The sequence below is a fragment of the Mustela erminea genome, chromosome 10 (genome assembly GCF_009829155.1).
Source record: "Mustela erminea isolate mMusErm1 chromosome 10, mMusErm1.Pri, whole genome shotgun sequence".
NCBI classification, from domain to species: domain Eukaryota; kingdom Metazoa; phylum Chordata; class Mammalia; order Carnivora; family Mustelidae; genus Mustela; species Mustela erminea.
The window spans coordinates 16,083,004-16,151,651 of record NC_045623.1 but is presented as its reverse complement, the minus strand read 5'-3'; the positions used below and the strand labels follow the sequence as shown (position 1 = coordinate 16,151,651).

The following is a 68,648-nucleotide window of genomic DNA, read 5'->3' as shown; positions in this document are numbered from 1 at the left end:
AGACTGGCTTCATTCTCAGGCAAACTCTCCCTTCCTGATGCAGGATGGCTGCCAACAGTTTCTGAGATTATGTGCTTTTGAATTTATGTCCAGAAAAAAGGGTGGTGGGAGAGGAAAAGAGAAATTCTTATGCATTCAAATAGTATAGTTGTCCAAAAATTGAGATAATTGGTTTGAATTGAGGCATTTCCATTCTTGAATGAATTGTCATAAAGAGGAGCATTGCTATAAATCAAACAGACCCTACCTCTAAAGCCAGAGGTAGGATTTATCATACCCAAACCATCTGGCTATGAATGACTTTCTTAAGCAAAATGTGGGTGCTATCATTAGATATGGGATATGAGTACTGTGAAGGCAATAGGTAGTGAAAGTGTTCTGTTGGTAGTTATTGAAGTGACTCTTCCTTTTGAAAATTAGCTGCATTCTGGAAAGCAACCCCAGATTCTTTTTTTTTTTTTTTTTAATTTATTGAGACGCCTGGGTGGCTCAGTAGGTTAAGCCTCTGCCTTCGGCTCAGGTCATGGTCTCAGGGTCCCAGGGTTCGATCCCTGCATCAGGCTTTCTGCTCAGGAGGGAGCCTGCTTCCCTTCCTCTCTCTCTCTGCCTGCCTCTCTGCCTACTTGTGATCTCTGTCTGTCAAATAAATAAATTTTTTTTAAAAAATCTGATTATTAAAACAAAAAAAGATTTTATTTATTTATTTGACAGAGACCACAAGTAGGCAGAGAGGCAGGCAGAGAGAGAGGAGGAAGCAGGCGCCTGGCTGAGCAGAGAGCCCAACGCGGGGCTCAATCCCAGGACCCTGGGATCATGACCTGAGCTGAAGGCAGAGGCCTTAACCCACTGAGACACCCAGGTGCCCCAATCCCAGATTCTTTTAGTTCTTAAATTCTACACTTAGGAATTGTTCTATCTGTACTCCAGGTGGCTTAAGTATCCTGCAAGGTTCTCTTAGAAACCTAATGATTTGCTGGTGCAATTCTGAAAGAGAGAAATAAAGCTTGTCAGATTATGGTAAAACTCATTTTCTCCAGAGATCATTTATGTGACAATTATTCAGAGAATAAAACCCTAAAAAATGCTTGCACTTAAAGAGTTGATAGAGGAAGATGACTCTGCAAGAACAGCTCTATGCCCTCAGGTCTGTAAAACAACTTGGAACTACGAAAATATATGTCACAAAGTTTATATACCGGAACTGATGGACTTTATTTTTGGGACACATTCCTAGATCCTCACTTAGAGCAAATTTGCCATGGTTCTAGATACAGTTCTAAAGGTTTAGTTATCTGATGTATTGAATGTCTATTGGTTTTGCTTGTTAACTGTCTATTCTTTCTTCTTTAGGCAAAAACACCCTGATTTGCTTGGAGGGTAATTAGGTCTCTCTAACTTTGAGTTTTGTGGTTTTGGTAGGATTGATATTACCCACAAGGTCCAAGAATGAGCATGTGGCCAAGATCTGGCCAGTCCTTGGCCATAGTGACTGATTCTGAAATGGGAATGTGGCCCAAATTAGGACATTGAGAGCCCTACCCAGAACTTTGCTTATGGCACTTACGGGATTGCTATATTGTTAAGATGTAATACGGCCGGATCAGCCTCCTTCTCTGCTTCCTACCCACCACCACAGGAACAGCAGGAGTAAAAGTTTGTTTCTGGTCCTTTCTTTAGGATTAAGTCCTAAAAGTGGTGTTGCTAAGCTCAGAAAAGTGTGTATTCTAAAGACTTTGGGTACACACTGTCAAGTCGTCCTCTGTATGGACACAACATTTAGCTTCCCAGCACTCCTGCCTTTGGAGAATCCTTTCCCATTCTATAGTAATCCTACCCCAAACATGTGGCTCAGATGGAGCTGATCCAGCTCCCAGGCTCCAGAGCGGTCATGGTGACCTGGCCTGGCCATCAAGAGAACTCCATTCCCTTGACCCAGACAGTAAGCAAGAAGTACAATGTGAACTTGGGTCTGCAACACCTATCTCTTCACCATGTAGAGAGAGCCTGCCTGAGAATATAGCCACGCAGAGGCAAGCAATGAAGCAATGAAGCAATGAAGAGACAGAGGTAGAGACAGAATGAATCATTTGAACTACTGGATCCATCTGCATAAAGCCACTTCCATTCCTTGAACTTCTCAATGCATAAGCCAAAAAATTCCCTTTTTCTGCTTAAACTAGTTTAAGCTTAGTTTCTGTTACAACAAATTCCTGCTACTGCTTTCCTGAAAGAAACACATTGTCTAAATGTGTTCCTTACGAGCTGTGAATGAGTGTCTGGCCCCCCCCCAAATCCTTAAACACTGAGAATTACCTTTAATAATAGCTTTGTTCATACATAGGCCAAAAAGATTACATTTTTAGCAAGGTTGAATATTATATTAACCCTTATCTTTTATTTCATTAAATTATCAATTTTTACATGAACTGTATCTTATAGGATAATGTTACGTAAAAAAAAAAAAAGAAAAGTCAGACTGATGTAGGATAGCATAGTGAGACCAGCTGGGAATAAAACCAACATAAAGGAAATCAGAGCAAGGAGTTGGAGAGGCAGAGACAGAGGAAGAACCCAGCTCTGTTGGTATAATTTGGGCCTTTGGGACCAGTCATGACTAAAACTCAGACTTTTCAGTTACAGGAGGCAATAAATTATTTTTTCCTTAAGCCTGGTTGAGCTGGGTTTCTGCACTGAAAGAGTCCTAACAAACTCATCTGGTTTTCTGGTCAAACAAATTAGAAGCAACAATAGAAGAGGGGTTTTGGCTTGGAGGAATGTGAGTTAGCACTAGTTTCTCCAATTTTTTTGCACATTATAAATTCTGAACTATTGGGGGCACCTGGGTGGCTCAGTGGGTTAAGCCTCTGCCTTCGGTTCAGACACGATTTCAGGGTCCTGGGATCGAACCCCACATTGGGCTCTCTGCTTGACGGGGAGCCTGCATCCCCCTCTCTGTCTGCCTGCCTCTCTGCCTACTTGTGATCTCTCTGTCAAATAAATAAATAAAATCTTTAAAAAATTAATTCTGAACACTTAACGAAATAAATACCAAGTACCAGTTTTGGTACTTGGTACTGATAGCAAAGGAAGGCAAAGGAAAACTACAGAATCTCCCTCCCTCTCTCTCTCTCTGAGAAAGGAAGAAGCGGGAGGGGCGGGGGTGGGGGTAGAAAGGAAAGGAAGGGAAGGGGAGGGGAGGAAAGGAAACTCTTTGGGACCCTAGTTATGATATCATCTCTTACAGTACAATATCTTACAGTACGGAACAATGTTCGATAGTACTGATAGCATTCCTTATCTTTTTTTTTTTAAAGATTTTATTTATTTATTTGACAGAGATAACAAGTAGGCAGAGAAGCAGGCAGACAGAGAGGAGGAAGCAGGCTCCCTGCTGAGCAGAGAGCCCAATGCGGGGCTCAATCCCAGGACGCTGGGATCATGACCCGAGAGAAGGCAGAGGCTTTAATCCACTGAGCCACCCAGGCGCCCCTAGCATTCCTTATCTTTATAAGTGTCCTCAGTGGTCTCTCATACTTCTTTGGTTCCACTCTCAGTGAGTAATTATGATACTAGGGCAAAATTGCATTAATAATGTTTCTCTTTTAATTTCCTGCAAAACCAAAATACTGGATTTTACTTTTTACATGTTCACAATTCATAAAGTTTTAAAAAAACCTAATAAAACTAAGCATTATTTAACACACTTTATTTTATTTTATTAAGATTTTATTTATATATTTGATAGAGACAGAGGTCACAAGTAGGCAGAGAGGCAGACAGAGAGAGAGGAGGAAGCAGGCTCCCTGCTGGGCAGAGAGCCTGATGTGGGGCTCAATCCCAGGACCCTGGGATCATGACCTGAGCCGAAGGCAGAGGCTTTAACCCACTGAGCCACCCAGGCGCCTCTATTTAACACATCTTAAAACAAAAATTGTACACATTGAAAAATGTCCTTTTGGTCACTCCTGGCAATGTGTCTTTCTTGCAACTTTACTGCTCCCCTACTCCCTGCCACACACATCCATCATCTCTGATGTAGCTGGTCTGAAAGAGCTTCAAGGCTTTCTTGCCCAGTTTAGCTCCTCAAGGAATTTTCAGGACTACAGTCTCTGATTGAAAATGATTTCTCCTCCACGGGACGCCTGGGTGGAGGGACGCCTGGGTGGCTCAGTTGGTTAAGCAGCTGCCTTCGGCTCAGGTCATGATCCCAGCGTCCTGGGATCGAGTCTCACATCGGGCTCCTTGCTCGGCAGGGAGTCTGCTTCTCCCTCTGCCTCTGCCTGCCATTCTGTCTGCCTGTGTTCACGCTCTCTCTCTCTCTGACAAAAAAAAAAAAAAAAATCTTTAAAAAAAAAAAAAATGATTTCTCCTCCAGTAGCCCAAGAGAGATGACCCAAACTGGGTCTGACTTTCCCATCCCCTGTGGGGAGACTTCCTACTTCACGGCCTCCTCCTCCCTAATCCTTGCTCAGCACTTTTGCTGTGAGAATGTGGTGGAGGATGAGGGAGTTTGGAAGAGGTGAGGAATTGCTGGAACTGGGTGGTAAAGAGAGAATGGGGGGCTTGTGGTGACAGTGATGGGGGGACAGGAGAAGGAAGGAGGGCTTGAAGAGAGCCAAAAAGAGTAAATGAAGCTGCTGAACAGTGTTCAAAATAATGGTATTGCACCAACAAGGACATCTGCCTTTTGGTGCTCAAAAATAGTACAGAACACTGGAACATAGAAATGCAGAAAACAGTAATGCAATCAAGAAGAAGACTCCTTCTTCTCTGATCTTTGGTCAGAGCACCCTCTAACTCTTGTAATTCAACTTTAGAGACAGGAAATTCCACCTCAAGATTCCAGCTTCTGAAATGTTCTTGGCACAGACCTGGGAAGACCCTGGTTCTATTTTAAAAAGGAAAAACATATGCTTATACCATCTATGCACACAGCTGCCAGATCAGTATTCCTGAAGCATAGTTCTAACCAAGTAGTCACTAATATTTATTGAATAGTTGCTATGTGCTGGGCATCAGGCTCATCATACATCATCTTATTTAATCTTCACAATAACCCTTTGTAGTAGGTACTATCACTAACCCTATTCTGGAGATAAGAAAACAAAAGCTTAAAGAAACTACATCTCTTGAAACTGAATCTCTTGAAAAAGCATAACTACTAAATGGCAGAACTAGGTGGAGAACTTGGTTCTTCACCACTTCTATATTACCTCTTCTACTCAAAACCTGAAAGTAAGTGGTCAGTGACATCTAAGGGTTTATCATGCAAGGCCCTTATCTCCAACTGCCTTTCCAATTTTATTTTCAACTACTCCCCTTCATACATCTTATTTTCAGGTAAAGATCTGCTGATTGCCAACATCCCTCAATATTCACACTTCTATGCTTTTATTTGTGTAAAATTGCTTTCTCAGGGTCACTAGCTCCAAAGAAAAAATATTTCTTTAGGTCGTTGTTTTACACAGTAATTGTTGTGACTTTTACTTTTTAATACAATAGCAGCTATTGACTTTTATTCTCAAATATGTATTTTCCCTTAAACTATTTTCTTCTGAAGCATGAAGATTAAGTGATTTTTGATATTAGGCCTTTACAAGTTGTTTATAAATCTCAATCCAACAGAATTAGGATTCCAGACAGTAGAAGTCATTTTACCAAAGTCCCAAGAATTTTTTCATTATTAAAGATTTTATTTATTCATTGAAGGAAGACTTCCAAACTCATTTTATGAGGCCAGCATAACTTGATCCCCAAACCAGACAAAGATCCCATCAAAAAAGAGAATTACAGACCAACATCCTTGATGAACACAGATGGGAAAATTCTCACCAAAATACTACCAAAGAGATCCAACAGTACATTAAAAGGATTATTCACCACAACAAAGTGGGATTTATTCTCGGGCTGCAAGTTTGGTTCAACATCCGCAAATCAATCAATGTGATACAATACATTAATAAAAGAAAGAATAAGAATCATATGATACTCTAAATAGATGCTGAAAAAGCATTTGACAAAGCACAGCATCCTTTTTTGATCAAAACTCTTCAAAGTGTAGGGATAGGGGGTGCATACCTCAATATCATCAAAGCCATCTAGGAAAAACCCACAGCAAATATCATTCTCAATGGAAAAAGACTGAGAACTTTTCCGCTAAGGTCAGGAACATGGTAGGGATGTCCATTATCACCACTGCTATTCAACATAGTACTAGAAGTCCCAGCCTCAGCAATCAGACAACAACAACAACAACAACAACAAAAAAAAAAAATCAAAGGCATCCAAATGGGCAAAGAAGAAGTTAAATTATCACTCTTTGCAGATGATATGATACTTTATGTGGAAAACCCAAAAGATTCCACTCCAAATCTGCTAGAACTCATACAGGAATTCAGTAAAATGTCAGGTTATAAAATCAATGCACAGAAATCAGTTTCGTTTCTATACACCAAGAAGACAGAAGAAAGAGAAATTAAGGAGTCAATCCCATTTACAATTGTGTCCAAAACCATAAGACACCAAGGAATAAACCTAACTAAAGAGGCAAAGAATCTGTCTTCAGAAAACTATAGAATATTCATGAAAGAAATTGAGGAAGACACACACACAAAAAAGAAAAATGTTCCATCCTCATGGATTGGAAGAACAAATACTGTGAAAATGTCTATGTTACCTAAAGCAATGTACACATTTAAAACAATCCTTATCAAAATACCACCAATTTATTATCAAGGAAATGGAACAAATAATCCTAAAATTTATGTGGAAACATAAAAGACCTTGAATAGCCAGAGGAATGTTGGAAAAGAAAGCCAAAGTTGGTGGCATCACAATTCCAGACTTCAAGCTCTATTACAAAGCTGTCATCATCAAGACAATATGGTTCTGGCACAAAAACAGACACATAGATCAATGGAATAGAACAGAGAACTCAGGAATGGATCTTAACCCTATGGTCAACTAATCTTTGACAAAGCAGGAAAGAATAGTCATCCAATGGAAAAAAGACAGTCTCTTCAACAAATGCTGTTGGGAAAATTGGACAGCCACATGCAGAAGAATGAAACGAGCATTTCCTTACACCACACACAAAAATAGACTGGAAATGGATGAAGGACCTCCATATGAGAAAGGAATCCATCAGAATCCTTGAGGAGGACATAGGCAGCAACCTCTTTAACCTCAGCTGCAGCAACTACTTCCCAGAAGCATCGTCAAAGGCAAGGGAAACAAGGGCAAAAATGAACTATTGGGACTTCATCAGGACCAAAAGCTTCTGCACAGCAAAGGAAACAGTTGAGAAGACCAAAAGACAACCGACAAAATGGGAGAAGATATTTGCAAATGACATATTAGATAAAGGGCTTAGTATCCAAAATCTATAAAGAACTTATCAAATTCAATACACAAAGAATCAAGAATCAAGAAATGGGCAGAGGACATGAACAGGCATTTCTGCAAAGAAGACATCCAGATGGCCAAAAGACACACAAAGAAGTGCTCCACATCACTCGGCATCAGGGAAATACAAATCAAAACCACAATGAGATACCACCTCACACCAGTCAGAATGGCTAAAATTAACAAGTCAGGAAACAATAGATGCTGGCGAGTATGGGGAGAAAGGGGAGCCCTCTTACACTGTTGGTGGGAATGCAAGCTGGTGCAACCACTCTGGGAAACAGCATGGAGGTTCCTTAAAAATTTGAAAATAGAGCTACCCTACAACCCAGCAATGGCACTACGATGTTTACCCTAAAGATACAAAGTGATCCGAAGGGGCAGGTGCACCCAATTGTTTATAGCACCATGTCCACAATATCCAAACTATGGAAAGAACCTAGATGTCCATCAACAGTGAATGGATAAAGAAGATGTGGTGTGTATATATATACACAAAAGAATACATGCAGCCATCAAAAGAAATGAAAGCTTGCCATTTGCAATGATGTGGACAGAACTAGAGGGTATTATGCTGAGCGAAATAAGTCAATCAGAGAAAGACAATTATCATATGATCTCCCTGATATGAAGAATTTGAGAGGCAACATGGGTGGTTTGGGGGATAGGGAAGGAAAAAATGAAACAAGATGGCATCAGGAGGGAGACAAACCGTAAGAGACACTTAATCTCACAAAACAGACTGAGGTTGCCGGGGGAAGAGAGGTAGGGAGAGGGTGGTTGGGTTATGGACATTGGGGAGGGTATATGCTATGGTGAGTGTTGTGAAGTGTGTAAACCTGGCGATTCACAGACCTGTACCCCTGGGGCTAATAATACATTATATGTTAATTAAAAATTTAAAAATTAAATTTAAAAATTACAAAAATAAATTTTGTTTATTCATTTGAGAGAGGGAGAGGGACAAGAAGACTCCCCACTGAGCAGAGAGCCTGACACAGGGCTTAATCCCAGTACCCCGAGAGCATGAGCTGAGGCGAAGTCAGATGCTTAATCAACTGAGCCACCAGAGCAACTCCCAAAATCCAAGAATTTTTTAGTGTCTCTTAAGGTTATCTAAAAGAAATGAACACACAAACAAAAAACTATTAGGTCAGAAATTTACCAAGCTGTCAATCTCCTTTTGTAGGGTGGCTCTACTCCTAACAGGCAGAATTTTCAAATAATGAATTATCTGTCACAGTGTAATTTCATGGATTAAAAAATGCCGAAGAGGGCAACGCTGCTCACTCTTGAGAGCTTTTTCTGTATCTTCACTTAATAAACATCTATCGCTTTACTCACTTTCCGTTGTCCACAAGATTTATTCTTCACCTCTGCGAGACAAGAACCCAGCTCTCTGGCTTCATTTTGGTGTGGAAAGCCAGGATCACTTCCACCAAAGGGTGAGTAAAAGCAGACTGTTTTCTTTTCTTTTCTTTCATAGGTGACCTCTTCTGACAAACGACAAAACTGGACACCTGTCAGCCAGTTAAAGGTGAAAAGCGCTGCCACAGGACTTAAGTCTCAGGTGAAAAGCTATTGCACAAAGATCTGGTCAATCCCCCTTCCTCAAAAGAAGGGTGTGCTGTCCTAACCCTACCCAGTTCTGCTTTCTGTTCACTGGCTTTTCTGAAAAGGCTTTCTCCCACCTCAGGGACTTTGCCTATAGTAGGGCCCTTCTAGTCTCTGATGGTCAACATGCCTTTTTTTTTTAATAAAGATTTTTATTTATTTATTTGACAAACAGAGATCACAAGTAGGCAGAGAGGCAGGCAGAGAGAGAGAAAGGGAAACAGGCTCCCCACTGAGCAGACAGCCCAATTCGGGGCTTGATCCAGGACCCTGGGATCATGACCTGAGCCAAAGTGGCTTTAACCCACTGAGCCACCCAGGCGCCCCACCACTATGCCCTTTTAATCAGGGATTCATTTCAGGAAAAGCATTTGCCTATGGAGATACAATGTTTTTACATTTAAATATGCCTTTCATGAGAACTTAGATCAGGAAGAGAAGCTTTTCCTCATTTTTGCTGCCTGGTAAGAAATAGGTTTTACTGTTAGGTACAGTTTAGTTTTAATCATGGCCAGGAATCAAAATCCAAGTTTTTGGCAAGCAGGATTAGAGTTATCCCTTTACATGATAAATTGGAGGGAACCCAGTGTTTCCTGGGCATTTACTTCCCTTGGAATACTTTGGGCATTAAGGAGGGAATTACAGACCCTCGTCCAGTTCCTCAAATGGTTGCACTAGTGACTGGGACTTTAATGGGTTATATAATTGAGGCTTTCTTGTTCCAACAACTGAAATATGAAATGATGATGATTTTAAATCTCGGGGTCTGTACCTCTCAATAAGGCAATGCTTGCAAATGGGACCTCGGGTATATGGACAGAAAAAAGCACGAAGGGGTAAGGGGAGGGAACACAATGGAATCAAAGATTAAACTGTTAACCTTGCTAAGTCTTTATGATTGGGCCAGATTTGGGAGGAGGAAACCCAGAGGAGAAAAGGAGCATCAGTTGATGGATGAGTAAGGGTGGCTACTCCCGTTGTCCTGATCCCTCCTTAGCCCAAGATGTTAGGCCACTCTTTCACCTTGAGTAGGAAACCATGGGAAGCCTTGGTTCCCAGGGGAGAGCTGATATGCAGGGATGCCTTCATATGACCTCTCTTTAACAGGTACAGGGTAACTCCTACTGGATCACAAGGTAGAAAACAAACAATTCTCTGTGGGGACTCCTCTAGACTGAGTACTGCAAAATTGGGTAATTGTCCCTTGTAAAACTTTTATAGTGTTTTCCATGGGTTAAACACATAAGGTTTTTTTTTTTCAATTAACGTATAATGTATTATTTGTTTCATGGATATGGGTCTATGATTCAGCAGTCTTACACAATACACAGCACTCACCACAACACATAGCCTCCCCAGTGTCCATCACCCAGCCACCCCCTCTGCTCCAGCAGCCCTCAGTTTGTTCCTTGAGATTCAGAGTCTCTTATGGTTTGTCTCCCTCTCTGGTTTCATCTTGTTTCATTTTTTTCCTCTCTTCCCCTATGATCCTCTGCCTTGTTTCTCAAATTCCACATATCAGTGAGATCATATGATAATTGTCTTTCTCTGATTGACTTATTTCACTTAGTATAATACCCTCTAGTTCCATCCATGTCATTGCAAATGGCAAGATTTCATTTTTTGATGGCTGTGTCATATTCCTGTGTGTGTGTGTGTGTGTGTGTGTGTGTGTACACACAGAACATTGTCTTTATGATGTCTGGGTGATTTCCATAGTTTGGCTTTTGTGGATATTGCTGCTATAGACATTGGGGTGCATGTGCCCCTCCAGATCACTACATTGTATCTTTGGGGTAAATACCCAGTAGTGCCATTGCTGGGTCGTAGGGTAGCTCTGTTTTCAACTTTTAGAGGAACCTCCACGCTGTTTTCCAGAGTGGCTGCACCAGCTTGCATTCCCACCAACAGTTAACAGAGTTCCGCTTTCTCCACATCCTCACCAACATTTGTTGTTTCCTGACTTGTTCATTTTAGCCATTCTGACTGATATGAGATGGTAACTCTTTGTGGTTTTGACTTGTATTTCCCTGATGCCGAGTGATGTGGAGCACTTCTTTGTGTGTCTTTTGGCCATCTGGACGTCTTCTTTGCAGAAATGCCTGTTCATGTCCTCTGCCCATTTCTTAATTGGACTATCTGTTCTTTGCATATTGAATTTAATAAGTTCTTTATAGATTTTGGATACTAAGTCCTTTATCTGATAAGTCATTTGCAAATATCTTCTCCCATTCTGTTAGTTATCTTTTGGTTTTGTCAACTGTTTCATTGGCTGTGCAAAAGCTTTTGAGATTGATGAGGTCCCAATAGTTCATTTTTGCCTTTGTTTTCCTTCCCTTTGGTGATGTGTCTAGGAAGAAGCTGCTGCGGCTGAGGTTGAAGAGGTTGCTGCCTGTGTTTTTTTCATGGATTTTGATGGATTCCTGTCTCACATTTAAATTTTTCATCTATTTTGAGTCTCTTTTTGTGTATGGTATAAGGAAGTGGTCCAGTTTCATTCTTCTGCATGTGGCTGTCCAATTTTCCCGACAGCATTTGTTCAAGAGACGGTCTTTTTTCCATTGGATGAATATTCTTTCCTGCTTTGTCAAAGATTAGTTGACCATAGGGTTGAGGATCCATTTCTGAGTTCTCTGTTCTATTCCATTGATCTATGTGTCTGTTTTTGTGCCAGTACCATGCTGTCTTGATCATTATAGCTTTGTAATAGAGCTTGAGGTCCAAATTGTGATGTCATCAGCTTTGCTTTTCTTTTTCAACATTCCTCTGGCTATTCAGGGTCTTTGCTGGTTCCATACAAGTTTCAGGACTACTTGTTCCATTTCTGTGAAAAAAGTTGGTGGTACTTTGATAGGGATTTCTTTTGATGTGTAGACTGCACTGGATATCATAGACATAATATTTGTTCTTCCAATCCATAAGCATGGAACAGTTTTCCTTTTTTTGTGTGTGTCTTCCTCTTTCTTTCATGAATATCTATAGTTTTTTGAATACAGATTCTTTGCCTCTTTGGTTAGATTTATTCCTAGGTATCTTACGGTTTTGGGTGCAATTGTAAATGGACATGGCTGGTTCTTCAAGGTAAAATAAGGCATGACCTTTACAGCAAAGCATAGTCTCTTCTTCAGTTCCCAAGAACTCTCCTTTGGGATAACTTTTAACCCACTGGAAACAATTTGGATTGTAAATTTAGGAGAGGACTGAGCTCCTGTGACACACACCGCATGGCCACAGTTGGGTCTATCAGGTCTCTTCTGCAAGAAACAGGGCAAATAGACAGAAGTACTCTAGATCCATCCTGGCTTTCAGGGCTCTAAATCAGGACCCAGACCTAAGGCTCTCTTGCAGAATGTGTTTGGTGGTAACCAGAATGGCAAACTCTCTCCTAACATATTGGATAATTGGCTAAAAGACCTCCTCCAAATAAACCTAGGTTGCTGAATGAAACACTAGTCATCCCTAGCAAAGGGGACGCTTACTCTCAGTCTCTCTCACCATTCCTCCTAAGAGTTGTGGGGACTTCTCCCTCACTCATTTCCCAGGTTAATGGCTATAAGTGGAGCCAACTGGGGTTAGCCCACCTCAGGATGGGAACTTTAAGGAATATTCTCATGCAGCTGCAAAAGTCCCTTTGTTTCCAGGAAATTCCCTGTCTTCTCTGGCCTGACATGGACCGCCTAATCCCACTTGTTGTTAGGAAAACATGGCATTTGCTCAGCTGTCCAAATGGATGAGCTTTGGAACCGGGAGTCCTTTTTCTCTGTCTTCTGGCAGCACTTTGCCCTTCTGTCTGCCCCACACTCTCCTGCTTCTGCACCTTGGGTACGGTGGGGGCCTGCCTACATTGCTGACTTCAGATTTCCTTATTAGTGTCTCAGGTAAAAATTGATGCTGGGGAACAAACTTACTATTAAAAGGGGACCCAGGTGGAACATCACTTGGTCTTCAAGCTAAGTTAACTTTGTTGGTTTAATTAAGATAGACTGGGTCTTTAAAGTTACCAGCACCAGGGGTGCCTGGGTGGCTCAGAGCGTTAAGCCTCTGCTTTCAGCGCAGGTTATGATCTCAGGGTCCTGGGATCAAGCCCCGCATCGGGCTCTCTGCTCAGTGAGAGTCTGCTTCCTCCTCTCTCTCTCTCTCTGCCTGCCTCTCTGCCTACTTGTGATCTCTGTCTATCAAATAAATAAATAAAATCTTTAAAAAAAAAGTTATCAGCACTAAATGTAAAACTTTTATTCTGCCAAGGTTTGCTAAAGGTCAAATTGTAAGGACCTATTTTAGCCAGAGCACTTCCATCCAGGTTAAACAATAACCTTGTTGTTTAACCCTTAAACTGTCCCTGCTCCCCTTCCCCCAAGGGACTTACTTAAAAACAAGTCTGGGAAACCAGCCCCTGGTAACAAAGCCCAAATACAAGGGTGGGTCAGGCCAGGTGGAGACATCCAATCAGTGGGAGGTGGGGGGGCGCATACTGTCTCCCTAGTTACCAAGGAGTATGGGCCCCACCCTTTGGGAGCCTTTTGGGCTCCAATTCTGACCAAGGTGATAGGCTAATTCAAATATATACTAGGGTAAATTGTAATTCAATTGGTCACTTATGTGTGACCTAACATAACTGTGCAGCTTTCACTGTGTGTTACAATTTCATCGGCCACCTGTGCGTGGCCAGGCCCAACCGCATGGCCTTTGCCCTTAAAAGCTTGTCTGTGAAACAGAGAGGGGTTTCCCTCTCTGTAAGAGGCATGGCCCTGAACGTTCGGTTTGATTCTTGATGCTTGGCATGAAATAAAGCTTTGCTTGACCTTCGCTTTGTAGCGTCTCGCTCCTTTAATCACGTACCCATTATTGGGGGACCTAACAAAATAAGCTTGTGTTATTTCTGTTGCAATTTGTAAAAAGACGACTAACATGGTGGTTAATTGTCCCATCAAAGTTTTCATAGGAAATTGTTAAAATAGCTTCAGAGTCTTTGGGATTAAATTCATAGGACATCTAAGTCTTTCCAAATAGGATAAGGTGCTAAATCATTGATTACTAGACGTAGGTTTGTGCTTTTGACTACTTATTGCAAAGAAACTAAGGATATTTAAGTCGGCTGGTAAACATGCTTTGTGCCTAACCAGTTCATAAATTTGCCATCTAAAGAACTCTGGTATGACAATTCACAGTTGGTTACTACTTAGTCTTCACTAGAGACCAAGATTTCTAAGAGTGCAAAATTCAGCAACTCTATATGTAGTGTAAGGGCCTATTCAGCCAGAGCAGCCCCATCCCGGTTGAACTGCCATTTTGCTCTAACGCTTAAATTGACCTTGCCCCCACCAGGGGAACTTATTTAAAAGCAAGTCCCGGAAACCAGTCCCAGGTAACAAAGTCCAAATACACGGGTGGTTCAGGCCAGGTGGAGGTATTCAATCAGTGGGGGGCGCATACTGTCTCCTAGCTACCAAGGAGTATGGGCCCCGCCCTTTGGGAGCCTTTTGGCGCCAATCCTAACCAAGGTGTGATAGGCTAAAACGAATGTCTACTAGGGTAAATTGTAATTCAATTGGTTGCCTAGCATCACTGTGGAGTTTTCTGTGTGTGTGTTATAATCTCGTTGGCCACCTGTGTGTGGCCAAGCCCAACCACATGGCCTTTGCTCTATAAAAGTTAGTCTGAAAAGCAGGAAGGGGTCGTCCTCTCTGTAGGAGCGGCCCAACTGGTTTGTTTGACCGTCGGTCTGATTCCTGATGCTTGGCACAAAATAAAGCTTTGCTTGGCCTTCACTTTGTATCAGTCTCACTCCTTTAATCACGGACCCATTTTGGGGGGACCCTACAGTAGAAAAGTAGGAGTATGTAGGAAAGATGTAAGGAATGGGAACACATTTTTGTTGAGTGTAAAAGAAGGTAATTTTGTCCTAAATAAGATGTTTGTTTGGAGAAAAATGGCTTGGGACTAAATCTGAATGCAAAAGAAAGTTGTACAAGGTTTGTGAAGGAAAGTCTTTGGAAAGGAATTTTAGGTGTGGTCAGGATGAACTAAAATTAAAATAAAGGGATTTTAGAAGTACAGTGGTAGGGGTGCCTGGGTGGCTCACTCATTACGTGTCTTCCTTTGGCTCAGGTCATGATCCCAGGGTCCTGGGATGGAGCCTCATATGGGGCTCCCTGCTCAGTAGGAAGCCTGCTTCTCCTTCTCCCACTCCCCCTGCTTGTGTTCCCTCTCTTACTATCTCTCTGTCAAATAAATAAATAAAATCTTTAAAAATAAAAAATAAAAAAATGAAAGTACAGTGGTATATAAGATTGGAATTCTCTCTCTATTTAAAAGAGAGTTTTCTAGGGTGCTTGGGTGGTTCAGTGGGTTAAGCCTTCTGCCTTCGGCTTAGGTCATGATGCCAGGGTCCTGGGATCCAGCCCTGCATCAGGCTCTCTGCTCAGCAGGGAGCCTGCTTCCCCCTTTTCTCTCTCTGCCTGACCCTCTGCCTACTTGGGATCTCCCTCTGTCAAATAAATAAAACCTTAAAAAAAAAAGAGGGAGTTTTCTTTTTTTTTTTTTTAATTTTTATTTATTTGACAGAGAGAGAGATGACAAGCAGGCAGAGAGGCAGGCAGAGAGAGAGGAGGAAGCAGGCTCCTTGCTGAGCAGAGAGCCCGATGGGGGCTCAATCCCAGGACCCTGAGATCATGACCCGAGCCGAAGGCAGCGGCTTATGCCACTGAGCCACCCAGGCGCCCCAAAAAGAGGGAGTTTTCTTGAACTATTGGTTTGCTTGGTGAGGGAGCAGAAGGCTGGCTGAGGACAAAGCAAAAGGCTGACACCTCGCAATCTCCCCCTCACCCCCACCACTCCTGGGTGGGACAAATGTGACATTCTTTAGGAATCTCCGAACTACCATGATGTTAATGGATTGTCAAAAGGGAAAAGACAACATTGATCAAGCCGCAAGACCTCCAGTATCCCCACACCTTGTAAGCCCTCTTTAGCATATGAAAACTCCTTTGAAACCCCCCTTTCCGTCACCTTCCCCCAACCGCAAGGTACGGAACCTGCCATCCCTCACAACCCTGGGTAACTCCTCTTCCTGCCCACGGGTCCTGTCCCCATGCTTTAATAAACCACCATTTTGCACCAAAGATGTTGCAATAATTTTTTCTTGGTCATCAGCTCCGGACCTCACCCCACCAAACCTCATGTATATTCTAGAACTTCATCATGCTTTTGATAAGAAAATGTAAAAAGCTATTTTTTTCTTTTCCTGCCCAGAAAACCAGTTTCTATGTTTTCCTTTATTAAGTCTCTGATGATCCCTAATCCTATTTATGCACGGGCTTTAAAACTTTCTAAAGTTTTAACAAACTTGCCCAAGATTTAAATCATGAACAAAGTCTCTTTTACTCATTAGGCCTTTTATTTGTATGTTAAATTACTCTGACAGCACTGTTAAACAAATGAGAAACCTTCAGTTACATTTGGGTAAATATTCTAACTATTCTAGAGATGATCTACAATTTATAAAGCTTTAATATTTAAAGATAAACTCATTACTTAACATTTTGATTATTGAAAGTGTTATGCGACACAAAAGTAACTGAGTCTCTTTGTCAATTGCATCATAATGAAATCTCCGATCATTAACCATGCCCATTTCTGAGTTTTTGTCTTTATAATTGTTCTTATTCTCTTGCAAAGTGAGTTTCATCTTCAAGGAGATTCATTAAAAGGACTTTAGGGCAAATACAGGTATTCAATATCTTTAAAGATTAAAACTGAAATAGGTAAAAATTTCTGGAACTAAAACTGCATTCAAACTAAACAAGAATTGGTAACGTGGGACTACGTGAACTGAAAAGATGATAATAGTTTTGTGATTTTTGTTTGAAACACTGCTGGTTCTTTAATGTTTGCTTTAATGTCCTTTAATGTTTGTTTCCAGATTGAGGAAACTTCTCTTAAGATATGACTTACAGGGGCGCCTGGGTGGCTCAGTGGGTTAAAGCCTCTGCCTTCAGCTTAGGTCATGATCCCAGGGTTCTGGGATCGAGCCCCACATCGGGCTCTCTGCTCAGCGGGGAGCCTGCTTCCTCCTCTCTCTCTCTGCCTGCCTCTCTGCCTACTTGTGATCTCTCTCTGTCAAATAAATAAATAAAATCTTTAAAAAAGAAAGATGACTTACAGAAACGTGATAAAGTATTCACTTGTAAACATATTGAAGCATTTAGCCTTTCTCTTTGCCTGAACCCTTTGAAATTCAAAAGGTCTTAGTAAGTATTCTTTTTTCCCTGGATGTCATGGCCATTTGCATAAGTTCAATAAGAATCTGTTGTCCTTGCAACAGGACACGGTTGGAAATATTGGTTATTTTCTCAGGGCTTTGACTTGAATGTCATGATTGAGAGAGAAATGCATAGACTCGGATATGACCATACAGCTTTGAGGAATTGAGGTTGACTTTATGAAACCTGGACTCATAAAGCCCCTTAAAGCCTCTTAAAGGCCTGGTACCTTGCTTACAGAACTCCCAGCAGCCTCACCAGGTGAGTAAAGAATGTCACCTCCTGGCAGGAGCAGGAACCTCAGGATATATTGGGGACCTCATGAAGAGGGATCCACCCAAATCTACAGGCATTGCAGGCATGTCTGATGGCAAATGTTGGCCGGGCTTCTGGCCTGAAGAAGCTATTAAAAGTTAACCTAGAGATTCCTTATGAAAGTTCCAGCAAAGCAGATTCTAAAAGATCTATATGATAAATCATTCTTGCTGAACTTATATAAATAATTATACCATTTGTTAAAACTAGACTTGTTTTTACTTGTCTATTTCTGGAAATATGGGCTATTATTGAGAGAAAAATTATTATTTTTTTTTTTTTTTTTAAAGATTTTATTTATTTATTTGTAAGAGAGAGAGAGAGTGAGAGCTAGCACAGGCAGACAGAGTGGAAGGCAGAGTCAGAGGGAGAAGCAGGCTCCCTGCAGAGCAAGGAGCCCGATGTGGGACTCGATCCCAGGACGCTGGGATCATGACCTGAGCCGAAGGCAGCTGCTTAACCAACTGAGCCACCCAGGCGTCCCATGAGAGAAAAAAATTATGTTTTAATGACACACCTTTGTGGATGTGATATTTTAGTTCTGATTGTCTTTGAACAGTGTTTGCCTAAGCTAGACAACTTGAGGTAAACCTCAGAGAAATTGCCACAATAGCTCATGTATAGACAATCTCCTTGCTTGTTATTCTGTGGGGATAACAGGACCCCATGGGTATATGATTATTCGAACAACTAGGAAATGGAATAGACACCCAACAATTGTATAACTCAGCTATCACCTTGACCAATTCTGTGTGGCTGGGATGACAAAATTACTCTTTAAAAGCCAGAGTATACCCATAGAGATAATGGATGGCCCCACTTTCTTTATGATTAGATTGGATGATGCACTTGGGGTTGCCCTTATCTCCTGAGACAAGTCTTTTCCCATTTGCCAGTGATTCCTCCTAATTAGGATAGTGTTAAGGCTGGACTTCAAACAAAAAGCGCTTCTTTTTTTTTTTTTAATTTTATTTATTTATTTGACAGGCAGAGATTACAAGTAGGCAGAGAGAGAAGAGGAAACAGGCTCCCCGCTGAGCAGAGAGTCCGATGCGGGGCTCGATCCCAGGACTCTGGGACCATGACCTGAGCCGAAGGCAGAGGCCCCAACCAACTGAGCCACCCAGGCGCCCCCAAAAAGTGCTTCTTGATGATTTCATCGCTCATAGTCATTTATCCTGGAAGCCACCTCTACTGACATACTAACCAAGCATATTAACAGCCCTCCTGGTAAAAAGAGCCTCAAAGCTCACTATGGGACTTCCAGGACTCACGTTAGGACTGCAATATAGAATAAGCCAAACAGTATGCTTGCTCTTCAAGACTCTAAATGGTACTTCCCAGGTACTGGATGCACTCATCCAAGAACCAAATGAAGTCACAGAAGGACTTCTCGAGAACCCACGCCACGGCTGACTGTCTACTATTGCTACACCATTTGGGGTGTGAAAAATTTCCTCACACGTGTTGCTTTAACATTACAGTTAACTCCTGCAAGAGACTTTTGTGATCAATTAAATAAGATCAAAATATCCACTGATCTATTTGACAAAATTGGTAATTGGGGATCTTATCACATGGGCATTTATAGTAGCTTTATTCATAATCACTAAAACTTGGAAGCAACCAAAATGTCCTTCATATGTGAATGGATACATAAACTGTGGTACATCCATACAATGGGATATCATTTGTTATTAAAAAGAAATGAGCTATTAAGCCATGAAAAGACAGGAAACTTAGAAGTATATTACTAAGGTCTATTACTGAAGAGGTTACATACGAGTGATTCCAACCATATGGTGTTCTGGATAAGGCAAGACTATATAGGCAATAAGAAGATTAATGGTTGTCAGAGGGTTGAGGGAGCGAGAGATGAATGGATAGAACGTAAGGGATTTTTAGGGCAGTGAAATCATTCTGTATGATACTATATGGGTGGATATATGTCATTATACATTTGTCAAAACCCACAGAATATATAACACAAAGAGTAAACTCCAATGTAAACTATGGTCTTTGGTTGATAATGATGTGTCAATGTTGACTCATTGATTGTGAAAAATAAAGTTACTGTACTAATTCAGGATGTTGATGGTGGGAGAGGTTATATGTGGAGAAGGGAAGGGGAGATGGGAACTTTTTGCACTTTCTGTCCAGTTTTGCTCTCAACCTAAAACTGTCCTAAAAGTACAGTGTAGTTATATAGAGAGAGAGACAAGCCAAGGACAGGGAGATATATGTATCTTTAAAAATTATGTACTTGTGGTGCCTGGGTGGCTCAGTAATTAAGCATCTACCTTCAGCTCAGGCATGATCCCAGGATGCTGGGAAAGAGCCTGATATTGGGCTCCCTGCTCAGCGGGAAGCCTGCTTCTCCCTCTCCCACTCCCCTTGCTTTTGTTGCCTCTCTCGCTGTGTCTCTCTGTCAAATAAAAAATAAAGTCTTCAAAAAATAATAAAAATAAATAAAAAATATGTACTTTATATTATAATTATAGTATATTATTTAATTCTAGAACTTTAAATATTCTACAAAAATACATCAATTTGATCTGCCATACTAATAATCCAAAGAAAAAAAAGTTCAGGATTGTTATTAATTGGTACAGAAAAAATATTTGACAAAATTCAACATCCATTCATGATAAAAACTTTCAGCAAACCAGGAATAGAGAGGAACATCTGTAACTTGATAAGAAGAATCTGTATATTACCTAGAGGTAACATCGTACTAAATGGTGAAAGACTGAACGGTTTCTCCTAAGAGGAATGAGGCACTCTCACCACACATGTTCAACAGTACTAGAACTTTTTTTTTTTAAGATTTTATTTATTTATTTGACAGGCAGAATCACAATTAGGCGGAGAGGCAGGCAGAGAGAGAGGAGGAAGCAGGCTCCCTGCTGAGCAGAGAGCCAGACTCGGGGCTCGATCCCAGGACCCTGGGATCATGACCTGAGCTGAAGGCAGAGGCTTTAACCCCCTGAACCACCCAGGCGCCCCCAGTACTAGAAGTCTTAGCCTGTGCACTAAGGCAAGGAAAATAAGTAAAAGGCATTCATGTTGTAAAGTGAGAAAGAAAACTGCCCCAATTTGCAGACAATATAACTGTCTATATAGCAAACCCAAAGGAATCTACAAAAACTCATAGAACTAAAACACGAGTTTAGAAATTTCATAGGATCGATCTAGGTCAATAGAAAAATACAAGTTTCTAGAAATTGCTAAATGGAAACTTGAATTTAAAATAATACCATTTAGGGGCTCAATGGGTGAAAGCCTCTGCCTTCGGCTCAGGTAGTGATCCCAGAGTCCTGGGATGAGCCCTGCATCGGGCTCTCTGCTCAGCAGGGATCCTGCTTCCCCCTCTCTTTATGCCTGTCTCTCTGCCTACTTGTGATTTCTGTCTGTCAAATAAATAAAATCTTTAAAAAAAAAATAAAATAATACCATTTATAGTGGCTCCCAAAAATAAAATATTCAAGTATAAGTCTACCCAAACATGTACATGAATGCTGTGTGCTTAAAACTGCCGATGCTGATACAGAAATCAAATAAGACCTAAATAAATGGAGAGGCATTTTGTGTTCATGGACTAGAAAATGCAACAAAGTAATGATGTCAATTTTGTCTAAATTGATCTATAGATTTAATGCAATTCTAATCAATATCCCAGCAGAATTTTTTTGTAGATATAGACAAACTGATTCTAAAATTTATTTTGAAAGGCAAAGGAACTATATAACTAAAACAGTTTTGAAGAAGACCAAAGTTGGAGGAATCATTTTAGCCTATTTTAAGATTTACTAGAAACCTACAGTATCTGAGCCAATGTGGTATTGGCAAAAGTACAGACACATAGATTAAATAGAAAGTCCAGAAATAGACTCACACAAATATGGCCAATTGATTTTTTTAAAAGATTTTTATTTATTTATTTGACAGAGAGAAAGATTACAAGTAGGCAGAGAGGCAGGCAGAGAGGGGGAAGCAGGCTCCCTGCTGAGTAGAGAGCCTGATGCAGGGGCTCAATCCCAGGACCCTGAGATCATGAGCTAAGTTGACTGCAGAGGCTTAACCCACTGAGCCACCCAGGTGATCCTTGATTTTTTTTTTTTAAACAAAAGTGCAAAAGCAAGGAGAAAGAATAGTGTGTTCAAAAGCTGGTGTTAGAACACCCGGATATCTACATTTCAATAAATATAATAATAACCCTCACTTAAATCCCATACCTTATACAAAAAAATAACTCAAAAATAAAATTATAAAACATTTAGAATAAAACGAAGGAGAAAATATTTGTGATCTAAGGTTAAGCAGAGAGTGATTAAACATGATGCCAAAAGCATGAGCCATTTAAAAAAATAGTGAAATAGACGTCACCAAAATGTAAAACGTTGTTCTCCAAAAGACAATTAAAAGAATGAAAAAGACAAACTACAGACTGGGAGAAAGTATTTGTAAATCACATATTCAACAAAGGACTTACGTTCAGAGTATATGAAGAATTCTCAAAACTTAGCCCAATTTAAAAATGGGCAAAAGACTTGAACAGACACTTCACTGAAGATGCACAGATGGCAAATAAGCACGTTAAAAGATGCTTTACATCATTAGCCATCAGGGTTAAATTAAAACCACAAAGAGATACCACTACCTACCTTTCAGAATGGTTAAAAAAACTAATAAGCGAACACCCTCCCCACCAAAAAAAACTCAACCCAACCCAACCCAAACAAAACAAAACAACCTGAAACAACTAATAATACCAAGTGCTGGAGAAGATGTAAAGCAACTGGAATACATTGTTGATGGGAAAGCAAAATGAAATAGCCACTCTTAGGGCACCTGGGTGGCTCAGTGAGTTAAAGCCTCTGCCTTCAGCTCAGGTCATGATCCCAGTGTCCTGGGATTGAGCCCTGCATGGGGCTTTCTGCTTGGCAGGGAGCTTGCTTCCTTCTCCCTCTCTGCCTACTTGAGATTGCTGTCAAATAAAATAAATAAATAAATAAACAAATAAAAGAAACAGCCATTCTTGAAAACAGTTTGGTACTTTTGTATAAAGTTAAACATATGTATTTACATATAACCCAGAAATCTCACTTCTGGGTATTTACCCTAGAGATAAATACTTACATTCACTCAAAAAGCTGTACGTGAATGTTTGTGTCAGGTCTAGTCATAATAGCAAAAAAAGAAAAAGAAAAGAAAAGGAACTACCCAAATGTACTTTGGCAGTTGAATAGATACACAGTTATGGATCATATTTCATAATATGATCGACTACTACTCAGCAACAAAAAGGAGCAAACCACTGGTAAGTACAACAATATAGATGAATCTCAAAAGCTAGGCTGGGTGAAAAACCAGACACAAAAGAGTACATAGTGTGTACTTTCACTCATTCGCAATTCTAGAAAAAAGCAAAATTAAATTATAATGATAGAGAACAGATCAGTAATTGCTGGGGGATTGATAACAAAAGGGCAAGAGGGAGTTATTTGGAATGATAGAAATATTCTGTATCTGGGGGCGCCTGGGTGGCTCAGTGGGTTAAAGCCTCTGCCTTCAGCTCAGGTCATGATCCCAGGGTCCTGGGATAGAGCCCCGAGTCTGGCTCTCTGCTCAGCAGGGAGCCTGCTTCCTCCTCTCTCTCTCTCTCTGCCTGCCTCTCTGCCTACTTGTGATCTCTGTCAGTCAAACAAATAAATAAAATCTTAAAAAAAAAAGATTAAAAATAAATAAATAAATAAATAAATAAGAAATATTCTGTATCAGGCTCGTGGCGGTGGTTACATGGGTACAGACATTTATCAAAATTCAAAGGTGAAATGTTCAAGTCTTCTGTCCTAGCCGGCTCGCTTTTAGGTATAGAGCAATGTTCGTGAACCATTAAAGCAATCTAGTGTGACTCCTAGAGGCGTGTTTACTCTGAAACTAATGGTAATAAAGCTTCAGGCTCCCTCACTTGCAAAGTCTTTCAAGTCCTGGTTACTAATTTTGTATTCATAATTGTATATTCTTTTTTCTACAGGGGACCCCCAAATTATATAAATTTTAGGCAAATTTAGACAAAACCTAGATTGGCCTCCAGATAGCCAGATTTTCTTTTAATGAAATGTAATAGAAAATAATGAGAATGGTTTATGAAACATTTGTTTCATTTTATAAAATGGGTCATGACTTAAAAATTTGTTTTTTACCAGGGTTTGTGTTTAAGGAGGAAAAAAAGAAAGAAAGTCGGAAATTCAGGACTGTGTGGCGACTATGGATATATGTATACATTCAATGCAACACTGCTTGTAAAAGTATATATTTGGAAATCACCTTAATGCCCATCAATATGAGAATAATATAGTGGTATATGTATGTTGTGGAATTCTCTATAGTTATAATGAAGGGACTAAAGGTACATACACCTGGCCAGATGACTCTTGTAAATCCACCACTGAGTATTTAAAAAACAACAACAACAAACAAACCCACAAGTTAAAGAAGGTCACCTAAAGCCCAATATTTAGATACAATTTAAAATCATGTGAAAAACAATAGTAAGTCTGGTGAATTTTAATTTATTGTTTGCAGATACAGTCGTTCTACAGAACAAGTATTAAAATATGTACGAAGCTGATAAAAAAATAGAGGATAGGATAGTGGTTACTTCTGGAGTGGAAGGAGAGATAGAGGGAATGATATCAGAACACAGAGCTTTGTTTTTATATGCTTTTTTTTTTTTTTTTTTTAAAGAATGGGTTTGAGGCAAAGAAGGAAAAGTGTTAAAATTTAGTAAGGCTACTTAGTAGATGTGTGGAATTTTTGCTGTATTATTCCGAATTTTCTGATGGTGTTCTATTCTGTATGCATATTGTTGTAAACATTAGGAATAGTTCATATTTGTATAGTGTGGGCATTTACACATCACACCACTTAATCCTTATGCAGTAAGTAGGGCAGTTAATATTATTATTATTCCAATTCTACAGTTAAGGAGCTAAAACTGCAGAACAATTTGTTAAAAATTGGATCGGGACTCTGTTGTTTCTTATTTCGTCCAAATTTGCATGGAAATATGCTGGAGAAGTTTCCTTCAAGTCCAGCCACGCCTTCCTACCGGAACCATGGTAAGGCACTTGCTCAAGGGGGGATTGAATTGTCTTAATAATAGCTAAATGTTTGTTCCAAAAGTAGTCATTCTAAAGTATCAGAGGGGACCTCCAATAATGACTCTGTGAGGGGAAGGATACATACTTAGAAGTAAATTCTTCGGAGGCACAGGCAGGTTTTGTCCTGGCCGCCGCCCCCTGGCTCACTCAGTGACCTTGGACAAATCACTTAACCTTTCCCTATTTACAATAAAGTAAACCGAACGTGTAATATTCATGACTGGCCGCTCAGGGCTCCTGCCAAACACTTTTTTGAAAATTAGGGATCGATTTAAGGTCAATCATAACACAACAATGTCAACTTTTCAATGCAAATATTCTCCAAACCCCCTATTCCTCAAAGACTGTTTTCACTCTCATTTAAATGGTGACGTCTATTATAAAGGAGAATGGATTTATACTTTCTAAAGATTAATAATTTTTGTCACCAAATTATGAATATCTTTTGTTAGAAAGAAATTAAACCGACACCTAAATAGACGGAATAAAAAGTGAGCAATTTCTGTTCTATTGCCCTTCCCCTCTGCAGGGGCTCTCGGAGCTTTTTGAAAGCAAGCAGTTTGTTAACCGTAAGGTTCAGAACCTTGTATCAACGCTGATCATGCTTTATGAAAATGGTGTGGGTTCTGGGTACTGTGGTGTGGAAGAAGAGAAAAACCGCGCACAGCGGCCCCAAATCCAGGCCAAAGGGGAAAGAGGAATTAGGAACCGCGGTGCGTCCAGGCTGGTTCCTACTTGGGCCGCGACTTGGAGCGGCTGCGGTTTAGGGCTTGAGCCTGGCTCGGGAGGCTTCTGGCCAGGAACTTGAGCCCCCTCGCGGCCGAACTGTCCGCGGAGGCCACAGGTCCCTTTAAGGCTCCCAGCGGGCAGACCCCGGGCAGAGGCGGCGGGAGGAGGGTCAGCGAGCGCACGCCACGTGACTCGGCTGCCAGCTGAGCTCGCGAGTTTGACAGAAGTTTGAATCGGACTCGGGGGCTTTCTGCAGCCGGAGGGGCAGAGCGGCCGTCCCGGCCTCGGCGAGCGCCAGCTGCAGCGCCCCCGCCATCCGCCCAGCCAGTCTGGAGCCCCGGCCGCCGACGGCCGCCCGCGCTCCAGCACAGCTCGCTGCCCCGGCGGCTGATCAGCAGCCCCTCGTCCCACCGCGGTACCCGCAGCTTCCCGGCCAGGGAGCCGAGCCCCGGCGCTGCGCCCCGGCCCCACTCTGCGAGCATGTCTTCGACGGAGGGCTCGAGTCGCGCGGCCGACAAGTCGCCGCGCCAGCAGGTACTATCCGCGCGCCCCTGGGGCTGTCTTACCACCCCTTCTCCACCTGGGCGTCAGGCCGGACCCTTATTCCGCCCCCTCCCCCGAATGTGAGTGGGAAGAGGACCAGCACTTTCCTGGGTCCCCCACCGCCCTGACCCTCCGCGGGCCCTGTCTCCGCAGGTGGACCGCCTGCTGGTGGGGTTGCGCTGGCGGCGGCTGGAGGAGCCGTTGGGCTTCATCAAAGTTCTCCAGTGGGTGAGTCGACGCTCTAGCTGTGGGCTATTTCGGGAGCCTGGGCTGTGACGCTGACCCGAAGCAATGTGGCCGGAGTGGGGGGCGGGGAGGTGCTGCGGCCCGCTGTGACGGAAGGGTGGGGGGCGGCGACAGGTGGGCGGGGGAGGGGCGGGCTGGGGCTGCTTCTCCAGCACTTGGTGGCTGGAGAGCGAGGAGCAAGGCATGCGGAGTCCGGGATTCGGTCCTTCTATGTGCAAGGAGCCCTTGCCCAGGGCGCTCACATTTCACCCGGGCGAGAGAACCCGGGTGTAACCTTTCCAGAACTCTGATCCTGCACATACCACTCCTCGGTGGCGGGAGGGGGGAGGAGGACAAGGAGGACGAGGAAAGCTACGGAAGGCAGAGGAGAGGAGGAGTGCGATGGAAACCATCCAGCCCCCAAACCCACCGGGACCTGGCTGATCTTGAATGTGGGCTTCAGGGACAGGGTCCTGGCTGGCAATTGTCCTGTTGAGGTCACTAGAGTGATACGGGTTCTTGTGACTGTGTGAAAGTGTGAATGAATGAATGAATGAATGAATGAGGCCTGGGGCTCTAAGATTAAATAAAAGAAAAAATATTAAGACAATAAAAATCACACTGTGGCCAAAATGTGGCTTGTAGAATAAGATAAAACATTGAGTAGGGAAGCTGGCGCTCTGGGTTTCAGACGTGGACCTGCCTTTTCCAGCTTTGTGACCTTGGGCAAGTCACTTCTTTGGACCTCAGTTTCCAACATTAGTTAACTGTTGATCACACCATCCACAGGGTCCTCTTCTGTTCTAAATGTGTCGGTATGCCAAAATATTGCCCTTCATTAGGCTCACCTCTTGACCTTGAAGAAATCACTTGCCCATAGCCTCAGTTTCCTCTGTAATGGTCGCCGGGAAATATATCTCCTTACCTCACTGGTACTTTGAGATATTAGTATATTTTCTGTCCTTAGCAGTGCCCAAGGTTTCCTGAGTGTAAGTTAGGCATGGGGGCAGGTGCAGTCACTCTTTCAAATCATGAAAACTTGTTGGCAGCATTTAGTGCACTGTAACAGAGGAGATTTAAGTTAGACAATCTACACACCAAATGATGTGTGAATAACTTAATTAATGTGCTTCCAGCACAGAATTCAGCTAACGAATAAGTTACCATTAAGACTGGGGAGGATTGAGTTCTAGAGGGCTTTTTAACTCACGGGAGATAAGAGTGAGCACCGTGTCACCGATTCCTGAATCATCATTTGGATGGGAATCATCAGACCTGGAATTCAGGGGCAATAGTGCATTTGGGGTTATCTCCAGATATCTGAGACCTTGACTGGGGCTATAGGCCAAGCAAGGAGTTCCCGAGAGCAAACTCTGAGACCTGGTGGGGACTTTCCACCCTCCCTACTGCCTCAAGAGCGGTTGGATGGACTGCTGACTGAGCAATTTCACACCCCCCCCCCAACTTCCCTGTTCTGATCCACCACTTGAATACCAGTGGTGGCCATATAAGAATGTTATTAAGGCTCCTTGTGACTGCCATCCAGAACTAGGGAGCCATTATGAGGAGCAGAACCTGAAATGTGAGGGTACAATTTTATCATTAAACTAGACAAATAGATCTAGGGGAAATTTGAGAAAGACTGTCAAGGGATAAGGGAAACAATGAGGTTATTAGACCATGGAATCATCCTTTGTGGGGGGGGGGGATTCTGAAATCCTTCCATCTTCAAAGTGCCACCCCCCCTCCCCACCCACCAATACCATTTTTCTATAAAGGCTGTTTCTATAAAGGCTGCACAAAGCAATGCCTAGGAAAATATCCAGTCTCCTCCCAGGGTAAGCACTGATCCCTAAGAGTTTAGACCCATTTGACTTTTTTGATCTTCAGCTTCTTAGAGAGGGTGATGCCTTTCTCTCATAGTGCTAAATCCAGGGGCCCAGGGCTAGACTCTGAACTCAGCCTTCGTGGGAAGGGCAGCATCAAAGGGAGACATGATTTGCTTTTACTTCCATCCCTGCAGCCTGAATTCAGAGCACGAGTTTCACTGGCCCTAAATCTCTGCAGGATAAGCTCCTGTAAAGGAGCACAGGAACCAGCACCAGTAATGACAGTGAAGATGTCCTTTGGGATTCTCACTCATTTCCTCCTTGGGGGGCTCAGATGCTCCTGGGCTGGAAAAAGAAAAAAAGAACACATAGGGCTTGCATTTATACTAATGACGCTTGAAAACTTTTGTTGACATTGTTATCCAAAAGTAATTTTGCTGGAATCCTGGTAAGAAGAAAGCAATGTTAGACTTTTATTAGTCAGGAGCTTGGCTTAGAGTGTCTTTTTTTTTTAAATTCAGAAATTCATCTCACCTCAATTCCAATTCCGGAGTCTCACTAAGTCTTCACAAAGCTAGCAAAATAACATGGGTCTAGACGAATTAGTAAAGAACTGGCTTCCTAAAAAAAAGGGCAGATTTTGAGGTTGATGGGCTTTGGTTTAAATTGAGTCTCCTCTGCTTTCTAGCCATAGAATCTAGGATACCTAGGGTAAGTAACAAAATCTTAGTGGGCCTTTGTTTCGTATATGTAAGTGAGGGTACAATCTATCTTACGGGTTCACTAGAGGCTTATAGGAGGTGATTTCTGTAAAGCATCCAAGCATTCAGTCCAAGCAGCCCAGGAGTTATTCAGTGAGTGTTGGTTCCCCTTTCTCCCGCTCCTAAACCTCCCTTCTCCCCTAAATTTCTTCTTTATGCAGTCTGTCAGCTAGACTTGTCCTTTGGTTGGATTACTCAAATGTCACTGCCAAATCCTCACTTTGAGGGTAAGGCACAAAAGAATCTCCTGAATTACTCAGTCACTCTTCCTATAGTAAGTCATATTATCATCAACTGGGTGTATTCCTGATCAGTAATTCACGTTTGAGGTGCCAAAACCACTTGCTTGGCTCTGTGGGACTCTGTAATGAAAATAAACTATTTCAGTTGGTGTGGGGAATGTGAAAGAATCCCATCAGCGTCCCCATCAGAGTCCATAAAACCAATGAGATGACTATAGAGGTGGGAGCAGGGGAAGAACTTGTCTTCCTTGTGCCCAGCACTAACTGGGGATGGGAGTGTTCTCAAAGGATCATCACCATCAAGCAAGTCAGCACCAAACTTGTGAGGTTATTCTGACACCTTTCCCAAAGAGAAGCAGAGACGGGAGGAGGAGGGTATGGAGAGCAGTGTGTGACCAGAGTGTCCCCAGCAATACAGGACCAGGAGGAGGAAGGCTGGTTGGCATCAGAACTTAAGAGATTCCTCCCTCCCTCCACCAACCCATCCCCAGCTCAGGGACTCCATTTCTCCTTGATTCCTGTTCTTTCTGAGCAGTTTGCTCAACTTAGATCTTCGTGTTTGGTGACATGGATGGTTTCAGTTCTTTCCTGCTTTTCCCTGTGCTTCAGTCTCCTGGTACATTTTGGGAAGAAGGCAAATCTGGTGCCAAAAGGTCGAGGGGGCTGGGTTAGGGTGTCTTTCTCTGCTCCTGCATCCCAAGTACAGAGCTACTCCCTGCCTCCTTATAATCTTTGCTGAACATAAGAGACATCTCTCTCTCTCTCTCTCTTTCTTTTTTAGCCTTAATAACTTTGTGATGCAGAATTTTATTTTGTTTGAGCATGACACTTTTTTCCTTGTTATAAACTTGAAAGAGAAGATACCAGGTCTTATTCATCTTTTTGTTACCAGCACTTGACACATTCGGGATGGTCAGTAACTGTTGATTAATGAATAAATGAAGTAGAAAGAGCACTGGACAGGGAATCAGGAGATTTGAATTCCAAGGTTGGCTCTCACAATGGCTAAATGGGAACTTGGGAGAGTCACTTGATCTTAAAGTCCCTTGGTGGGACTTTAATTTCCACCTCTGTGAAATGAGACCATTGGGCTTAATAATCTCTGAGATGTTTTTTTTTTTTAATAAAGATTTTATTTATTTATTGGTCAGAGAGAGAGCAAGCATGTGCAAGAGAGCACAAGCAGGGGAAAAAGGAGTAGAGGGAAAAGCAAGCTCCCCACTGGGCAAGGATCCTGACATGGGGCTCAATCCCAGGACCCTGGGATCATGACCCGCGCTGAAGGCAGCTGCTTACCCAACTGAGCCACCCAGGCACCCTCATCTGAGCTCTTTTTTGCTCTGCTGTCTTGTGAAACTGTGAGGTTCCCCTCAGATTTTTCCCTTTGTCCACTTACCTAGCAAACTTTACGTTTTCTGGCATCATATGGCTGTGTGATGTTCAGATTTAATTATATATTCTGATTGATAAAGAGCTGTGTAAGGTGGCTAGGGATTCCCGACTTTCAGAGAATCAGAAGAGAATATAGCTAGTACTAAAACTCTTGTGGTATATTTCATTCTTGGAGGAATCACAGAACAGGGTCAGGATTTTCAGAACTTCAAGGTTATCATCTAGCTATAGCAGAACTTTGGACAATGATGGTGAAGATCTTTGGTCTATGTTGTCCAGTATGGTACCTGCTAGCCCCATGTGGCTATTAAAATGTTGCCCTTGGAATGTGGCTAGTGTGATGGAGCATCTGAATTTTTAACTTTATTTAATTTTAATGAGTTTGAATGTAAATAGCCACACTCAGCTACTACTGGCTACTGTGGTGGATAAAGCAGCCCTAGAGCACGAGTTCCACAAAGACAGAGATTTTTCTCTTTTGTTCACTACTAAATGATAGTACCTAGAACAGTGCCTGGTACACAGTAGGTGCTCAATAAGTATCATCTTTTTTTAGATGTGCCTGTCAAGGAAGTGCTGGTGAAGAGAAGGCTCCGCAACTGACCATTCATTGCCCAAAGTTAGGAATACCTATTTTCTTAGGGGACCTAGATAGAGCTAACTGCCAATGGGTAAAAATATATCCAACTGTGCTCCCCTTCCTAGAATGGCACACCCTAATTGTGTGTCCACTTCTGAGGGCCAGAAGCTAAGAGGAATAAAGAAAACCGTAAGAGGCTCACAGAGCTGACAAAAATTCGGGAATTCCTATGAGGAAGAGCTAGAAGGCACCATTGTTACGCCAATGAGGAGGCTGGGGTCTATATGGGGTAATGAGGCCGAGGCTTTGGGGAACTTCTCTTCAGCTCTGTCAACAGGAGCCAAGAGGGCTCCACTTCAGCCTCTGTAAATTAAGCCAGATGAGGAGGTTATTCAGGTCCTGGAGAGAGTGACACTCTCTCCTTTCCTGATGTTTTTTAAAAATGGAGACAATTCTCATTTGTCTGAACTAAACCTCCTGGAAACAGAGAGGTGTTCACTGTGACCTTTAGAGAGGGGTCAATGGCTCCAGCACGAAGAAGCTCTGCCAGGCTGGGCGATGCGAGGTGGGGCAGTGGCGCCAGGCCCTAGCCAGGGGCAGAGCACAGCTGCTGGCCAGCGCAGCCAAGAGCACACTGACAGCATTACCCTCATTCTGTGAGAGCAGGGCGTGTTGACTGCCCACTCCAAACCCCTCCTTGAACAGATGAGAAAACGGAGACTCAGAGAGCGGAGCGCTTTATTAGAGTTTGCCCGGCTACTGAGTGACCGGACCCAGGCTAGAACCCAGATTTCCTAACTCCTAACCCAGGCCTCTTCTCACTCCACAACACTCGGAAGCATTAGGAAAATCACATGCACACAGCTCTATTCTAAACGCTGAGTGCAAGCCTGGGACATAGATGAGCTGTCTTCTAGGTGCTTAATGTCCAAGACACCAAGACACGGAGAAACACACAGAAAACGATCATTAGCAGAATAAGCTCTGTGCTTACTCAGAATGATTCCATCATGTACAAGCCTGTACGAGGTAAGTGCACAGGAGATGGGGCCTGGACCGACGATGTGGGACATTTAGAGAGTCCAGCTTCTCGCCTCTTTTCTAACCAGTGTGTTTTCCCAGAAAGAAATTTGAAAACCATAGGGTAAGGAAATTTCATCTCACTCAAGACAGGAGGTTTAGTAAAATGTGATGAAAAGTGGAGAAGAAAACAATTCAAGTGATCTGAAATGCCCCTGGTTCTTAACACTGAGTGATGGCAGCATCAACAGATTACAAAGGGAAACACCACTGGGGAGTGAGTGGAGGCTGATAAGGCAAGTGGAAGGTACTTTCCTCTGGGCTTGAGCCAGGACGGTCAGCAGAGACGTGGCCAGCACTCTGGCTGTGAGGAAAAGAACCTCTGGGGGAGGAGAAGTTAGCAGAGCGTGGGACAGCTCCCTGCCTAGTTCCCCTCTGAAGGCTTGGCAGAAATTGTCCCTTCTAGCTATACCTCCAGTGAGGCAGGAAGCCACTGGAAGGTAGTGACACGGTGACAAGATTCAACAACAACTCCAAAGGAGAAATGGAAAAAATTCCAACACATGCCTGATCCCAGGTGGCACAGAGGAACCTATTTCTAGGGTGTCTCTCCCCTGGGGAGGAAATTCAGGTCCTGCTTTATGCTAGACGTTTCCAAAAGCCTGAATAGCTTTGAGTACGTCATCATCTTAAGGAGGTTACCTGCCACATCCAGTGAGGAGATGTGGAAACTATCCATTTGTTCCCTCTACGTCTCCCTTCTGGACACCACTCCAAATCAACCTCATTCATTGGGCTATTTGGTCTGGCACTCAGGTGCAGTGAGCACAGCAACCTGAGGCGGGAAGGCCAAGGGAAGCCATGAGTCCCTTCCTAGGAGGGACTTGATTAAAGGAAATCCTTCCCGCCCCTGTAACCGCACCTGCTGAGAGTCAGAAGGTGGTTCTGAGGAGATATTCCTTGGCCAGCTGAGGCCTTCCTACTCTCAAAGGGCCTTCCCTCTCCCTCAGCTCTTTGCTATTTTCGCCTTCGGGTCCTGCGGCTCCTACAGCGGGGAGACAGGAGCAACAGTTCGCTGCAACAACGAAGCCAAGGATGTGAGCTCCATCATTGTTTTGTTCGGCTATCCCTTCAGGTGAGCAGGAATTGATTCTGACCCCACACAGCCTCCCTCGCTGGTTTAACAGGACCTGCTTGGTCTCTTCCTCCTCCAGAAGCCTAATGAACAACGTTCTACTGAACCATGCCAGGTTCAAATAGAACTACAAAACTTGGGTCCTTCCCACCCTTTAGGAATTTCAGACACACTAACCATAGAAAAATATCAGGGAAAATCAGATAGGTCATTGTTATAATGATGTTCCAGTCCATAGATAACCAAGAGCAGGGAACAAGGGTTCCTACAGAAAGAACTCATGGAGTTTGGGATGGAGGCTAATTGCACAGGTCTCTCTGACCTTCAGTGACCTTCTCCTTGCCTTGAAGGTTAGGGAGCTTGTTAGTACCTAGATCCAAAAAGTTGATGTGGGGTGCTCACCTAGTACCCTAGAATCCAAGGAGGTACACCTTGACCAGGAGGTAGAAAAGAAGACTCTTTCCTGGCTATTTAAGAGCCTATGGAGGGGAGTCCCAAATGCTCAGAAGAGCACTGGGGACAGGGCTTGCCTTCTCAGAAATTTTTAGCACCAATAGTCAAGTTAGGTTAACTGTCTCTCATATATAAAAGGGTGTTTGTTTGTTTATTTTTTCCCCTGTCCTTTTTGGTCCCATATAGTCCAATGGGGGAGGGGTGCCTTATTTAGGCCTGAGAATGGGTAAGTCCAACCCTAACCTGGCCACTGTGGACCTGTACTCTCCCAGGGGCAAAATGAAGCTGATCTCCCTGGTGGTTTGGCCACCAGAAATAGATGGCACTGTATATGTATTGTAGTTGTGACCTAAAGGGCCCTGAAGACACTTGGAAATACACGGTCTCTGTATCTGGACAAAGGGGTGGGTAGCAGCTGAATGGGAGGTAGAGTTGGACCAGATTTCTGGGGATGTTCCTGTCTTGACTGCAAGGTTGCCTCTAGAAACATTCCTACCCCAGGCTCCCTTCCTTGGCTCTGTAAGAGTCCCAGGGCAAGAAGCAGCCCATGATGACTCCCAGCTCGGGCTGGTCCCCTGCCTCCGCAGGGCGAGGATTGCCTCGAGCTCAGGATGGCACCTCCTGCCCCCCGCAGGTTGAACCGGGTCCAGTATGAGATGCCCCTCTGTGATGATGACTCCACTTCCAAGACCATGCACCTGATGGGGGATTTCTCTGCTCCTGCCGAGTTCTTTGTGACCCTGGGCATCTTCTCCTTCTTCTACACCATGGCTGCGCTAGTCCTCTACCTGCGCTTCCACAACCTCTACACAGAGAACAAGCGCTTCCCACTGGTGGTGAGTGCACATGGCCAGAAGGGATGGGGTAGAGAAACTGAGGAGATGCACCTTCTGGGACTGATGTCACATTGGGGAGGGAGGACACCCCTGTGTGGAACCTGAAGGTCTCCCTGCCAGCTCTTCGCTGTTCATCCCCTTCAGGTTCTGTGACTCCCACAGCTCTGAGGACTCTGCTTCTACCAAGCCCCCATCACTTGCTGTGCTCACAGATGGCATAATAGCATCAAGAAGTGCGCCCTGGAGCCTGACTACCTGGGTTCAGATTCCAGGACAGTCCTTTACTAGATGTGTGCTCTTGGACAAGTCACTTCTACTGAGTTTTCTCAATATAAAATATGGATAAAAGAATACCTATCTCATAGCATGTGGGGGGATTAAGTGAAAATGCATGTACTATGGAAAGAGCCTAGATGTCCATCAACAGATGAATGGATAAAGAAGATGTGGTATATATACACAATGGAATTCTATGCAGCCACCAAAACCCTGAAATCCTGCCATTTGCAATGACATGGATGGAACTAGAGCGGATTATTCTAAGCGAAATAAGTCAATCAGAGAAAGACAATTATCATATGCTCTCTCTGAAAGGAGGAATTTAAGAGGCAGGGTGAGAGGTCATGGGGGGTAGGGAGGGGAAAAAATGAAACAAGATGGGACCAGGGAGAGAGAGAAACCATAAGAGAATTTTATTTTATTTTATTTTTAAAGATTTTATTTATTTATCTGAAAGACAGAGATCACAAGTAGGCAGAGAGGCAGGCAGAGAGAGAAGAAGAATTAGGCTCCCAGTTGAGCAGAGAGCCCGATGGGGTCGCGATCCCAGGACCGTGGGACCATGACCTAAGCTGAAAGCAGAGGCCTTAACCCACTGAGCCACCCAGGCTCCCAACCATAAGAGAGACTTTTAATCCCAGGAAAGAAACTGAGGGTTCCTAGGGGGTGGGAGGGGAGGGATGGGGTGGCTGGGTTTTGGAGATTGGGGAGGGTATATGCTATGGTGAGTGCTGTGAATTGTGTAAGACTAATGATTCACAGACCTGTACCCCCAAAGCAAGTAGTACATTATATGTTAATTTAAAAAACTCTAAAAAAATTAAAAATTAAAAAAAAAAGAAAATGCGTGTAAATATCTGGTGTCTAGTTAGCTTCAGTGAGTGTTAGCCATCATTAATATTCTCCCGCCTCTACCATTTCCCTATCCCAGGCATGCAAGGTGAAGGGGTAACTTAGAGGACCCCATTTGTCTCCTGTAGTCTGCTCTCTGCCACCAGCTGTAGCTGAGCAATGGTGATCGAAGAAAAGGCTTGAAGTCGAGAGTGCGGGTTTAGGCCACCTGGGTTTGGGGGTGGCAGTGACCAGCAGGTGCCTTGATACATTGTTGCCTGAACTCAGTTCTGAGGGACTGGACGGGGGTAGCCCTGGATGGCAGCATTCCTTGGGTGGCAGTGAACAAATTCCTTAAGATGACTTGGGCTCCCTGAGGCTCCAGATGTTGGGTAGGATGGCAAGAGGTAGCCGTCCTAGCACTGCAGGATCCCAATGCCTTATAGCCAGAGGAAGAGAAGCAGACAATCAGGGGGGCCTTTCTGAGTACATTTCCTGTCCCTCTACTCCTCCCAGGACTTCTGTGTGACTGTCTCCTTCACCTTCTTCTGGCTGGTAGCTGCGGCCGCCTGGGGCAAGGGCTTGACGGACATCAAGGGGGCCACGCGGCCATCCAGCCTGACAGCAGCCATGTCTGTGTGCCATGGAGAGGAAGCAGTGTGCAGTGCTGGGGCCACACCCTCGATGGGACTGGCCAACATCTCTGTGGTGAGACCTGTAGCCACTGAAGGGGTCTAGGGGAGGCAGTGTTATCCCAGATACCCAGGCTTGTCCCAGCTAGCAGGTTCTGAGAGGAGCCGAGGGGTGTCTCTCCAGCTGGTATCCCCTACAACTGGAGCGGGTGACCCTGGCACCTAAGGATGGCTGCTGGCCTCTGGATGACCCTGAGAGGCCATTTTCTTTTTTTGGGGGGGGACCCAAGAGCCACTTAGCCTCCTGTTCTTTCCTCCTTCTGTATTCTGCCCTCCTATCTCCCTTCTCCCCACATCCAGGCATGCTCCCACCCCTCCTGCCTCTTGACAATGTGTGTGCATGTGTGTGCACGTGTGCACATGTGCATGCGAGCATGTGAAGGGGTGCACAGGCTGTGGTGGGGCTCAAGACTGGGAGCACACCCAGAGTGAGAGAAAGGGGTTCACTGTCACTCAGGTCTCCAGGCAGGAAAGGGGCTTTGGGCAGGGGTGGGTCCAGCTGGTACACACTGGTTTGGCCATCCTGGTTATTAGAATGCTGAAATCTTTCCATATCAGTTGGCACATAGCTGAGGCTTTGAGCTTTTCAGATGCCCCTTGTTACCTTAGTCCTGCCCTGAAAATGGCCTGGAACTCCCCAAGTCCCAGACACTGAAGGGTTTTCATCGCTGGCATACCAGGGAGCCTTCTAGACCTTGCTGGAACCCTGCTGATAGGTTTTAGCCCCCAACATTTTATTGTAAAAAATTTCACACATACAGTAAAGTTGGAAGACTTTTACAATGAACACCCATACACTCGTCACCTAAACTGTATGATTAATTTTTTCCTAGACACGCTTTATCACGTATCTATCTGCCCTCTTTATCCATCAAACCACTGTATTCTTTTGTTTTTTAGATTTTATTTTTTAATTTATTTGACAAAGAGAGGGAGATCACAAGTAGGCAGAGAGGCAGGCAGAGAGAGAGGGGGAAGCAGGCTCCCCGCTGAGCAGAGCCCAATGTGGGGCTCCATCCCAGGACCCTGAGATCATGACCTGAGCTGAAGGCAGAGGATTAACCCACTGAGTCATTCAGGTACCCCAAACCACCGTATTTTTAATGCATTTCAAAGTTAATTGTGGACATCAGTATGCTCCCTTGCCCCAGTACTTCCTGCTGATAGGTTTTTAAGTATTTTTGAATAAATGTTTGAATACAGCTGTGGCTGGGTCCCTGGCCCCAGGAAAGGAGCACCTTGGACAGCTCTGGTCACACCCACCCTTGGAAAAGGCACTCAGGACCCTGCTGTGGAAAGCGCCTTGCTCTGCTTTGCGTGATGCTTCGCTCCAGGGGCCAGAGTCTCCCAGCGATCAAGCTACAGCTCAGGTGCATGCTGTGGACAGTGAGAGACTTTGGCCCGAGAACCGCTAGTGGGAATCAGCACTGAACCTGCCTCTACATCCAGTTCTCTGTATTTTAGTATATGTGCTGCTGAAGCGAGCACTCAGTTCTTTGTTATTTTAGTCTTCCCAGCCCTCTGCCTTCTCCCTCACCCACCCCAGAGACTCCCCCTCCCTGTTCCCACAATGCCCTCCTTACCACTCTCACAAACTCCCCTGGTGTTTTTGCAGCTCTTCGGCTTCATCAACTTTTTCCTGTGGGCTGGGAACTGTTGGTTTGTGTTCAAGGAGACCCCATGGCACGGGCAGGGCCAGGACCAGGGCCAGGGCCCTAGCCAGGAGAGCGCAGCGGAGCAGGGAGCAGTGGAGAAGCAGTAAGCAGCCCCTACCTGGCTACTCCCGAACAGGACAGCACCTCTTCAACCACCTCCGGCTTCCAGGACCTCCCTCTTCTTCCTTCTCCAACTCCCCTCCCCGATCATTCTGGGCTCTGAGCTTTGAGACGACGCTAATGGATGGGCAGGCATCAGCTGTCAGAAACCTGGGCAGCCCTCCCAGTGGCTTCCTATCCAGCCTCTGGCTGGAGCCTCGGAAGGCAGGAGCTCAGTGCTTCTTGTCTACTGCCTGAAACCCAGCATCTTACTTGGGGTCTTACTCGTACCCTTGCAGCCTCTGAGAATGAGCATCTACTGCAAGGGGCTGGAGAGCAGAGTCCTGAGACTGGTTCCTAGCAGCCACTTCTATCAACCTGTTGGCTTCAATAAAAGTGGGGGGAGGGGAAATTGGCTGGCAACCTTTTTCCTGTTCCCTTGCATGAAGGGCCCACCAGTGGTTCAGGAACTCCCTCCCCCCACCCCAGTGGCTGTCATCTAAGACTTGTGTCTCCCCAATCACCAGTCAGCCCCAGCTCTCCCACTTTTCCCTCTGGCCTCTGCTCACCCACACAGCCTACCATGTGGGAAGCCACAACTAGCCTAGAAAAAAGCTCTGTAGAGGGTCCTGATGAGGCCTGGACTTAGTGGGGAGCAGAAATATTGCAACTGGGTTGCAACTTCAAGACACTGAAGCCAGGGCACTTGCTGGGGAAGCATTTCTTCTGTTCCCTCTGTCCTCCCAACCCTCCAGGCTGGGGCACTTTCTACCAAAACTACACTTGTACTTGCCCTAGAAATCTGACTTTCCTTCCTGGCCTCCTTCTTGGGCTTAGTCCCACATATAGGACACAAGATGAGGGGTCTAGGAACATCTCCATTTCAGTCCTCCCTGCCTCCAATCTTTCCGTCCATCTCCCTTCCCCAGCCTCTTGGGTCTGAGGCATTCAAGATCCTTTCCCATGTCTTTCTAGGCCTTCCTTTCATTCCTGTGGGTCCAGATAGGGACTTTGGAAGGGTCCAAAGGACCATCATGAGGCTAAGTTGCCCAGAGCCCCAGGACATGGATGGATGGGCCCATTTCTTCCTCATTTCCCCCCCAACCCACAATTCCTGCTCTGGCCTCTTTTTCATACTTCCCTATCTCACCTTTACAAAAGGACATGTCCTCTTGGTTTGCCCTCATTTCCTCCTCTGCTTCCTCATTTCTCCCAGGCTCTATCCCTTCCCACCCGAACCCTGTCCAGGGCAGGCCAGTGCTATTGGTGCTTCTTCACTTCGGGACCCAGTTCCATATTTGTCTTTGATATGTCTCCTCTTTCTGACACCTCCTTCAGTCCCTCTCTGGACCCCAGGGCCTAAGAGTCAATGCTGACTGGGAAAGGGACATCATTTCCTACCCAACTCAAAGCATTTCAGTCAGCCCTGGCCATACGGCTCCTCAGAGAAGGATGAAGAAAGAAGAATCCAGCCATTTTCCAATCTGGTGCCAGTTGGCCCACTTATCATCCCAAAGGTGAATGTGCCCTGTGCCAATTTCTCCTCAGGACTGAGACAACCCCTTCAACCTTCTCACCTTCCTAAACACCATCCATAGTAATGTGCACATGACTGGGGTACCCAGAAGACAGGATATTTGACTTTGGGCTATCACTTCTTCTTTGGGTCAGAGTTTCCCCACTTGACAGGGGGAGTGTGAAATTTATCCTCAAATGCTCCAGAACATTTCAGTGAAAGAATTAGATTTTCTGTTTTGTTTTGTTTTGTTTTTAGATTTTGGGGAAGGGATTTAAGGAGGGAAGAGAGGAGTTGGGGATGAGTGTTTCTAAGTCTGAACCCCTCTCTGTCCTGAGCTGTCCCCATGGTTACTCTAGGAAGAGGGGGAACAGTTTTGCCTGCAGCTCCAGAGACACAGAGAACAAAGAGGTGACGATTTTTCTTTAAGCTGGCCCCTGTGAGGGTCTGTGAGCAGCTTCTACTGGAACTTTGTTTGGATTCTCTGTATATATTTATAATTTATTTGAAATGTGACGGATAAAATGTTCTCATTTGGGGGCTGAAGTTAGCAACTGGCCCTCGAGCTAGGGCAAGGTGGCTGGGGTGGGTATGAACTTCTGCCAAGGACTCCTAGCCCAGAACTCTCAGGAAGCTCTTTCTCCTTCTCAAGAGCTGGCTTGTTCTCTTCCAGAAGGGCCTTGGTTTTGGCTATGGCCTTGCTTTCCGTGACCTAAGAGGAAATCCTACTTCACCTCATTACCTCCAGAGTGCTGGGCTAGGCAAAGAGCTGAGGGCAGATCTGTTCTCATAGGATTCATGCCCCTCCGACCAGGGCTGGCACCACTGCTTTGCCTAGTGGGGCCTGGGGTAGGAGACTGTGTCTAGTTTCTCCAGATTGTAGGAGGCCAACAGGCAGGGCACTCACCCTCCGCCCTACTAAACTCTGACACTGCCAGGGTGCACACGAAGGACATTTTCAGAATTTTGAGTTCCGTCCACTATCATGATCATAGGTCTCCTACTTCTGGGATTGAAGATCGGGGCTGGGTGGGGGGAGAATGTTGCATGTTGTTTTCTGGTGCTTGTTATTACACATTTAAATAAACAGTGCTTCAAAACATTTGCTATGACAGAGCTAAGACTAGAGCCCTTCCAGGGATTTTTATTCTCTTCCTCCCATTGCTTTACATTCTTGGACAAATATCAGCATTTCCGCCAAAACATCATTCCACTTTTCCCCACTCTGCACCCCAAGCAATAGAGTCTGCGTTTTCTCTTTTGAGAGAAACCAATTAGTCCAAAGTAACTGAGACTCTTTACCAAATTTGAGCAAACTCAAACGGCAAGAGATAGTAGCTTCCACTATGCTGTTTTCATCTGCTCTCTTAAGCTTCCTGTCAGGAGGTGAGAGCCATATGTCTTGCCCTTTTAACTATAAAGGTTCTTCCTGAACAAACTTGCACCTCTATCCCCCTTCGGACAAGTGACTTCCAGAAAAACGCACTTGGACATGATGTCACAATTTCAACAAGATCCTGGTCGACGCCCCCCACCCCTTCCCAGGGATCATCTGTAGTTCTCAGCTTAAGAATCATTGCCCTCAGAGATTATTTTTGCAGTGCTTAAACCTTCCCTGGGTGAAAATGAGAAGAAAGTCTGAGGTCTCGAAGTCACACCCTCCAACTTGATTTCCTCTAGCTGAAGGAATAAATATGGGCTGAGCTGTGAGGTTTGAAGAGGGAAAAGAGAACTAGTCTCTCTTTTCTGATATGATGGGGGGGGAGGCTTTTGTCTTTTGATTGTGGGAGGGTGGGAAGAAATGTTATCAGCTGAGAAGAAGAAAGAGGATGATTAAGGTATTTTCCAGGCCTTAGCAAAGAAAATGACAGATCTGATGAGAAATCTCCCTATGCTGAGGCTCTGGTAGCAGCCCTTCCAGCAGAGAAAATATTCATTAGAAAAAGAAGCCAAAGTGATGGATGGAGTCAGGGTCCAGCCAGGGTTTGGGAAGAGGCGGTACAGGGTATTGATCGCAGTTCTCAGGAGGAGAGAAGGATCAGCAGAGATGCTGCAAACACCAGCAGCCCGGGGGCCACCCCAGTTCCGGGGCTGGCTCTGGCTCGGAGATAGCCTTCTGTCATCCTGACAGGTGATCTTGATCAGCTCATCTACGTCCTCCCAAACCCAGACAACGCCACTCCAACCCTCTACCCTGTATCAGGGCACCGTGGGTTTCCCACAGAAGAGGCACAACACAGGAGCCGAGGACCCTCCCCCACTCCAACCCTTGTGTCCTTCAGCACATCCTACAGACTCCCTCCCCTTGCCCTTCTGATTCACAGCGCCCACCTCCCTGCACCTACCCTATTCGATCTACAGGGGAGCGAAGTCGCTTCTTGACCGCCAGCCCGGGAAGGGGCGCCAGCCAGCTGGCGAAGGCACGGCTTAGAGGGGCGTCTTGGGCAGAGAGAGGTTTGGGGCGGGGGTGTGTATGCAGTGAGCTTGGGAGGGCGGGCTGGTAGCACAAAGAATGTGTGCACAAGGGTCAGGAGACGAGGTCCTGGGGCTTTGGTCTCTTCGCCCTCCGCAGTTGTGCATTTTGGAGGGGTTCTTGCAGCAAGCTCCGTAGGCAACAGCAACCCCGCCAAGACTACACTTCCCAGAAAGCTATGCGAGAGGGAGAGTGAGGGGAAGCCAACCTGTGCTGCGCTTGCGCAAAGAGTGAGCTGGAAAGGTGGGAGGGAGAGGGGAGGCGTGCCCGCGGCGGGGCTAGGGGGAGGGGGCCGCGCGGCGGAGGCGCCGGGGCGGGCGCGCGTCCGCGGCGGTGATGGCGGTGCGTGAACGCGCGGCGGCAGCAATGGCCGCTCTGGAGCGGCGGGTGCCGAGTCTCGATGACTTCGCGGGACAGAGCTGGAGCTCGTGGGTGGAACGGGCCGACCTGCCCGCGGCCGACGGTGAGTGAAGCTCCCGTAGAGTCCGGGGACCCCAGCACTGTCTCCCCTCCCCCTCTCCGGGCCCCCGCCAGCAGAGGGGAGCTGCCGACGGGAGCCGCCGTCCGGCTCCCCGGCCCCCCAAACAAAGGACCCGCCGGGTCCTAGTGCCCGCCTGCTCCGTCACCTTCGCGCCTCCGGGTCCTAGTGCCGGCTCACCGCCCGCAGCCCACCCTGCCCACCTCTGCCTCTGCCGGTGCCCAGTACCTGCCCCGACATCTGTTTGCCTTTACCTTTCTCTTCGCCTGCTGTCCTCTAGCTCCCGCCCCTCCTGCACCTGCCTAGGGCTTTCCCCGTCCGCAACAGTCCTCTCCACGTGTTTCCCACGCACCCCACTTCTGTGCCCCCCTCCCAACCCCCCTTGTTCCTTTGCCTTCTGCCCCACACCTCCTGCTCCTTTTCGGCGTTTGCCTGCGGGTTGCAGTACCACTGGACCCCCGCCCCCTCCGCATTAGTTCGCCTGTCCATCCATCTATCCATCCTCCCTTCCTCCCTCCTTCCCTCCTTTCCGTCCATCCTTCCCTCTGTGCCTCAACCCTCAGTCCTTTCCCGGGCCTCCTGCCTGCCTCTTGGCTCTCTCCCCGACCCCCACCTTCTCTAGGCCCCTGAGTGCCTTTGGTAAGCGGGCTGACATCTCCTTTTGCTGATCTTTGTCTCCTGGGCCCCAGGGGGCACCTGGCCTCATAGCCTTTGGGATGACAGCAGGCATCACAGCCCTGAAGAAGTTTGCAAGTGAGAAGAGATGGAGGAGGAGACCGCATGGAGCGGTCTCTGATGACACTTGTTCTCCTCTGAGACGGCTGACTCCCAGCTCAGTTCTGCCCATTAGTGCATTTTAATGGACTTAAGAGTGGGAGCTGCCCCTTGTCTCTTGCATGCCTGACCCACTACCCCTCATATCTGGAGATTATGTAAGACTGTCAGCGATCTTCTCATCCTAGAAAGGGGCAAATCTGTCAGTAGGTGTTAGAAGCACATCTAAGTGGATGCCCAGGCCACCCTCGGGCTGTCCCATGCGGGGTGGGCAAGGATGGGGCCATTGTCAGGGTCTGGGTGCTTTGAGAACCGGAAATGGAATCAGACGGGTTTGGTGACTCAGAATTGATTTTTTTTTTTTTCCAAGGGACAGGGAGGGGGCATAGAGGAGGGAGGGGAGAGGAGTAAAGTAGGGGGATGGGGGCAAGAGCTGCTTTGCACAGCTAAGATGTTTTTGTCATCAACCCAGAAACTGAGGTATAAGGGTAACCCTTGCCCAAAGTCCTCTAAAGAGGAGAGGGGCTTGCATAGCTGACCAAATGGACTTTGAAGATGCCAGAGGACCCCCTGAGATGGCAGTTTCTCTGCTCTGTGACCATCCTGTCAATGCAGGACCTGAGAAGCTGGGTGTAACTTTGTCAGTATCACAGTAACCCAGGTGGAAGAAAGTCACATTCGTGGGGATTGGGACCTGGGAGATATCTGTTTGGTGTGGCACAGAGTAGCAGGAAGGACCGTATGATTTTGGTGTGGCACAGAGTAGCAGGAAGGACCATATGAGAAATCTCATATGGTCTCATATTCTTCTCATGAAGAAGGGACTTCAAGATTTATAGCAAAATATGTCAAAGATTGTTTCCCATTTAAATGGGGAAGTGGCCCAGAAAAGAGATCATACTGACTCACAATCACCCAGCTACTCAGCAGTGGAACCCTTGGAGTGAAGGGTTCATAAGAAAGGTGGCAGGGGCTCATCTCATTCCAGAGGTAGCAGCTGAAAGAAGAACGGGCACTTAAGAATGACCCACTGAAAGGCTCTCCAAGGGGTCCTGAGCACCAGGAGCTTATTAGAGAGTATGGGCTTCCTACTGTTTGGCTGCCAGTGCTGGTTGGGTACGAGACGGGGTTTCTAGTGGGGATGGCCCTTCTAAGCTGTGTTTCTCCTCCAGGGGCTGAGCTGGAGGAGAGTAACAAAAACATTAAGAAGTTGGATGCCATGACCCTCATTAAAGAAGGTGGGAGTTGACACACATTAGGTCTGGGGCCTAGAGTAGACAGAACTACCTTCCTCTCTTCCAACATATCCCAGGAGGTGGCTGCTTGAAGCAGCAGGTCTGGGGATCCTCGCTTTGCTAGGTCTGAGTCAGCCCATTCCCCTGCCTCCTGTGACCTGTTGTGGGAGATCTTAATCATAGGTGATTGGGCTCATTCACCTGACAGCCTATGTTCTTAGGTTGAGCTCTAGAAGCTGAGGGCATGCAGCATAAAGCCTGTCATGTCAGCTGGGGAGGGGAAAGTGTCTTCTGGGAGTTGGGGGGAGTGCTGTCTGATCTTACAGGGAAACCCTGGGATCCCCAGCCCCAGTGATAAGGGCTTCTGTCATTGCAGACATGTCCATCTTCGGGCACTGCCCTGCCCATGACGACTTCTATTTGGTTGTGTGTAACCACTGCAGCCAAGTGGTGAAGCCTCAAGCTTTCCAGAAGCACTGCGGTGAGGGGAGCCCTAGGGAGGAGATAGAGGGGATAGGGAAAGGTAGAATGTGGAACTCTGAGGACAGGGTCAGTTGGGAGGTCATGTGGGTCATGGAGGGGGAGGCCTTGGGGATCAGAAGGTCCTGGGGGTGGCTTCAGATGATTGTGGCCTGTCAGAGTGATTGTTTGAGCAAAATTCTAGGAGAATATTGGGGAAGAATTAGGGGAAGAGTGGAAAGGTTCAGGAAGCCGAGTCCTAGAATTTTGAGTCTTGGAAGGGTCAGATTCAAGTGGGAAGATGGCAAATTTAAAATCTCAGGCTTAGGCAATTGCAGATTTTGGTATCATGAGTCTGTGAGCAGGGTTAGGAGGTTGGGGAAGGAAGCACTTGATACTACTCACCCTCGATTACTCTCTCCACCTCCTGGTGACAGAAAGAAGACATGGGCCCCTCAGCAAGCTTTACGCCCGGGCCCCACCCCCACCTCCAGCCCCTGCCAGCTCTCAGAAATGCCATGTAGTGAATGGGCAGGGCCCAGCTTGTAGGGCCCCGGGTTCCACCAAAACCTCCTCCAGGGAGAAGGGCCAGGGGTCCCGGAGCCGTGGCCACCCGCCTCCTGAGAAGACACAGAAGGACAACCTCTGGTAAGGAGAGGCTGGAGACTCCCTGAGACCAGCCTTGACCCTGACCCTAGTCCAGGGAGGGGTTAACATGAACGGAGACAGCTGTGGGGCAGTGAGCACTGCTCACAGCAGGAGGCAGCCACTCTCTCTCTGCAGCTCCCTTCCGTGTACTCCAAGGAATATGGGGTCCCCTGTCCCCATGTTCTGCACCCCTGCTGGAGCCCACCCAAGTTTCAGGGCTGGGAAGGAGATGGCTCTGGGCTAGAGTCCAGGGCCCAAGCTCAGCCCCCCTACCCCCCAGCCCACACCCTCTCTCCATGTGTAGCCTTTTCGTGCCTGTGGTGAATCTGGAGAAGATGTCCAGTCTCCCGAAGCCCGATGGACATGGAATCAGGGTGGCCCCGCCCTCTGCTTTCCTCAGCCAGCCTGGTGGCCTCACCAAGGACTCCCCTGGGAAAAACCCCATGGCACCCCCTTCTAAAGAACCTCCGGGGAGAGAGAGCATCGAGATGACCCCCAGCGAGGGCCCCAGTCACCGGGCTGAAGGCAGCCCCCCTGAAAAGGAGCCTGGTGGGGCCAGGCTGCCCCCCAAAACCCATCGGAAGATGGCCCGTGAGTAGTCATGGTCTTGGGAGTCAGGAAGGTAGAGTGGGGGACCCCTTTGGACTGCTTTGTCCTTGGGCCTATTGGAGAGGGTCAGGAAGGAGTGGGCCTGGCCATCTCTGGTTACCACTTGACGTGGGCATACACTTGCTTTCTAGGAAGCTTCTCTCCAGCTCAGGTCTCCTGACCAAGGCTAAGAGAGCTTATGCCCAAGCAGGGGAAGGTGTTCTTCCTTACCCTGGGCCATTGACCTTTATCTCTCCTCTCACCTAGATCCAGGGCACCAGACCGCTCCCACAGCTGGTTTCCCTGGCATCCCAGATGCCTGTGGCTGCTTTTGTTGTTTGATCTGCATTGCCCTGTTTTGGCCTTGGAGTCACCAAAAGGAGCGCCTGGGCTGGGAATGGGGGCGGGGATGGTTCTTGTGCCCAGCAGAGAGTTTCTCTCTGATGCCCAGAGGAATTTCTCTGGAAGGCTACAGTCTGGACTTGAGGGCTAGAGGTTCTTCTGTCTTAGGCCCAGCTCTTCCCAGGCCTTCCGTGGGCCTCCTGGAAATGGCCTTGAGGTTCATGGGAATTTTCCCCACAGGGAAGGAGTGCGACCTCAACAGGCAGTGTGGGGTAATAAACCCAGAGACCAAAAAGATCTGTACACGCCTGCTGACCTGCAAGGTAATCTCCGCCCCGCTGCACAGAGTGAGGGAGGACAGCACAGACATGGGCCCTGGGCAAGGAGAGAAACTGCAGTGTTATCCAAGATTCAGCTCAGGGGCGAGGGGTGGAGGTGAAGCCCAAGTAAGGCAAGGGGGAGAGGAGGCTGCCCCCAGTGGGGCCAGGCTGGAGGCAGTAGGCAGACTGCCCCACTCCAAAGGAAGATTCTGGGCCTATGGCGGCTGGGAGTGAAACAAAGACACACAAGTACCCCTACAAACATACTCAAACCCCCTCTCTCTGCTTGCCTAGGCTTGCACACACTGCTGCCCCTCACTCCTGCTCAGCTCACATGCCCTCCCCACCCTTCACCCTGCTCTGTTCTAGATCCACTCGGTGCACCAGCGCCGGGAGGTCCAGGGCCGAGCCAAGGACTTTGACGTGCTAGTGGCAGAGCTGAAGGCCAATTCCCGCAAAGGGGAATCTCCCAAAGAGAAGAGCCCAGGGCGCAAGGAGCCCACTCTTGAGCGCCCCTCCCAGGAGCCCCCCTCCTCAGTCCAGGTTGTGGCAGCGGCCGCCCCCAGCAGCACCTTCTCTGCTCGCGCCAAGCAGACCTACCCATTCTGTGCACTGCCCAGGTACGTCCAGGTCTAGTCCCCCACCTGGGGACACTTGGTCCCAAGCCATCAGGGACTTTGGGAGACAGGCCCAGGGAGTCGCACTCCACCCCAAGTTGGGGAGCTAGCTGGGGCCCCTGTTAGCTGTGCAGAAGCAGGGGACTCCCCGCTCCTACCCCAGCATGCCGAGGTACCTCAGCCTCTGTAGGGGCCTGGTTCCAGGGCCTGGGATAAAAACCTGTACCTGGGGAACTGAAAGGGTCAGGGTCCTGGGTGAGGCAGTCCTACTGTGTGTTCATTCACTGGCCCCTTCATGTGCAGAGGTTGCGCCAGAGCCCAGGGAGAACCCACCTTGCCAAAGGAGACACACACACATCTCTGCCCATAACACAAGGGGCAGACCCGAAACAGGCTCAGCTCCCAGAAAGGCTGACAGGAATACGTGATGCGAGAGGGGGGTTGAGAGAATTGACGGGGCTGACCAGAGCTGGGTGCAGTTAAGCTCAGAAGATGTTCTGGAGGAGGCGAATCTGGAGCAGATTCCCTACCGCCCCAGGAGGCAGGGCCTGGGAAGCAAAGGGGCTGGGGAGAGGATCCCTTGGGAGCTGTGGCCCCGACCTTTCTGGCTCTCATTCTTGTGAGCTCTGTTGTTCTCTCCCTTCCCCGTCCTCCTTTCTCTTTATCTCATTGCCCAGCAGGGTGTCTGCCCTGGCTTTTTTGAGCTTGGCGGGTTCAGGGACACCCCCACCCTGACCCACTCCCGTCTCATCGCCCTCACGTCCCCTTTGGCCCTTCCAGGTCCCGGGCCTCCTCTGAGAGTGAGTTGGATGATGAAGGCCCCTGTGGTGGTGATGGGGACCCAGGCCTGTTCCCCTTTCCCCTGCCCCGGGGTGGGGCCCAGGCCTCCAGCGAGGAGAGTGAGGAGGAGGGGACATCTGACGACCTCCACCTCCCCCCTGACTGCCATTATGCAACCCGGCCCCCGCGGCCACAGGCGGTAAGGACCTGGGGCTGGGACCTGGGGTGGGGGGTGGCCCAGCCCTCCCGGCCCACAGCTTGGGGAGGAGGTCAGATCCTTTGCGCAAGTGCGCTCCCTGCCTCCCAGGCCCCGCTAACCTTGGCCCCTCCTTCTGCCTCTAGTTCTGCACCTTTGGGAGCCGGCTGGTGAGTCCAGGATGCTACGTGTTTAGCCGCCGGCTGGACCGGTTCTGCTCAGCACTGAGCTCCATGCTGGAACGGCACCTTAGCTCACACATGTGGAAGTGAGTCTTTTGGGCCTGGAATTGCCCTCCTTAGACCCCGGGCCCCGGACATCCATGGGCTTCAGAAGCCCTCATTCTTCTCACTTACCTGTAGATGCGGTTCGGCTGTTCGGGCGAGACCCCAGATAGAATGAAGAGGAGGTGAGGGAACTTGACAGCCTGTGGCTGGGCCGAGGCAGGGCAAGAATGGGGGGTGTGGGAGTGAAGTCTGACTCTTATCTGTCACTTCCAGTACCTTTTGGGTAACTAGGGATAGGGGTGCCCAAACTGAAATTTGAAATAAGGTTCTTAATGGGTCCCTATACTAGTTCACAGCTGTCTACCCCTGTGCTTTCTTCCTAAGCCTCAGTTCCAGCATCTCCCAGCAGATGGCAGCAAGGCTGGGGCTCTGTGGGCCATTTCTAGGTGGGGCAGAGAGCCGGGTGGAGGTTGGTGGGGAGGTCCTCTTGCTTGCTTGGCGTCACAGCAGAGCTCTCTTTTTGCTGCAGGAAGATCCCACCCGCGGCTGAGCCTCCGTCCCACCTTGTCAGCTCCCCACTGTCTGCTCCCCTGAGCCCGTCCTCTACAGGCAGCTGTCCCCGCCTTCCAGGCCTGCCCCCCAGACCTGCCTGCCCAGCCTCCACACCCCCTGCCAAGGACAGCCTGGTCCCCAGCTACCCTGCAGGCTCCCCCAGTGTGGCCGCGGCCTGCAGCCAGGCAGAATGCATGGGGGGGGCCCAGGCCATCACCTCACCACTGCCCGCCAACACGCCATCCCCATCCTTCAGCAAACTCCCGCCTTCGAAGGCCAGCAAGTCGTCCAAAGGCAAGGACGGGGTCGAGGTGGAGGCCCCTTCTCGAAAGCGAAAGTTATCCCCCGGCCCCACCACCTTCAAACGGACCTGCATCCTGGAGCCCTCTGGAAAAGGCAAACCCTCTGGCTGCCGGGGCCTCTCGGCCAAGACTAAAACAGCCCTGGGCATGGGGCTCAATGGGACGGTGGGGCCAAGAGTGAAGCGGGCAGGGCCTCTGGACTGTCGGGGCTCCCTTCATCAACCCCCGACACCCGTCAAGGCTTCTCAGCTGGACAGCCGGGGAGCATCCGGACACCCAGCCAAGGCCCTGCCCACCAACTGCCTCTCTGAGGAGGAGGTAGCCAAGAAGCGGAAAAACCTGGCCACTTACTGCCGGCCGGTGAAGGCCAAGCACTGCCAGGCCGGCGCCCGTGCCGATGCGACCTGCTCCGTGCGCCGCAAGAAGCCGGGTCCTGCCATGGCCTTTGAGGAGAAGTGTTCTACACTGAAGGTACCAGCCCAGCTCTCTGGAGAGCATGGGCAGGGAGAGATCAGGATGGACCAGGGTAGAGCACACAGTGGGAACCCGGCACAGAGAAGGTGCTAAGTGTTTGTGCAGGGAAGGGATTCTGAAAGGGGAAGTTGAGAGAGTTCCGGGGCCGTCTCCTGTAGGGAGAGGTAGGTCAGCTCTTTAAAAGGTGACCCAGCTTTTGCTTGATGGGCCTTCCCCCATCTGTCTCTCCCTTGAGCTGCCTGTCCCCTGCCCCCACACCTCCTTCTGTTTTAACAAAAGGGCCACTTTCTGATCTGGCTGTGGCCTTCACACCAGGAACTGGAGCCACCCGTGTCCCCCAAAGGAAAGGAAGCTGGACTTCATGAACTCTGATGGGAAAGGTTTGGGCAGTGGGGTTGAGCGTGGGTCTCTAAGCAGTGGCCTGATATGCTGGGTGGCAGAGTGGGTGGGCTGGTCTTGTTCATGGGTTCTGCCTCTGGGCCTCAGGGCCTAGAAGGCCAGGGATGTCACCTGAGGTCCTTGTAAGCATATGTGCCGCTTCCAGGATTTCATGCGCCAGGCAAGTCCTCCAGGGTTTCTGGGAAAGCCAGCAGCCGGTTTATGCGCCTCTTCTGACGGGAGCCCTGGAGTAGCACACTCTGGGCTGTCCATAGGAGGGCAGGAGGGGCTTGCCCGTGGCGAGAAATTGGGTGCCCTCCTGGTGTAGGCACAGGCCAGATGCATACCCACTCCTCTGGCACCCTTATGAGAGTAGTGAGTTGGACCATGCCCCCATGTGTGCGCGCATGTGTGCATGGACATTCTCAGGCTGTCCCTGATCCACTGGCCTTCATTTTCCCCCTCGTCCATCATTGGGCAGCAGCCTAGCCAGGAAGAAAGCAAGCTTTAGCTCTCATGGTCCACACAGTTCACTGGGAAGCAGGACTGGTAGGTCCCCAGCCTGACCGCGTCTCTTGCCTCTTGTCTTCCTGCAGTCGAAAGCCCATTAACAAGAAAGTGCCTGCCCACCACGATGGAGCCGCCAGCACCTCCTCCCCTCCAGATCCGGGCCCCAGGCTGCTGCCGCTTTTTATAACTTTATATTATTTTTTTTAAGAAAAAAAAACTCTTTAAAATACCTCAAGACTGTCTCCCTGTTCTGTTGCTGCTAAGAAAATGTAAAAACAGAAACAGAGAAAAGGAAGGAAAAAGATGTAATAAAATGAGTGTCATTGCTGTCCCCATCCGCACCCCAGGAGGTGGAGATGATAGGCAGCCAGACTCCAGCTCCTGGCGCTTGCCTGCAGAAGTCTCTTATGCTCCTATATTTTTGTCTAAACGGTGTGGGAATGGCCAGGGTTTGTGTCATGGGGGAGTCTTCTCTCCAGAGAGGATGCTGAGGCATATGGCTTGGAGCAAGAAGGGCTCACCGGAATCTTGATCCCAGAGATGACTCCTGTCCCGCTGGGAAGGGAAACAACAGGGGCAAGGGAGCCACTCCTCGGGGCTCTCCTTTCAGGTCTTTGCCCTGAGGGCCTGTGGGAGTCGTCCTGGGCCCTTTTCCAGTCTTCCAGCACTGCCGGGCCTCCATCATAGTCTCTGAACTATTGCTTCAGTCTCTTCAGCTGTTCCTGCCCTTGCCGTCTCTCCCTAGCAGCCTCATTTTCTCAACCACTGGGGGAGCTTGAATTAAGTTGGTAACTGCTCTAACGATGTCTGTGACTTCGGTGGGACAGGCTCTTTTGGTCCCTGGCCCCTGGTCCCTGTGGGTTTGCCCTTCAGGAAAGGGTAGAGTCTCTCCCAGGTAGGCCTCCTTAAGCTGAACTACACCTTTTTGGAGGCAGGAAGGGGAAAGGTATGATCACTTAGGAAACTTATGGTGTGGGAGGCAGCAGGAATGTGGGAGGTCCTGGTCCCTCAGGATCACCTGGCTTCCCAGGGCTGAGCACATGGTGTGGAGGTGGGAAGGGCTGGGAGTGCCCTAGTTCTTCCATGTATGTCACTGGAGGCTAGTGTGCCAACAGGGGTGACACAGTTGTACCCCCCTCCTTTGGTCCTCAAACCTGAACTCACCAGGCATGGGCAATATTTTCTGGCTTGGTCCTTACCTTCCAGTGCCCTTGCTTTTAGGCAGGGAGGACTCTTAACTCCCTTAACAAGCCAGAAGAAGGGAGGGCAGGAGGGCGTGGGCAAGCTGAGAAATTCATTGTTTCTGGAAGACAGTTCAAAGCACTGGTTTCACACTTTTGGTTCATCGTGCGAAGTTTGTGATTGGGGTATGGGTGGAATTAGTTGCCATAAGTGTAATTTCCACAGGCTACTTGAGACGTAAGCCCTGGTGGACAGAAAGGTACAAACAGGTTGACAGAAGAAACCCGGCTGGCCACCTGCAGTCTGGTCCCCTTCTGCCCCCGCCCCACGGCTCTCCAGGGCGGACGCGCTTTCCCCCCAGCCTCCAGAGGGCGCTGTGGGCAAGGCCGCCGTAGTGTCGGCGGCGGCCGGGGGAGGGGCCTCTCCCGCAGCAGCGGCCGCCTCCGCGATCTCAAACCCGGAAGACGCGCTCCAGCCGCTGGGAGTGTGCGCCGGCCCGGCCCGGCTATGCAGCCCCTGGAGGCAGGTCTGCTTCCCGCTCCGGCGAGGGAGCCGAGACTGACCCTTTGGCTGCGGACAGGCAGTGGAATCTTGGCGCACCTGGTGGCTTTGGGTTTCACCATCTTCCTGACTGTGTTGTCCCGGCCGGGAACCAGTGAGTGTGCAAGGCGGGGCGGGGCCAGGGAAAGGGGCGGAGCCGGGATGCTAAGGGAGCGTAGCTGGGAGCGCTCCGAGACCCGGAGTGAGGACCCCCGCAGTGGAGGGGCGACCTGTGGAGGGGTAGTAAGGGCCCCGGGAAGTGGGTCCTGGAAGGGTGGGGCTTTGGGCGCGGGGGTCGGAAGGTCGACACACTCAGTTGAACTCACCACTACAACAGAAGCGGAGCCCCTCGTGGAGGATGCAAGTAAAGGAGGCCAAGGTCCACCCTAGGACTGGGCTGACAGCTGCGAGCTGCCGAGCTGAGCTGCCGAGCTGCCAAACTGCCGGATGGGGAAGCCAGGCCAGACTGGTGTATGTTTTCCCCCTTGGTTGCTCACCGTAAGCCCGATTGGCTGCTCCACTTTGCGCGGAGTTCCTCATTCGGGCTGGAAATAGTGCACTGACCTGTCCCCTGTAGCCGGATTGTTTGGGTTCCAGCCAGCCACAGGGGCAGAAACATGGTGCCCAGCCGTCAGTCTGTTCTCTTTGATTCTTAGGTCTTTTCTCCTGGCACCCTGTATTCATGGCCTTGGCGGTGAGTTTGAGTTTCTTTTCTGCAGCTGATTTGTTTGGAAATGCCCCGTAGGGAAGCATCAGGCTTTCAGAGGCTCAGCCTTTTTCTAAGGCTCAGAGAGGTGGGGGAAAGAGCGAGGGTTCCATCGTCCCCTGCAGCTCGGTTGAGAGATATGGAAGGCTGGGCTGTAGTTAATGTCAGGTGGTTGAGGGGTGTTGGGAGGGTATGGAAGATGAGTCTTTCTCTCCTAGGGTCTGAAAGGAGGAAGTAGTAGTAGTGTTGTGCAATCACCCCTCCTTCCCAACTCCCTTACCCCTTACCCCCCACTCGCAAAATTAAGGAGGCAGTTTAACATTTGCTGTAGATTTGCTTAACATTGGTAAAGAAATAGGGAGTCATTGGTTGTGGAGGTTGGCATGCCGGTCAGCCTGAATGATAAGACTTCCACTCAAGTGTTGATTCCCACTTGTGCCCAGAAATGCTGACCTGCGAGGCAGGAGGTCGGGGGCGGGGGTGGAGTTCTTTAGCCATCACCCTTTGTCATCCTTGTTTGGATGTATGAGAGCACCTCCTTTTCCTTAGGCCTCCACGCTGGGCCTGAGGCTCACTGGCCCTCTCCTGTGTTCACAGTTCTGCCTCTGCATGGCTGAGGCCATCCTACTCTTCTCGCCTGAACACTCCCTGTTCTTCTTCTGCTCCCGCAAGGCCCGGATCCGGCTCCACTGGGCAGGGCAGACCCTGGCCATCCTCTGTGCAGCCCTGGGCCTGGGCTTCATCATCTTCAGCAGGACCCGCAGTGAGCTGCCCCACCTGGTGTCCTGGCACAGCTGGGTAGGGGCTCTGACACTGCTGGCCACTAGTGGTCAGGCACTGTGTGGGTTCTGCCTCCTCTGTCCTCGAGCAGCCAGGGTCTCAAGAGTGGCTCGCCTCAAGCTCTACCATCTGACATGTGGACTGGTAGTCTATCTGCTGGCTACAGTAACGGTGCTCCTGGGCATGTACTCAGTGTGGTTCCAGGCCCAGATCAAAGGCACAGCCTGGTACCTGTGCCTGGCCCTGCCCCTCTATCCGGCCCTGGTGATCATGCACCAGATCTCCAGCTCCTACTTGCCAAAGAAGAAAATGGAAATGTGAGTTCCTCTGAACTCTGAATGTAGGTGGGACACTTGTCTTGGACCTAAATGTTCCCTTTTATGACCTTTAGGGGATTCATTTCAGAAGTAGTAGGGGTTTTATACTTCTTAACTGGGCCAGCAGCTGCAGAAACCCAAAGTGCTATTTCTGATGATGACTCAGTGGGTCAAAGTGGGGAAGTATACTGGGTGCCAGTGGAAGGTGGTGGGCAGGGCCGGGGGAGGCTTGATCCTGAAGCCTCCATTCGTGATTGGAGACAGAAGTTTTGGGTGGTGGTGGTGAGGGTGTTCACAGTCATTTCTTGCCTGTGTGTCTGATAGAGAATTGGGTTCCAGTAACTTATGAATGACAACACTGGTTTTGGCGGGGGTGGGGGTCTTCGAGAAAGCAGTTTGGAGGGAGACCATGAGTTATGGTTCTTGTAGAGTCTGTTGGGCAACCTTAGGCAAGTCACACATCTCGGGACCAGTTTCTGCATCTGTGTCATGGGTGAGTGTTTCTAAACAGTCTCCAACATTCAGTGTCTGTCAGGTTGATGCCACAGAAACACACTCCCCTCTCTGGATGGCTAAGCAGACTCAGGATGTCATTCCTAAATTCATTATCCCGTTATCCCTTTGGAGGGACAGGTCTGCCCCCGTGGCCTTCCAGGAATCTGCTGATTGGGCTCCTGGACTAGGGCACAGGGGGTCAGGCACTGTGGAGAGAAGAGTCCTGGACGAGGCTCTCTTGAACTCCCAAGACAGTTAAAAGCACTGAAGTCACTTTAAAGCTTTTGTAGGAGCAGAAGGGCATTGGCTTCAGCAAGCCTCTGGCTCCTGGCTGGGCTTCTTAGCTCAGTTAAGAACACCCTTCAGCCCACCTCAGAATCTGGGCTTGAGGGCTGCAGGACATGGGTGAGTGCCTTTCCCTGCCAGGTGTTCTGAGTGGCACAGTTGTCCTGAACCTCTCATAGCCCTTCCTAGGGCTCAGGTTCATGCCCTAGCACATATCTTTGTGGAGGTATTCCAGAGTTTTTAGAACAAAATAAGAGTTAAGGAAGTGGGGTAGGGCTATTCTGATCTAGGAAAAACAAAGTCTCCCCGGTTCCCCTTCTCAACTAAGCTCTTCTCAGTTGCTGTCTCTTGCCAGCTCTTTGGCCCAGGAGGGGGCTGAGTGTGGTGCCAGTTGGCAAAAAGGGGCTGGGCCCTCTTCCCTGCAGAAACCCACTCCTTGTTCCAAACTGAAGGTAGTTCCCCAGGCTTTCCTCAGTGGTGAGCTGGGTGCCAGATTGGCTTAACTGTGGTCTGGCTTGCTTGGGGGTGGACCTCCATAGATCATGGCAAGGACTGTAGACAGCCACGCCAGGAAAGCTGGTGTTGAGGTGGATAGACAGCTCAGTGAGAGCTGCAGGAGGCCTGGGTGAAGGGACTGGAGCCCCAGTCCCGGGAGCAGGGCAGGAATTCCTAGATGGCAGTAATTTAGATGCCCTGGCTCTTCCTAAGATTGAAGACCTCCCTCCCTGAGTGGTTCAGAAGCAAGGAGGTTGGCATAGTTTAACAGTCTAGGAATGGGGACTGCAAGGGCAGAAGTCCTCTGAGCGGATCTCACTGGGTCAGATGGCGTCTCCCAGAAGCTCTCCAGACTTGGAGCATCTAAACTGAGGGTCTCTGCACCTTCAGAGGGTGATTATTCCTGTCTGCTTGCCTTCTCTCCCCTCTCAGACTACCCAGTGTGGTCTGAACTTGGAAGAGATGGTGCCCGGCATGGCATGAAGGACATTGTTATTGAGGGTTACTGCTCGGGGACTCGTTCTCCTCTCCCCCATCACAGCCAGTGCTGGGAGTCTCACTCTGTCTACAGCAGGGTGACAGAGTGGGGTGAGGTTCACCAGCTTCCGCGAGCCAGGCAGCCAGCGCCATAAAGCCTGAGCCTGCCTGAGGTGTCGCCTGCTCCCAGGTGGTGCGGGGGCTGCTGGGCAGGCGGGCGGGCGGGCTGACAGCCGGTAGTTTGCGTGGGCTGTGCCAGCTGATGTCTATTCCCAGCCCTCAGAGGAAGGGGGAAGTAATTTATATTCCGCAGGAGGAAGGGGCCCCAGCTGTCACCTCTCTGACCAGGAGGCCTGGAGGGCAGGGGCACAGGGCGGAGAGGAGGGCACAGGTGGTCTTCTGCAGAGCCTGTCTGACTGCAGTATGGGGAGTAGGTCACCAGGAGGAGCCCTTCTTCCTGGTCCGCCAGATTGTCAGGGGGACTTCCCTCCCCCTTCTGCATCTCTCCCTCCATCGCCACCTGCCCTCACATCCTGGGGCAGCAGCTGGACAACCATTAGACCTCAGTGCCAGGGCACTCTTCCTCCAGCTGGGAGCTGGGTGGCTGCCGGCTGCACACGCCTCCTCGTGTGCGTTTCCTCCTCCCATAGCCCTCCTCCCTCTGTTCTCCCCACCTCTCTGTATCTCCCCATCTGGGATGTTAGCTGGGCACCTCCACCATGAGGCAGAGGCCTTGGGGGGAGGAAGCAAATGGCTGCCCTTTTGCCCTTGTTCCCTGGCTAGGGAAAGCTGCTAGTAGTCAGCCTGTTTTGCCTTTAAAAACAAACAAACAAACAAAAAAAACAACCAACCAGGGTGCTCAAATTAAAAAAAAAAAAAATTGCATGTCATTTGCACAGATTTGCATATCAGGCTCACTAAGACTTGATTCCAAATATGATTATATTTCAAACTCAACCTTGAGGACATTAGAAATGTAGATGTTTTTTGTAACCAAATCCGAATGGTAACAGGATTACTGTTCTGGGTTCAGACGCCTCCCATCTCCCCCTACCACCAACCATGCCTTCCCTGGAGCACACCCTCCCCAACCCCCCACCTGCCTGGGGGAGTTTGTGTTGGATGATGGCTGGGCGCTGTGTCTGGGGAAGTCTTCCAGCCTCCCCTCGGCTGTTGAGCTGCATCAAAGGTGGGCTGCTGTCCCTTGCTGGCCTGTTCCTTCTCTCCCTACAGCCCCCCAGGGCACACTGCCCCTCCCGGTTCCTGACACCAGCCTGCCCCTTCTTTCTCATTGTCCCCACCCTTCCACCCCCATGCATGGCTGCTCTGGGTCTTGTTTTTCAAACCTCGCTGTGGGAGATCTAGGCATCCTCCCCGAGCCAGCTGGTTGCTGTGCCAAGGCCTGCTCAGAGTTAATAATAATCATTAGCTGCACAGTGCTGGGGCCTTTCAGCTCCAGAGCTTCAGGCATTTGCAGGCTGAGTCAGCCAGCCCTCACCTTACCCCTCCTCCTGGGCGGCTGGAGTGTAATGGAATGGGGAGAGCAGGGGGGCAGTTAGAGGGTCACTTCCTAGCCCTGGCTTGAGGCTTCTTTCCTCTGGGAGTGGGCCCCGAGCACCCCCTGAGTAAATTACTAAGGCCTTCTCACCTGACAAAGGCAGGTTTGGGGATCACAGTGTAGTCTCTGCTGAGAATGGCAGTGCTGGCCCTGATGCCCTAGTCTCAGCATTACTGGGGGCTTAGGGAACAGGGAGGCTTTTGGGTTAGGGCTCTGTTGCTCCCGTATCTGGTTGACATAAGAGCCTGTGGATCAGGCAGTGAAAAGCACAGCACTGACCTGGGAGCCAGGACTGGGTTTGCTGGGCTCCTAACAGCAGTGTGGCCACAGGTGAGCGGCTCACTGCTCCCCCTACCTCACAGGGGTGTTGTGAGGGTCAGCAGAGAATGCATGTTAACAGGCACTGGAAAGTCTAAAGCATTAAACAAATGGAAACAGATATGTTTCTAAGTATGTTCTTGTCCTTGACTCTCTCTTACTCGGCCTTGCCCTGGGTTTGATGCTTCTTTCAGGGAGGCGGTCAATGGTTACGGATACCAGGCCACGGGGACCCAAGTCTCAGGTTGTTTTTTGGTCGTCAAAAGGGAACACACACACATTTCCTCCTGCTAGGTGCAAGGTCCGCTGTCATGTACTCTGTGACCAAAGTTATGACCCTAGCAAAGCCAGCCCTAAGTGCTGCCTGCCTGGTGTTTTCAGGGCATGAGGCTGATTGTAAATTTGGAAGTCAGTGCACTTGTCCCCTCATCCAGCCTGAAGTTCTTAGAGCAGGTCCCATGTCTGTCTAGTCTCTCCTACCTAATTCTGCACTTCTGAAGGAAAAGCAGAGTGGAGCAGTCCAGGAAGGCAGAAGCAACGGTAATGGACACAACACTGCCCTCCCTCACTCTGGTTTCCCCTGTAGCCCCAGGCTGAGCAAGGCCAGCCTCAGGCCTTCATACCAGACACTGGAGATGCAGAGGTGTGACACGCAGCACCTAGCTTGGTCACAGGCTTCTCTTTCCCTGTTATAGGCTTGTGGGGGAGGATCCAGTCCTCTCCTCCTTAAAGGACTTTATAGGAATTAAAACACACATACACACCAGGAAGGCAGTTCTATTTAAATGTTAAATTAGGGGAAGAATACTTTCCATTCCATTTGTCTGAGAACTGCCCGCAGTCCGCCTGGGGTGCGCGCGGAGGCAGGAATCACAGGAATCACAGGCGTGCAGAGGCTGTGTATTGTGTATTCGGGTTTTTATCTTTTTTCTTTTTTTTCCTAACCTGGGATCTGGTAATGAGACACTAGTCAGGTGTTGTGGGCATAGCCCTGGCACGTCTCACCAGCACAGTCACAGAGAAGACCTAGGTGACGGTGCAGAACCACAGGGCCCCAGACTCGAGGGTGGTTTGAAGGAGACAGTTCCCAGCACGGGGCTAAGCTTAAAGCAGACCCAAAATACCTCCAGTAAGACAGCCTTCCCCCACTCATCCACCCGGAAGGCTTGGCTAGTCACCAACGTGCAGGGAATAAGAGCCCCAGTTTTTAATCTACCCATTATCGTCAGAATTTCCCAGATGATTTTTTAAATCTCCACTAAAAGCAGATTAAACAGCTACTTCAGGGCATTCTGTGGTACCAGAGGCCCCAGCTCTGTTTCATTGCGTACACATGAGGGGCCCCCAGCACCCCTCTCTTTAGAGCAGATTGTGAGTTATCTTCCCATGCTTTCTAAGGATGCCCAGGATGGAACTGGGCCTTTCTGGCTGGACCCCACCAAAAGCCAACTATGGCCAAGCGAGGAAGCAGTGGGAGGTGAGGGGAAAGCAGCACCAAGCTCTGTCCAGCTGTGGTGATCCTCACCCTGCGTGCATGTTTGTGCAAGACACACACATATGCATACACACACCCCTAACTTTGGTGCCAGTGACTCTCACCTTTATGTATGCCAGTGCCATAGGGTGCCTGGTAGGCTCCCTGCAGGGCTCTGTATCCTAGCTCACGGAGGAATGGTTCTCTTAGTCCACGGTTCCATGCCCTCTATGTTTCTGGGACAGTAACCGTGCTGATGGAGACTGCCTCAGGGCAGGTCTGTGTATCTTTACCACTTGGGATCTCCTACCCGATGGCATATTAGCCCAATGTGGCAGCTCCCTTAGTCTTCCTCTCTCAAGCCCCAGGAGAGGAAGCAAAGGCTCACTGTAGCAGACCAGAAAAGCCAACCTTCCTACTGCACAGGTCTGAGCCTTTTCTACAGTGTGGATGGGGAAAGTGGTTTCCTGCGAGACAAGGTCAGCTGTACAAGAACTACAATGGCAAAGGGAAGGAGGTGAGAGATCAAGAGGAAGGGAGACGAGGCTGGCCAGTGCAACTGAACTCTCAGGTTCTGTTCTACAAGGCAGCTGTCCTATTAGTCTCCCCCACTCCTCTGAAATGCCACCTATGAGGAGCTAAGAAGAGTGCCGCAAGATATGGCAGACAAAATTGCAATCTTGACCAGAACCTTTGGGAGTTTCTTGTGCCTTGGGGGTGGGGGCGCTGAGTTGCAGCCATGGACTTTGGCATGATGGTGCAAAGGAGCACCAAAACTTTTCAGGCTCAGAGACAGGGCTAGGCACAGGTCATGATGGGAGAACACCCAGGAGTCTTCCCAGACCTATTCTCTTCTTGGCCAATGTCAGCCACAGCAAAAACTTTAAAAAGATGAAAAATGCCATGTAAATGTAGACTATGGGGGTACTCTGGCATTGACATCTATCATTTCACTTGCCTGCCAAGGTTGATTTGTCTGATGTGGCTGGTGAGTGACTCCATCGCCTCATCACTTTGGTGGTTCTTCATGAAGAGAACAGGACAACTTTCCAAACAGAGGAGGGCTGCCCTTTGGGCAAGATTTTATCAATACAGGAAATTAGGTAATGATTCAAATTCTAGTTTTTAATTTGTTTTCCTTTTACCATTTCCTCTCCCCTCTTGGATTCTATCATGACAATCCCCTTCTAGAAGTACCAAGAGAATAGCCAAAGAATATGCATGTTCAGAGTTTAGTAGAATCTGGTCCAATTTCTGGTAGGCTATGTCTGTACCAAGAATGTGGGGATTCCATTTCTCTGTTCTATGCAATGCCTAGGACACATTAAACTGTCAATGAGTATTAATCTGCCCATTCAATTAATATGCTCTGAGCCAAACTAAGAGAGTTACTATTTACAGTATCAAAAAAAAAATACAGGTAATAATAAAAATACCAAAACTGAGCTGCTTTCCACTGACTTTTTTACTCCAGTGCAAGTGGTTTTCCGTAGCCCAGTCAGAAGGCTTCATCCAGACTTTTAAGAGAACTCTGTGGGGAGGCAGCCCTCCTCCCCAGGGATCCAGGAAGATTCCACTATCCACAGGCAGTAGCCCCAAGTGAAGGAATTTCTAAACTCTCTCTTGCTACAGCATCAGTGGCATTTCTTTTGAGAATCTATCGGGTCGGGAAACTATGGTCTGCCAGCCAAAACCAGCCACTGCTGGGATTTGTATGGTCTGTGGGCTAATAAAGTTTTTATATTTTTAAATGGTTGAAAAAACTCAAAAGTCACATGAAAATGATATGAAATTCAAATTTCAATGTGTGTAAATAAAGTTTTACTGGAATAGAGCCTCACTTATCAGTTCACGTAGCCATCCTGCTACCACGGCCCGACTGAGTAGCTCTACCAGAGAGCGTCTGGCCTGCAAAGCCTAACGTATTTACTGTCTGGCTCCTCACAGAAGAAAGTTCGTTGACCCTGGTCTGTTTTCATGCCCGGATGTGGATTCTACCCTTGCCTTTAGAACAGCATTTAAGGGGCACCTGGGTGGCTCAGTCATTAAGCGTCTGCCTTGGGCTCAGGTCATAGGTCCTGGGATGGAGCCCCACATGGGGCTCCCTGCTCAGTGTGAAGCCTGCTTCTCCCTCTCCCACTTCCCCTGCTTGTGTTCCCTCCCTCACTGTGTCTCTCTCTGTCAAATAAATAAAATGTTTTAAAAAATAGCATTTCAAAGTCCTCTCCTTAGGCCACACACTTAGGAGGCACAGTGAGCCCCACCCACACATAGGCTGAAAAGATAAATAAACCAGTCACAGACTGCCCAAACGGAGACTCAAGCCAGGTTTAATGATCATGGTCTAGTTTTCAGAGCCCAGAGGCTCCAAGGTTTGCCAGCCTGGGTGTACATAAGTGGGAGGGACGGGGTCCTGGACAAAGGGAGGCCTGCTTGCTTCACCAGCAGGGCAACAAGGAAGTACAGAGGTAAGAACACACAGAAAATGGGAATCAATCAGCTTTACTGTCCCCAGCTGGGCTGTACCCTCTCCTGGCTCCTTCCTAGGAGCCCCATAAATACAGGCAAAAGAAAAAAGATCACAAATAATCACACAGACAGATTGTAGAGCCCTGCCATATTCTGTCTCCAGGGACACCTGCTTCCTGGGAGATATGTCTGGTTTATGAGTTCAGGGTGGGGGGAAGGGAAGGAGATTTCTCAGCTTGTTCTTATGATCAGACCTGGAAGTTTCCTACACAAGGTTCTAGTGAGCTTATATATGCTGAGTACCTAATCCCCCAAGTAGAAAGCTACCTTTGGGTTCTAACGACTGAAACCACGGGAAGAGGCTAATCAGTTCAATGTCCTGGTGGGGCAGCCAGACACATCTACCAGTATTTCAAACAAGGGGCCGACCTAGTGGATACAGTAGGGAGACGCAGGGCCTCAGGGTCTTTTCTTATTCCCTAAGCTGGGTAGAACTTCTGAAGAAATTGGCCCTCCTAGTCCTCAGGAGCTCAAAATGCTCCAGAAGGCCAACTTCACTCGACATCTATTTTAAAGATTTTTAGAGCCCTAGGTGGTGCCCAGTGGGAAACTGCAGCATGGAGATGAGATTTCCCCCAGTGTCCTAATAAGTCTGAGGAGGGCAGCCAGGACCAAAGTCCTCAGAAGTCTCTGGAATATAACAAGATGACTTTTCCTTCATGCCCCTATCTTTCCAGGGCAGTTAAAGAAGGAAGAACAACTTACAGCTGCTTATTCCCCTATCGGTCTCCTTCTGGGGCCATCATCGACCTAGTTCTGCATTTATTTCTCATGTATATTGTCTTTAATCTGAGAAGGTTTCTGAAGGGTCTGAAGAACCAGCCAGCTCCTCAGCATCCCTCCTCCCCAGGTTGCCAGCCTGCGGTTCTCCTAACTCCAGCCTTCGTAGAGAACTTACTCAGTGCCACGGATGTGCGGGGAAAGCTTCAGGGAGTTCGGAAATTAAAAGTACAAGAGTTTGTATCTGGGGAGCCTGGCGTGGTCACTGTCTCTCCTACGGAGCAAGATAGCTGTGTGCATGAGGCTGGGCACATAGGTGGAACCCACTGTGACCGGGGTCTTTAGCGGGGACTGCAGAATCACTGTCCTGAGGGGAGTCAAGGCGCTAGTGTGCTTGCGCACTTGGAAGCATGCATACCCAGGAGCATGCAAGTACTTGAAGGAAATGCTGCATCTCTCTTGACAAACTAGGTTACTGAGAAAGGATGGACAGCAGTCTTGACATCCCAGGAACAGACAAGGAAGATGTTGAGTTCCAGTCCCCTTTCCCAATCTTAATAGGCAGCGGGAGTCAGGCCCTCCTAGCAAGCAGCCCTCACCCACAGATAGAGGACATACCCCTTAGAACCTAGAGAGCAGGTCTGAAAACCAGAAGATCTGGAGAACTTCCAACGGACAGGGAGCTTGGTTGGGAGAAGGGGAGACACTGAAAAAGACCAACGTCAGAGAACATTTTCACCTTTGCCCTGCTCATCCCTTTGCCAAAGCTCAGAGGACCAGTCTCCCTGGGCCTGCGGGATAGTCAAAGGGCACAGTCATTTCCATACCCAAAGTGTTCTGCAACCCTGGATGGAAGGGAATGTTGGGTCTGCTCTTAAGTTCCCCCGGCCTGACCACCAGCAACTGCACAGACCTTTGGCTGAAAGGGATGGCGGCGGCAGAACTTTCCTGTGGAAAGTTTAGTGCCAGTGTCTCTGTTAACAAGACTGCCTGGAACCTTGTGGAGTGGGGCAGAACTCTAAGCAGCACTTCAGCTTGCCCTTCTGGGGCAGAGACCATCCAATTCCACCCCCCTGGGTGATGAAATCCCATTCTTTGGCTTTGCAGCAGGATGAGATCTAAGAGAGGACCAAGCCTGCTTTCTCAACAGAGAGATCCATAACTGGTCCCCTCTATCCCCAGGACCAGTCTCACGCAGCTGCGAGCCAGACTCTCCAGGCTTCCTCCACTGGCAGAGCAGCATATTAGGGAAAACTCAATCCCACCTGAGCTTGCTAAGGAGACTGAGAGAAGAGATGGCATCAGGAAACCAGGTAGGCCCAGCTGAATGCTACGTAACAGAGGCTGGTTTACTCTCCTCCTCCTCCTTGGGTTGAAGTGGCCCCCCTTCCCAGGTCTGTGGCAGGCATGCATAAAATCTCTGCCTTCAGCAGCCCCCACCCTGGTCTAACACACAGGTGCTGGGAACCAAGTGCTAACCAAGGGTTTCACCAACAAGAGAATTAGCAAACCTGGAGTTTATGCCCCATCTACGGTTTTGTGCCAGCACCCATGCCGTGATACAGACCCCTCAGGTCAAGCTGTATCCCTCTGTGCCCCTGGTTCCAGGGCCTGGCACAGAGACCACGTCTCATGTTGTTGCCGTACCTAATAGGCAATAGGCCAGGCTCCCGCAAAGATCCGTCCGTCCAGGACTCATGGGGAAAGAGAGGCATTTGTGGGAAATCACAACAGCTTTGGGGAGCGTTACTGATTGAGGTCTCAGCCTTTTCCTGACTCATTTTTCCAAAGGTTTCCAATTTCCCCAGCTGCGAAGTGTGACTTCCTGGCCAAAGACACCCCAGCTCTTCCCAGTGTGGCTCCTGTGGAAGATCCGCCCCCCAACACACACAACATCACAGGTGTGGGTGGGCAGAGATAGAAAAAAAAAAATTTTCCCCCAGATGATTTTCTCTTAAGGAGCTAAGGATGACCTCGAAAAAGTTTAGGGAATCTGCTCTTCCCCCCACCCCTTCCTCATTCCCACCCAACTCAGACATGCTCCTCTTCCTCCACCGCACGGAGAATTCCCAGGGCTTGGGGGGTAAGGGTGTAGCACTTGCCTGAGGATTAGTATATCCCTATTTGGAAATCGTGGCAGCCACACCCTGGTTGAGGACTTGCCAGCTGTTGTACCCGTGACCAGTTCCCTGGAGGTCGGGGGGGAACCCACTCCCTTGGGCAGCCAGCCCGCTCTTCCATCCCCTCATATCCTTCAGGGGTGCGTTACCTCTCCTGGGGCAGAATCTCCCCACCAACCCATCCTGCTCACACCACAATGGGTGTATCAGAGAAGACCGAGCTGACCGACTCCGGATCCGACATCCTCCGCTGGCCCTTGCCGGTTGCCTCGGGCACTGGCAGGGTGTTGCCTGGCTTGAGCTTGCCGTTTTGGCCCTGCCCGGGACCAGCAGGCTCCAGGAAGGCCACCCGGCGGTCAAAACCATCATCCTTGTCCCCGCCAGCCATGGGATCGTGGTTGGGTGTGGTGCTAAGCATGGACGAGCTGAGGCTGTCTCCTTGATGGCTGGACGGTTTCTCGACACCCCGGCACCAGCATCGGCAAGGGGTAAGGTACAGGTATATGAGGACCAGGACCACACTGAGGATGCAGCCCACGAGGGTCGTATAGGCTGTGTTGAGGGTGTCATGGTGGCCGTGCAAGGTGAAATTGTACACTTTCAACTCCACAGACAGGGTCTCGTTGAAAGCCTCCCCCATGGCGTAGCAGGTATACACACCCGCATCCTCAACCCGTACCTGCTGGAAATGCAGACTGCCGTCCTCAGACACCGTCACCGTGCCGTTGGCCACCTCATCGAGCACCCGTTCGTTGCTAGGCGTCACCCACACCTTGGTCATCCCCTGCTGCTTGGTGTCACACTTGATGGTCAAGGTGTCCCCCAGGTGGGCCTCCCAGGCACGCTCCTTGTACTCGCTGCAGTTGAGGAAGCTCAGGTTGAAGACGTTGTGCAGCTTCTTAGAGCTCATGCAGTACAGGTCCTCCTGGAAGTCCACCACGGAGCTCAGCTGCCGGTACTGCCAGTGGGAGAAGAGCTGGTAGAGCTCACAGTCGCAGTGCAGGGGGTTGTTATGTAGGTACAGCCCGTTCTTGATCCACGCAGGCAGCTTCTGCAGGTCGGGCAGCGGTAAGTTCTTCAGCTTGTTGGACGAGAGATCCAGGAGGGTGAGCTTGGGTAGCTTGGCTCCTTCCTTGACCAGTTCCAGGGGGAAGCGGGAGATCTGGTTCTGGCTCAGGTAGAGCTTCTGCAGCTGGGCCATGTCGTCGAAGGCGCAGCGGTCCACCGCCACGATGTGGTTGTTGTAGAGCAGAAGCACCTCTAGCGCCTGCAACTCACTGAACAGGAACTCGTCCAGTGTACGCAGCTGGTTGGAGGACAGGTCCAGGTAGCGCAAGTTGGGGACTGGGGAAAAGGCCTCGGAGGAGATGAAGTTCAGGTGGTTGTGGCTCAGCAGCAGGGACTGCAGGTGGATCAGGCGCGTAGGGGTCCACTCGGCCCGCAGGCGGCTCAGGTTGTTGTGGCTGAGGTCTAACAGTGCGGTGTAGCTGGGCAACGAGTGGGGCACATTGGGCAGCTGTTGCTTGGAGCAACTGAGGATGTTGCTGGCGCACAGGCAGGCGGCAGGGCAGCTAACCACCGGCCGGCCGGCCCTGGCCACCTCAAAGAGGAGCAGGAACAAGGACAGCAGCAGGAGCCAGAGGCCTCGAGGGTCGCGCTGGGGTTGCATAGTGTCACTGGGAAGGGCGAGGAAGGCCACTAGGAAGATCTGGGAGAGAGTCACCCGGGCATGTTCTGGTGGGATAAGGAAGGGGCACTTTCACTACAGGCTTGAGAGAACGGGAGGAGGGGTTTGGGGGTGACCAGGTTCTCTGCAGGGAAGGACTGACCATTCCTCCTCTCTGTCACACTCCCCCCGCCCCCCGCTCCGCCCCCACCCCTATGTTGGCCTAGAAGAGAAACGAAGAGAGATGCTGGGTAGTTTCCAAACGCGGTGCAAGCAGTGGGCTCAAAACACTGGGCAGAGGAGGGGAGCACAAGGGCCTACCGGGCTCGGGTCACAGGAGTGTAGGATGGGGGTATGCCCGGGATGTTAGAAGCTGCTGGTTTCACAGGGGCTGCACGGGCCGAGTTTGACGGCGGGGTCAGCAGCGCCTCTAGGGAGAAGCCGAGGGAAGGTCAACAGGGCACCCGCTGGGTAGGGCACCTACTGACAGGGTTGAGGGTTCCCGGGGCCTGTCGGGGCGAGCACCCCCTGGACCGCTGGTCACTGCACCTGCTCGGCAAGGACGTGTCTCAGCCCATGGCGGGTCCGGGAGCTCCGTCGCGGCCTCCCCCAAGCGGCGCCTCACCGGCCGGCCTGTCGCGGCGCCCGCCTTACGCAGGGGCCCGCGCCCGGCCACATCGCCTCCCGAGGACTTGCCGGGTTCCGCTCTGCTCCCCGTGCGCCGCTGCCTCGACCGCTGCACCTGCAAGAGCCCACCGACCACGGTCGCCGCCTCCGATTCCGCGGGTCCGGCGTGGAGCGGTGCGGGGAGCGGGAGGCGCCGCGATCCGAGCGGAGGGAGCGGCGTGGGGGCAGCGAGCACCGCGCGCGCGCCCGTCGCCGCCGCCGGAGCCTCGGGGCGCGTGCGCGCGGCGGGGGCGGGGCGCACGTGCGTGTGTTTGTGTCGGAGCCGGAGGGGCGGCCGCGCGCGGGCTGTCCTCTCTTGGAGGGAGTCGGGGGCCCGGACCTGGGGACCGAAAGCAGTAGGAGGGGATTCTGACCCCTAGGTCCCCTATTACTTCCTCCACCTTCTTGAATTCTTTCCACTCTCCCCCACCCTTCCACCTACCGAAAACGCTCCCAGGGAAACTAGGTCTAGCTGGAATGAATTCGCTGCAACTGACTCCGGGGCAAGAAGCGTCACATGTCTTCTAATCCTACGAATTAAAGCAATCTGGCTCAGCTCCCGCCTGTCAGTGTTGGCGGGAAATTCATTAGTCACGTTCTGAGGTTCTTCCACTTTTCTCTCTAGGGCTGTGAAGTCTCACAAATTTGGGGGAAGGATTTGGGGAAGAGCCTTGTTTTTGTGTTTGTTTCAGTCTTGATGTTCTTATTCCCCCATCCTTGGGGTACCACCGAAGGGTACATTTCCAAAGTCTGCAAGCCAGATGGGCAGGAGTGGAGGTAAGGGTGTGTGGTCTGGGGTGCATAGCCAGGCCCCAGGATCCCACTTGCCCAGACTTCCCATGGAGTGATCCCCACTGCAGTACACACACACACACACACACACACACACACAAACACACAGTGCAAGCCAGGGACAGGCTTCCACTTCTGGAAACTTGGAAATCTTACCCAGCCTGGGGAAAGTCATTCACCCCTTTGACCTGGCCACTTGCCCTCTTCTTGAATCAATCCCAGCTCCTTCCCCTCCCATTATGGAGCAATTCCAACATATTTTCTCTATTACCTAATCCTCAAGATAAAGCTGGGATGGGGTTGGTGAGTAAGAGGTTGGGGTGGTGGTCTTCTTTAACACCAAGAAGCTGTTTTTTTTGGGGGGGGTTGTGTGTGTTTTTTAAGATTTTATTTATTTATTTGACAGAGAGATCACAAATAGGCAGAGAGGCAGGCAGAGAGAGAGAGAGGAGGAAGCAGGCTCCCTGCTGAACAGATAGCCTGATGCTGGACTCCATTCCAGGACCCTGAGATCAAGACCTGAGCAGAAGGCAGAGGCTAAAACCACTGAGCCACCCAGAGGCCGCATTTTTGTTGTTGTTGTTTTTTAAGATTTTTT

At 48.7% G+C, this 68,648-nt stretch overlaps 4 protein-coding genes across 16 annotated transcripts; 3 read left to right on the top strand and 1 right to left on the bottom strand.

The window, feature by feature from the left end:
- The first annotated feature begins 25,645 nt into the window (after positions 1-25,645).
- On the top strand, positions 25,646-39,127 carry SYPL2 (synaptophysin like 2). The gene is made up of 6 exons (XM_032303118.1): positions 25,646-26,023; positions 26,186-26,260; positions 33,092-33,216; positions 34,304-34,505; positions 36,132-36,323; positions 37,923-39,127. The coding sequence occupies exons 1-6, from the start codon at positions 25,970-25,972 to the stop codon at positions 38,067-38,069; spliced, it is 795 nt and encodes a 264-aa protein (XP_032159009.1). The 5' UTR covers positions 25,646-25,969; the 3' UTR covers positions 38,070-39,127.
- Positions 39,128-42,350: 3,223 nt separating this feature from the next.
- ATXN7L2 (ataxin 7 like 2) lies at positions 42,351-51,261 on the top strand. 8 transcript variants are annotated; one of them, XR_004276093.1, is made up of 11 exons: positions 42,351-42,513; positions 44,475-44,540; positions 44,914-45,018; positions 45,434-45,644; positions 45,925-46,235; positions 46,815-46,897; positions 47,264-47,514; positions 48,292-48,490; positions 48,634-48,755; positions 49,244-50,206; positions 51,017-51,261. XR_004276093.1 is itself a non-coding variant. In XM_032301856.1 (11 exons), exons 1-11 carry the CDS (start codon positions 42,387-42,389, stop codon positions 51,029-51,031), a joined length of 2,286 nt encoding a protein of 761 aa, XP_032157747.1. In that variant the 5' UTR covers positions 42,351-42,386; the 3' UTR covers positions 51,032-51,261. The 8 variants fall into 8 exon arrangements, 5 of the variants coding, with proteins under 5 accessions (XP_032157747.1, XP_032157749.1, XP_032157746.1 ...); XR_004276092.1 differs by having other exon boundaries at positions 50,358-51,261; XR_004276091.1 differs by having other exon boundaries at positions 49,244-50,422.
- Positions 51,262-52,519: 1,258 nt separating this feature from the next.
- LOC116567052 (cytochrome b561 domain-containing protein 1) lies at positions 52,520-58,218 on the top strand. Of its 4 annotated transcripts, none has more exons than XM_032301859.1 (3): positions 52,520-52,767; positions 53,309-53,346; positions 53,908-58,218. In XM_032301859.1, the coding sequence occupies exons 1-3, from the start codon at positions 52,620-52,622 to the stop codon at positions 54,457-54,459; spliced, it is 738 nt and encodes a 245-aa protein (XP_032157750.1). In that variant the 5' UTR covers positions 52,520-52,619; the 3' UTR covers positions 54,460-58,218. The 4 variants fall into 4 exon arrangements, with proteins under 4 accessions (XP_032157750.1, XP_032157751.1, XP_032157753.1 ...); XM_032301860.1 differs by having other exon boundaries at positions 52,521-52,767; positions 53,956-58,218; XM_032301862.1 differs by lacking the exon at positions 52,520-52,767 and adding an exon at positions 53,031-53,123 and having other exon boundaries at positions 53,956-58,218.
- A 3,649-nt stretch (positions 58,219-61,867) lies between these two features.
- Positions 61,868-67,504, bottom strand: AMIGO1 (adhesion molecule with Ig like domain 1). Of its 3 annotated transcripts, XM_032302534.1 has the most exons (3): positions 67,142-67,228; positions 66,914-67,022; positions 61,868-66,660 (listed from the first exon to the last, which is right to left on the bottom strand). In XM_032302534.1, the coding sequence occupies exon 3, from the start codon at positions 66,593-66,595 to the stop codon at positions 65,114-65,116; it is 1,482 nt and encodes a 493-aa protein (XP_032158425.1). In that variant the 5' UTR covers positions 66,596-66,660; positions 66,914-67,022; positions 67,142-67,228; the 3' UTR covers positions 61,868-65,113. The 3 variants fall into 3 exon arrangements, with proteins under 3 accessions (XP_032158425.1, XP_032158427.1, XP_032158426.1); XM_032302536.1 differs by lacking the exon at positions 66,914-67,022 and having other exon boundaries at positions 67,142-67,504; XM_032302535.1 differs by lacking the exon at positions 66,914-67,022 and having other exon boundaries at positions 67,077-67,160.
- Between the last annotated feature and the right edge of the window lie 1,144 nt (positions 67,505-68,648).

Excerpts from the sequence above, each read along its gene's own strand:
- SYPL2 (XM_032303118.1), top strand. The coding sequence starts at position 25,970 with ATGTCTTCGACGGAGGGCTCGAGTCGCGCGGCCGACAAGTCGCCGCGC. Across the intron at positions 26,024-26,185 it reads ACAAGTCGCCGCGCCAGCAG|GTGGACCGCCTGCTGGTGGG; the intron begins GTACTATCCGCG and ends CTGTCTCCGCAG. Across the intron at positions 26,261-33,091 it reads TCATCAAAGTTCTCCAGTGG|CTCTTTGCTATTTTCGCCTT; the intron begins GTGAGTCGACGC and ends CCTCTCCCTCAG.
- AMIGO1 (XM_032302536.1), bottom strand. The coding sequence starts at position 66,595 with ATGCAACCCCAGCGCGACCCTCGAGGCCTCTGGCTCCTGCTGCTGTCC.
- ATXN7L2 (XM_032301854.1), top strand. The coding sequence starts at position 42,387 with ATGGCGGTGCGTGAACGCGCGGCGGCAGCAATGGCCGCTCTGGAGCGG. Across the intron at positions 42,514-44,474 it reads CGACCTGCCCGCGGCCGACG|GGGCTGAGCTGGAGGAGAGT; the intron begins GTGAGTGAAGCT and ends TTTCTCCTCCAG. Across the intron at positions 45,019-45,433 it reads AGCTTTCCAGAAGCACTGCG|AAAGAAGACATGGGCCCCTC; the intron begins GTGAGGGGAGCC and ends TCCTGGTGACAG.
- LOC116567052 (XM_032301859.1), top strand. The coding sequence starts at position 52,620 with ATGCAGCCCCTGGAGGCAGGTCTGCTTCCCGCTCCGGCGAGGGAGCCG. Across the intron at positions 52,768-53,308 it reads GTTGTCCCGGCCGGGAACCA|GTCTTTTCTCCTGGCACCCT; the intron begins GTGAGTGTGCAA and ends TTTGATTCTTAG. Across the intron at positions 53,347-53,907 it reads CTGTATTCATGGCCTTGGCG|GCCTCCACGCTGGGCCTGAG; the intron begins GTGAGTTTGAGT and ends CCTTTTCCTTAG.